The 68,993-nt window shown below is 33.6% G+C and overlaps 2 protein-coding genes across 2 annotated transcripts; one reads left to right on the forward strand and one right to left on the reverse strand.

The window, feature by feature from the left end:
* Positions 1-31,168: 31,168 nt before the first annotated feature.
* Positions 31,169-36,729, reverse strand: LOC18601299 (WD repeat-containing protein PCN-like). The gene is made up of 11 exons (XM_007032202.3): positions 36,433-36,729; positions 36,177-36,320; positions 35,458-35,770; positions 35,306-35,369; positions 35,058-35,171; positions 34,747-34,909; positions 34,415-34,559; positions 33,659-34,272; positions 33,047-33,228; positions 32,600-32,875; positions 31,169-31,651 (listed from the first exon to the last, which is right to left on the reverse strand). Exons 1-11 carry the CDS (start codon positions 36,595-36,597, stop codon positions 31,342-31,344), a joined length of 2,490 nt encoding a protein of 829 aa, XP_007032264.2. The 5' UTR covers positions 36,598-36,729; the 3' UTR covers positions 31,169-31,341.
* A 14,626-nt stretch (positions 36,730-51,355) lies between these two features.
* Positions 51,356-51,757, forward strand: LOC148763111 (uncharacterized). Its single transcript, XM_088805738.1, has one exon. It carries the CDS (start codon positions 51,356-51,358, stop codon positions 51,755-51,757), a length of 402 nt encoding a protein of 133 aa, XP_088661864.1.
* The last annotated feature ends 17,236 nt before the right edge of the window (positions 51,758-68,993 follow it).

Raw genomic sequence — 68,993 nt, forward strand, 5'->3', positions numbered from 1 at the left:
GGGAATCTTAATTGTAGTTATAATTCGAAAGGATATGGAAGAAATCAATGAGGCTCTAGATGACATTTTGAGCGATTAATGTGATAAAGTCAAAGATTTGTAAACTTGAGGGTGAAGGAAGTATAAAATGATGCCATAACATTATAGGAAGATAATCTAATACAAATATGGTCCATTAGAGATAAATGAAGGAACTTGAAAAAGATAAATTTTTTATTAATAAGGATTGTGAGAATAAATGTAGTAAAAGATGAACTATTTTCGTGGTCTTTGTACTAGAAGTTAATAAACTATTGGAGTTATAAGACAAGGAAGATGATGAAAAATGGATAATGAAAATAGTGGTATACCATAAATAATAAGTAATTATGCGTATGATGATGTATATATTATGAATTTGTTACACCATAGGGGAAAGATGTCCAAAGGTGGGACTTGAAATATGTGGATTTTTGGATATGCTCTCGGAAGGAACTTCTGCATCCTAAATTTGAGATATCTTGACCTTATAACTGCAAGGACGAGATGTAATAATTAAGTGAATTATCCACTTTATAAATGTAATTGGTTAAGAAACCTTTATGGCTAGAAAGCACGAGCAAATTGGGAGTGGCATGAAAATAAAACTCACAAGTTGAAGAATGGTCATTGGTTTTGATACTAAGCTTTGTTGTTTGGAGTCTTAAGTGCATTGGGGAGGTATTAAGATAAAGATGATGAGTGAAATTACAAAGTTTCTTTATTGCCTTATATATTGGCATGTAAGAGAAAGAAAAGTTAGAGAGTTTTTGAGATGGCTACATAAAAATAAATTAACATGTGGAGTGTTAAGATGAATAATATGTTGACTGAAGTCAAATCTTAAGAAATAATGAAGACAAGAGATTAAGCCTTGTTAAAGACTAAAGAGAAAGCGAGTGAAAAGTTAGATGAATGTATGAGATATTGATAAGAGATGTCAATACCAAGTGATGAAAGTGTGAATAAAGATTTCAAGAATGATACAGTGAATGAGTTTATATAGAATATTGTTACGAGAATTTACAAATCTTTTCTTGACCTTGTTGAAAGGAAAGGATTAGTGACAACACAAGTAAACTAGGTGACATGCTAGAAACCCTTGGAGATAAATTGAAGCATGAGTAGTAGGGCATGCCTTTATGGAAATTATATGCTCGGAGTATGAAAGAGCAAATAAGTGATTAAGTGTTTCAAGAATGTTTAAACGCCTTTGAGAAAGAATTATAAGTTATACGTGATGAGCATAAGATGCATGACTTTGAGACTTGCTAAGGAGCCAAACGGTTAAGTCACGAGTTAAGTGATCACCTGCTGTGAGACATAAGTTTAAGATAGATATCCCCAAGGAAATACTCAAGAGAAGTTCTGCCATGGATCTCATGAAAGCAAGCACTAAGTTATGTGATCATAAAAAGGAAGCCATAAGCTGAGAGTGATATTTGTATTGACATTAAAAAGTACTTGAGGAGGACATAGTTTCAAGTTTTACAATTTCAAGTGCAATCTGTAAATTGGCTAAGGGAGAATGATGTTATGTTCATATGAAAGAGTGGAACAAAGGATGATTGAAGTTGACCTTGATAATGAAGTCGGATAATGAAACTTTTCTAATATATTATGGAAATTGGAATTCAAAAATGCTTGAGGCATACATGATTTAAATGAGTCTGAGTTTTAAGTGACAAATCAATATCGGAATGCAAGAAGGATACAAGGTAATGTAGAGGCATGAAGGATAATTGAGGAAAAAGGATGACTCTCAGGAATTGTGGTATTGCATCAGATGCAATGATCAAGTTAAGATAAATCTTTGAGGCATCAACAGGATTATAAAGCATACATGCATAATAGATTATAATTCAATGGAGATGACATTGTGATGCAATGATATATAGTATAAGGAAACTTAAGCATATAATTGGAAATGATAAGAATAGAGTATAAGTATGTAAATGATGTGGAACTATGCACAGGCATGATGAGAATTTGTATGAATTATGAAGATTATTCTATTGAATCTTGGTTATGGATGGGAATGAACAAAGAGAAATTAGTGGAAGGTATTTGAAAACAGAGACCCGTATACTTAATGAGGAATATGGACATTTGAATGTGCATGTATACGTGTGTGTGGAGTTAGTGATGTACCCAACTAAAATGAAGAATGGTTTTAGTGGTTCTAGATTTGAACTCAATCTATTTGATGATTTGTATAGATAATGTAACGATCAAGAATCTTATCAGAAGTCGATTTATGACGACTTAAGGAATTTTGGGGAAATAGTTAAGGGAATGTAATCTATAGTGCGATTAAGCCATATGAGATGGATTAATAGGATTAAGAAGATTGAAATTTCCTAAATGCAAGGTAAACATGAAGTATGTGGAAATAATTGAAGCTATTAATCTTCCCTAACGTTGAGGATATGTATAAGAATGAGTATGGCATGTTGATGATACTATAAACTACACAATATTGTATAAGGATGGAATGAATGAATGAAAGTCGAGAAGTTTGATATGGAATGAAGTAATAAGATAGAGATTGGTATACATAAATAAGTATAAAATGCGATCGAAATTGGTATGATTGAGATGGAGTTATGGTTCAAGTTTAATGATAGTAATAGAAGCATGCTTGGTGTCTCGATATAAGAAATCATAATTGTGAAGGTTACTGTTGATCTGATTTTAAAGGATAATAAAAGACATAAGTGAAGTACTCGAGTTGAATTGGAGGTAAATGAGGTGAACAAATCAAAATTCCCTATAAAAGGGAGGACATAAGAAGTCGAGCATTAGATGAGAAAACAATATCCCCACCTTTTCTCTGAGTTCAGTAAATGAAATTTTGAGGTCAAAATTTTATTTTAAGGGGGGTAATGCTATTAAACCCAGCTCTACAATATGTTTATTATGTCATTCCTACATAAGAATACATGTTTGCTTACTTGGGTACCTTGGAAATCGTTAAAGGACAGTAATGTACCAAATAGTACAATTAAGTTGAATTAAGCCTCACCTAGTCCAAATAGAGATTTTAAGATGAAATTGAAAATTTTAAAACCCTAGAAGGACTTAAAGGAGTTCGAGAACCGATTTGGAGTCAAATTGAAATTTTCATGACCTAGGGGCAAAATGGTCATTTTACCACCCAAGGTTAAAATTGGAATGTTGGAAGAAGTTTTTGATCAAGATTGACTATTTAAAACATAATTTGAGTTTGAGAAGTAAAAATTTTTAATTTCGACATTTTTTCGAGCATAAGGGCAAAATAGTCATTTGCCACCTCAAGGGTAAAATTGTAATTTTACACCACCCAACACTTGTCCAGCACATGGATTTTACCCAATATTATCATGGATAATTGAGGAAATTTAAATAGTGGAGAGAGATTGCTTAATGGGTAAGTATGACACATGGACCAATGGAATGGTGACATGTGTCAAATTTTCATCCATTTATTACTTGGCTTAAATATCAACATAAAATCAGCCCATTTCTCTTCATATGGCCGGCCAAAGCAAGAACAAAGGAAGAAAAGAAAGAACAAGAACCCTAGGGTGAAAATTCAAGAGAAATTTGGTGGATTTCAAGTAATCAAGCAATCAAAGGTAAAATTTCTTGATTTTGACTTGTGATCTACCTTTCCCATGCATTCTTTTGCATTTTCCATGGTTGAATCACATGATTTCATGATGGGTATCTTGCTGGCTGAACACTTAGAGAAAGGTTTTGATGCTTGATTTGGTTAGATTGCAATGTATTTTAGTGTTTTTAGTTGATTGGTGATGTGTAGCATGAAAATCAAGTAAGAAAAATTCATGTTCTTCCATCACCCATCATTGGCCGAATTCTCCATATGGAATATTGAGGATGATTTTGATTTTATTTCAAGCGATTTGGTTAGGAATTAGTGATTTATGGTGTGAGAATCAAGTAGGAAAAATTATAGTGTTGATGCACCCACCATGGCTGAATTTTACAAGAGAAAATGTGAGGATGATTTTGCCATATTTCAAGTTATTTAATTTGTGTTTGATGATTTGGAGTATTGGGAGAAAAATGGAATTATTTAGAGTTGAATTGGACATTTTGTCCAATTACTCAGGTGATAGATCGAATTAGGCCAATACCGTTTTATTTAGGGACATAATTGAATTTATATTGAACACTGTATTTAAATAGTTACCCGAGTATTTCACATCCTATTTCATGCATTAGTATAAAGCCTGAATTGGTTTTATGACAATTTAGCACAAATGTAGTAAATGGCTTATTGTGCATTATGTCTAGGTGGTGAGCATTCTGGCAAAACTAAAAAGATAGTACCCGAGGATCAAGAATCAGAGTACTCGGAACTCAATTTCCATTACAGTGAGTAACCTTACTATCATCTTAATTATCTAAAGTGGTTTTTATTCGATTCTGTGATTTTATGAAAAATGAGTTTAAATGGTAAATCTTTATGTTTTATAAGCAAAATGTGATTAAATGAAAATAATTTTATAAAATTGTCTTGAAATTGAAAGATGGTTTTGAAAATGGAGTAATTGGAGACTAATTGTTGTGTTATAAATCATGGTTTGAATTGAATGGCTTATGATAATATTGGCATCAATGGTTGAATTGGTATTTGTGTTGAAAATGTATAAACTGTTGTTTGCCTTGATAGAATGGATAATGATAAAATTGCCATGTCATGCTGTTAAATTTTATTGAATTTGTGGGTTATTGATTAGTCGCTGCAGTGGACGGGTTCCATGGACTAGCCTATTAGAGAAGGCACGGTAACCTTATTATATTCATACCTCAGTATGAGAGGCGTGGATGGATAACTCCTGAGGTTAACACTTTAGAGTTCACTTCACGCTAAACCACCACGTGAGGGTGAACTCAGCCAACGCCAAGGAACGGCTATATTTTCAAAATAAAAACATGATTTATGCGTACATAACTTTTTAACAGCCTTGGCGGACTCGGTTGGAATAGCCTTCGTCCAAGGTATCCTTGATAATTGAGTATGAGAATGATTTTAGCACGAGCCAAAGTTTTAAGAAATTCATAAGCCATGTTGATTACTCGATTTATATGAATTGATTTTATTTGGTTGAAATGAGTTGAAAGGTGATGAATTACAGTATGTTAAACTATTTTATCTGTCTCCATTTACTCAGTTTTAGATATTTTAAATGGTATTTGTTTACTCACTGGGATTATATAATCTCACCACCCTCATTTCCACCCATTTCAGACTTAGGATAGTCGGTAAATAGCTCATTTTGTTGAGGGCTACAGTTGGACTTGCATCCTCAAAAACTATAGGTTTACCGCTTTTGATACTTTTGGTCATTCATGGGCCAACATGTCACTGTAAGTTAAATTTTATACTTTGGTTATCTGTATTACAGTATGTATGAATTTATTTAGCTTTTACGCTACAAAAATTATTTACCAGTAACTCTATAAATATTGTTTTATAAGAAAATAGAATATTTTATTGAATATTTTTATTATATTCAATAGTTATAATTTCACTTTAAATGAATGTTTTAGATATCTAAAGTTATTTTTTATTATGAAATATGTGTTTACCACTCACATACTACATTTTTAGCTGGTTTCGAGATTTTTGGGGAAAAATGACCAAAATGCCCTTGTGAGCGAAAAATTATTTTTCTATTGTTTTGATTTAGAAATAATTGATAATCTCTCAAAACATGATACTTAACAACTGTTGCTCATAAGGGAGGTGCGAAAACTGATATTAAAGCCTTGCGGGGTTTCGGTTGGCATTTTGTGTAGTGAATGTCTATTGGAACATCGCGGCGGTTGTTACGGGCTCAATGAGAGTACCGGGTCATGACAGTCTACCAAGGAATGAGTTAGTTGACTAAGTGCACACTGCCAGAACTGCCAGAAACTAGGATCAAAAGACAGAGATGACTTAGTTAACTAAGATATCGGTTAGTCGACTAAGAGCATTCTGCTTGCAAGTTTGAACTCTGCACTAAAAGACAAATTAACAGTTAGAAGCAACTCCCAACTGTTTCCAACAGCCAGAAAACTATCAAATTGCCATCAGAGTTATTTCTCCAAGTATAAAACAAGGTTCCAATAGCTAGAAATGTATTGAAGGCTTCCAAAAACACACAAAAGAGTTGAAAAACCAGAAAACATCCTCTGCACTTCACTACACTCAACGCCATCCTTGTAATTGTATTTTTCACTTCCACTTGTACCACTTAGATCAACATTGTGATCATAGGTACACTTCTTTTTCATTTCTCTTTATGTTCTTAGAGTGAAAAGGTCACTCTAAGGGGTTCAATCAAGCTTGGATTGCTTGTTTGTGTTAAGGTTCTAACTTAGCCTTGAAAAGTTAGGTGTTGGGTTATAGTTGAGCCCGAGAAAATCTATTGTGAAAGGTTTTGGCTAAGCCTGGTAAAAGCCATTGTAAATCTTGGTGAAAGCTTGTTAATTTCACTAGTTCTTAGTGGATTGGTTGAAAAATCCTTGGTTGGATAATCAAGGTAGTGGACGTAGGTCTTGGACCGAACCACTCTAAATTCTGCTATCTTATTTACTCTGTTTTTGTTTTATTTTCTTTCTTTCTTTTATCTTGCATTTGTCTACACTTAGAGACAATTTTTAAAAGAGCCAAATTGTGCTATTCACCCCCCTCTAGCACATTTAATTGGGACCAACAAATGAATGATAGGAGGACCTAATTGTAAAGGATGAAATGTATGGAAGGTTGAATGGTAAATAAGGAAAATTTGAGGACTTATGTGTAGTTTCAACATTTGAAGTTAAATGGAAATTAATTAACTCAGGAAAATTAGATTGTGTGAGAGGATGGAAGTTTCAACATTTGAAGTTAAATGGAAATTAATTAACTAAGGAAAATTAGATTGTGTGAGAGGACGGAATATGCATGTAACAAATACTATTACATGCAAATATATGCATGCAAGAATGTACTTGTAGTGGGGAACATGTAGGACCCCCACCATGTGACAAACAAAAAAGCATAAGACAAAATGAACAAGATAACACATGCATGTGGATTTTTAAGTTAAAAGAATGCATGGAAGATTTATACATGATGGACACTTGGTGAAAATTAGACTAAAATAAGAGAAAATATAGTTGCAAGTAATGTCATTGGCCAAGAAGGAGGCCAAATGGAAATTAAGGTGGGAAAGTTGCATGAAAGACCATTGGACACAAATAAGGTGGGAATTAAGTGAAAATAAATTAAAGAATGGATATGGATAGTAAAAGAGGATTTCTAACCAATGTGAGAGAAAAGAAATTGGTGCATGAAAACCCATTGGTTGGCAAAATGGCCAAATGAAAATAAAACGTGAATGTGTGCATGTATTGTAATTGGTTAAATGGGTAGTCATATAAATACCAAGATTCAAGGAGTGAAAGAAAAGGGAATTGGTCTTGGTGAGGCTTGAGAGAGCCGGCCATTGAGAGAGGAAAAGAAAGAAGAAAGTGCCTTTGAGAAGCTCCACCCGATAAGAAGAAAAAGAGAGGAAAGTGGGAAAGGCTTGGGTTGTGAGGATTCCTTCCTTTATCTTGTAGAGTTTTGATAATCTACCAGCCAAAGAGTCTTCAACATTCAAGAGAGAAACCGTGGAGTGTTGATGGAGGTGTAAAGCTTGGTTTCAAGATACAAGAGAAACAAGGCAAGGATTGTGGTTTTAGCTTGAATGTTCTTTGAAAATGGGTTGGTAACTATAAGAAATATTTTGTGGCAGAAAAGATTAACTTGATTAGAGAGGATTTAGTGACATGCAACCCATCAAACTCTTGGATGCATGATGGATTCAATGTGAAAGAGAAACGGTAAGCATGGTATTGTGTTTTAAGGCCTACGGTTGGTAAAATCATTAAGAAAATAACTGTGCATAGTGTTGGCAGCTTGGTGATTAGAGCTTTGGAAGAATATTGAGATTGCATGCAAGATCCAAGCCATCATAAAAGGTAAGGCATGCAATGTGAAATGATTGTGTGATGCCTTGAGTGCAGTTAAGAAACAATTATGCTAGTTGAAAGCTTGAAAATGAAATTATGGATATATGTTGTTTTGAAAGATTTAAAAGGTAAAGACTGTTGGTGTAACATGAATGGGAATTGATATTGTGCTTAGTGGCAACATGTTAAATGTGAATAATGGTGCATATAAGCTTAGAAATTGCTTGGTGAAATTGGATTTATAGTTGCTGCCATATATGTGATTAATAGTTTAAAAATAATAGTTTGAACATGATAAATGTCATTAGAAAGATTGATATGGGCATTTGAAGTCATAAACAAATTGTCGGGTTTATGTAATTCAAAGTTTACGCTAAGGATTAAGTGTAAATGGTTATCTCTTAACAATAAGAGACAATAGTATAGAATTAAATGTGAACAGCAAATGTAGCATATATTGGCAGCAAAGCTTATTAAATGTATTGAATTGGAATGATGTCAGGAAGTTGACAAAGCAAGGATTATTGCTGCAAGCATAAAGTAATCATTTGAGGAAATATTAGTAGCGAAGTAATATCCCACCATTGTAAGGTGAGTAGGGCGTGTCTATTTCAAAAGTTCCATAAACAATATATTGATATACGTTTAATAAACATTGTCAGTTTTCTTTAAATGCAATTGTGGTGTCACGACCCAAATTCCGGGCCATGACCAGTGCATGGGCCCAATGGACGTAGTCCACTAAGCCCAAGCAAGCCTATTAGTCTGACGTGTTTATCATTCCACCATAAACTGCTAAGTCATTTTTTTCAAAACTTAGAATCAAAATATTATTAAACATTGCCATCTCATATTAGCATACTAAACAAGTGTATAAATACATTTGTTTACAACATGTATCTTAACAATTACATTAGGTTCGTCTATACACAACAAAATAATACTCGACTTCCAGCGAAAGGACTCGGACAAATGTACAGCTACTGAATGCCGAGACACCTACCAAAAGATGGGTACAAGTCTATAAAGACACCTCGTCCTAGTTACCGGCTGCCTCGTGATCTGAAAACATGAAGTTGAAAATGGTGAGTATAAACCCAGTGAGTGAACAAGGAAGGGAACAAGCATACCATAAGGAATCTTTAATGAAATCATGATGCATTCTTTTTCAAAACAATGCAATTTATTTCTATTCTTATTAAAAACCCCTCATCAAGCCTTTAAATGATTAATCATTTGAAAATCATTAACCCATACATAACGAACCATTTGAAGAATAAAAGCTTCAATATTACACAAGTAAGTCAAATACGACAACGAATCTTCACTGCAGCGGAAAGGCATTCTAGCTGCAGCATAGCTGCAACGAGAATGAATTTTCGTTACAGCGAAGTTAAGATTTAGTTATTAACTGAACGAGGGTTTCTCAACTGGCTGAGGATTTCTCACTAAACCTCCACATTTTAAACTTAACTCATTTAATCCTTAATGTTGGAAGTTCATGCTCCGATATGGTAGCAAAGAAGTAAAAGATAGGGCAGCAATTGAACAAGATAGGAGACCAAAACAGAAAGTTTTTCGCTGCAGCGAGATTGTAACCCAGAAACATAATGTTTCTCGCTGCAGCGAAATTGTAACCCAGAAACAGAAAGCTTCTCGCTACAGCAAGAATGTATTTCGCTGCAGCGAGAAGCTACAGTGTCATTCTCGCTGCAGCAAAAATGCATCCTCGCTGTAGCGAGTTTTTGGCTAGCCTACCCTTTCAAAACCCGAGAGTTTCTCGCTGCAACGAGAATGATTCTCGTTGTAGCGAAATACAGGGCATCAAATGAAAATTTCCCTTTCTCCCAAAGAAAACCACCCTGCTTGAAATGTTCAAAACCAATATGAAACACATAACAATTTCTCAAGGTTTAACATGTCAAGTTTCACATGCATTACAACCATAAACCATTATCCATCAATTTCCTATAACACACATATTTACATATGTATATATATATACGCATATACCCATCATCATCATCACACCATCCCATCATCATCCTCACCAGCTCATGCGCACTCTCTACTCGCACATGGCTGGGTCATCACCGGGTTATGCGCACTCCTTACTCGCACATAATCGGGTCATCCTCAGCTTATGCGCACTCCCTACTCGCACATAGCCGAGTCAATATAATTACACAACATTATATTCAAGCATATATGTATATCAACATAATGCAGCCACATAGAAATCCATAATAACCACATATCATAACATAAATCATTTCTCAAGAGCTTGTTCCCAAGGCATTCATTTTCATGAAAAATCATATAAATTCATTCAAACGTTTGTCAAATACATTATATTCCCAAAATAAGTTTTGAAGGTAGTCCACTCACCAATTGATTGTAGAGCCTTTAAATGACTCCAATTCCCCTAATTGTCCAAACAAGATGATGGGGCTTCCTTAGAGCCTAGGATCACATTAGCATAATCAATAGGTCAATTTACACACTATGAACCCTAAAAGCTATCTCTTAACTAGCTATCTATGTTCACTATCTTAATCACTAAAAAGTAATGAACATAGTCAACAACAAAAGAGCTCATAAATCCCAATTACTAGTTATTTTCTACAGGTAAAAATCAAGCTTAATTCATCACTTACCCTAGGGCTCCTTTTTAGTTAAATTCTCTCCCAATAGCTTCCAAATAAATGGTGTAATTCTCTATTTCTCTCTCTAGGACATCTAGCTAATGAGAGAAAGTATGAAAACCAAATTTTTGAAGGGTTTTAAAGTGAGAGGATGTGTAAAACCCAACCCTATAAATACATGTTATAACATGCATGCACTGAGTAGCATGTTATTATGCTAGGAAAGTACCTAAGAATAGACGAAACCCGGTATTGTACCTAACGGTACACTTGAATTGATTTAACCTCGAACTAGTTCAAATAGGAATCGTAGGATGAAATTTAACATTTTATAGTCAAGGAATGACTAAAAATGATTGTTCGGAGTTCAAAGGTTCATTTAGGGAAAATTAAAAATTTTGATGTTTAGGGGCAAAATCGTAATTTTTCCACCCACGGACAAAATCTGAGATTTTGCGAGAATTTAGATCACATTTGACAAATTGGAGAATGGTATGAGTATAAGGGCTGAAAAATATGTCTATGGGCAATTTTTCAGTTTTTTGGGTAAAAATATAATTTTTTACTTTTACGAGGGCAAAAGTGTAAATTTCAAAAATTACTCCACCAAGACTTTGGATAAGTCTGAGAATTTTATCTAAGCTATGGATATGTGGGACAAGTGTATGGTGAAAATTTGAAACAAATGGATGAAATTTTAAAAACGGACCAATGGGAAAGTGACACATGGCATTTTTTTAATGGTTTAATATTATTTTAATGAAAAGTCAGCCCATTTAAACTCCATTTTAAGTGATGGCCGACCATAAGGGAGAACAAGAGAGGAAATAGAGAGGAAAGGAAGAAAAGAGAGAAAACAAAGGGAAACTAGAAAAATTCAAAGGGAAAATCGTGAATTCCATCCGTTTACGCGTCTAACGGTAAGATTTTTCGACTTTAGCTTGATTTCTTCCTTTGTTATGCCTTTGTTTCCATTTAGCATGCTTGAGGAGAGAGATCAAAAAGTGATATCAAGGGCTGGACGAAATTCATGGGTGAGGAATTTGAAATTTTTAGGTTTTGATTTTTAGTTAAATTAGTAGTTTTAGTTAGTTAAATGTGTATAGAAATTAAATTGGGCAAGAAAGCATGAAATTTCAACAATACCCACTCTTGGCTGAATGTTCAATGATGTACAATGATGATGAATTGATTTTTATTCTATGGGAAATGAAGAGAAAATGAAGAAAAATGGTTAAATGTGATAAAAAACAAAGTAGAAAATTTATCGAGTTAATGTCTCATTTTTTGGCCAAATTTTTCAAGGAGGAAAGTGAGCTGATTTTGGTGATTTTAGAAGGTTATTGGCTGATATTTAATGGTTAGAAATGTTGGAGAGAAATGGGACAATTTAGAGCTAAAATGGAGCGTGTTAGCAATTTATCAAGTAAAGTGTCAAAAATAGGTTAATACCGCGTTTAAGCCGTTTTTGGCTATTGCATTTCATACCATGCATTAGTATAGGATTTAAGTCAAATATATAGTGATTTAGCATTAATGTGATGGAATTGAGTAAATTTTTGTAATGTGTCTAGGAGGAGAGCCTTCTAGTAAAGGCAAGAAAATCGTATTCGACGAGTAGTTATCGAGGCACCTAGAAAGCTTTTAGTTTGTACAAACGGTGAGTAAAGTTATCATTATTGTAAATTATCTAGAGTTTATTTTTAAATGCTCTTTATGTATTTTATGAAATGAAAACGAGATTAGAACGGGATTTTTGATGTTTTACAAATAAATGTGACAAATAAAGATATATTGGGTTGATTATGAAATTGAGTAATTTGAGGCTATTAACTGTCTTGAAAATTATATATTTTCCTATGAATGGCTTATGAGATATGAGTATATGTGGCTATATTTTGTAAGTGTATTGGGAAATTTATGTAAGCTGTTTTTACTATGCAGGCTAGGTAAAAAAAATAAAAGCCACGTTATACTGTCGAAATTTTATTAAAATTGGTGGGTTAGTCACTGCAGTGACGGGTTTTTGTGGACTGCCTATTAGAGGGGCACGGTTAACCCGGTTATATAGTTACTCCGGTTGTAGAGGCGAAGAGGGTAACTCTTGAGGTAATATTATAGCTCACTTCACGTCAAACCCCCACGTGAATGTGTAACTCGACCAACGCCAAGGAACGGCTTGTTTTAAAAATAAAAATGTGTTTCACATGTAAATGTTATAACAACCTTGGCGGACTCGGTTAGATGCCTCTGCCAAGGTATCCCCGAGGATTAGTTTTGGCTTGAGCCTTGTTTTTAATAAAAGACATAAGCCTTAACAACTGTTTTGGTAAATTACAAATATTTTATGGTTTAAGAAATAAATTGAAAACATTATGAAATGGTTCGTAATTTGTTGTTTAAACTTGCCTCCATTTTACTCACCTTTAGATATTTATGATAATGTCTGTTTACTCATTGGGATTGCAAAATCTCACCCACCTCCTTTCCAAACATTTCAGGTCTGTGGTAGCTTGTAGATACCCTATTTTGTCGAGGATTCTAGTTGACATCTCTACCACACAGACAGTAGGTTTCTAGCACCAACACTGGGTGTATTTTGGGCCACTTGTCATTGTAACCATTATTGTACATTATAACTTAGTAAATTTTTGTATGTATGAATTTATTTTACTTACACATTACAAAAGATTTCTTACACGTGTTTCTATAAATATTGTTTTATATAAAAATGCTATATTTTAATTAATATTTTGAATAGTGATATTTATCTATAAATCCTTTTAAAAAAACTTCTTTGGATTTATTTGAGCCGGAAACGACCGGTAATTGTTTTAAATGGAATGTTTAACAACGATTGCTCACAGGAAAGGAAAGAAACTGATATGTAAGCCTTGCGGGGTTCCGGTTGGCATTCGAGTAATGAGTGTCAATCGAGACGTTGCGACGGTTGTCATGGGCCCGAGGGAGGTTCCGAGTCGTGACAGGATGAAAGAGCATAAGGGTTTATGGAAGAGTACACCAAAAGCATGAAAATTGGAGCTAGAGAAAGAAAGTTATGGAAGCTTGAAGAAAACTCCCAGGGAATAATTGAAGAAACATGAGAGAGGAGAAGGGAAGAAGAAGACAGCTGCTGGAAATTTCAAGAAGCTGCTGAAAATTCAAGATATTTATAGGCTAAATTTATCTTTTCCCTTAAAATTACTAATTTGCCCTTCCACCAATTAATTTACTCTCCTCTAATCTTTTATGCAATCTTTTTGCTCTTTTAACATTGGGACAAAGTTCATAATGGTCTAGACATGTTCGAGTTCATAAAACTTAAAATTTTAACCTGAGGTGAAAAATAACCATTTTGCCCCTGTTATGAAAATTATTGAAACTTCTAGTTTTCTTCGTGTTTTCATTAGCACACATCATTTATGTAGTCTCATACCCATTTAAGCCTTAAAATATCATAAAACTTTCTTCTGGAAGCTTATTAGAGAAAATGATGAAACTACCCCTGGCTCGTATTATTACATCTATACTTAGTTACAAGCCTATAGAGGTTGAGGTCTCACATGTGGATAGCATGAGTTGTTAGCCTTTGTAGGTGATTTTTAAATGGTTTTGTAATCAGTTATATTGTTTCTGTGGAAGGCATGAGTACGCTAAAAAATGATAAGTGATTTAAATACATAGTTTACAATGATTTATACACTACTATTGTGGAAAGCATGAGCTGGTAGAAAAAATAGGCAATTGTGGATGCAAATTGATTTGGAAGTTGTTCGTATATATACATATATGTAACGTATTTTAAAAATCGAGAAACAAGCCTTTTTGCAATGTTTTGTATCAAATTCGTGCCTTGTATTTTTGTGTGACGTGCATAGTTAAATGTACTCGTTAAATGGTTTAAATGCGAATTTTTGAGAGCTGATTTTAGTCCAATCTTTATACAAATGTTTACACCATGCATTTTAATGTGAAAAGCAATTTGAAAGGTTATCGAACCTTGTTTTCAAATGATTTAAAGCAAAAGTCTCAAAAACCTTGATTTGGTTTTGAAAATGATTTTGACAAACCGAGAGCATCAAGAGTAAAGTGAATGTCACATCGAGATAGTGTGACTCTTGTGCACAATGAGCTCTAGCTAAAGAACCTTTGAGTCGTCGACGGGCTGTTAGACGTGGCTAAGCCATGGTATGTGATTATATGTGGCAAGGCCACTGGTTGTTATACGTGGCAAGGCCACGAGTTGATATACGTGGTTGCGACCACATGATTTCTCCGATATCGGCCAACATTGTCAAGACTGGCATGGCTGTGGGAATCTAGCAAAATGGGGCCTCTCATATTGTTATTACGTGGAAGAAGGTCCATGGGTTGATTATCTATGATTACCTACTTGAGAGTCTCGAGAGATTTTAGACTCGTACTCTTTTGCATGGTGGAGAGTTAATGTTTTTCCTCAACTCCCCTCTTTGATTGAAAACTTTCAGGGCTTTATATGTTGATCATGAGTTGATCTATGTGGATGTAAACAATTATTTTTACATACCACACATCTTGGGAGAGTGCGTGTTTTTATACGGCTATTGTATTTTTTTTTAACAAAATAAATGATTTCGATGATTGAAATTTATTTTACTACGCTTTCTTTTTGGCATGGGTTGCCAAGGAAAGTATTGCACTATGATTTTACGGCATTATTTTTACAAGGCACAAATACCTTACTTGTTATTTGGTTTTATACGGTTATCATTTTATATTTTGGTTTTATTACTCAAATGATCTGCTCTAAGCTTGTTTCCCATCTACGCTCTGCTCACAGAGCCGATGATCACTGAGTCTGTGAGACTCACCCCCCTCATCTCCCTTTTGCAGATAGTGATCGACCTAGCGTGCGTTCATCAGCACATATTTTCTACCGCGGATCGATAAAGGCATCTCATAGCACTTTATTCCGAGTCACTCCTCTGCTAGAGGTCGAATTGTTCATAGCATAATTGTTTGTAAATAGTGTTAATATAAATATATAATTGGAGATTTTGGACTATAATGTATTATTACAATTATGGTGAATAAAGGTTAAGATGACTTACTATGACTTTCATTCAAATCTTATTACAAAAAGTTATACAATTCAAAGTAATTTCATAGATTGAAAGCATGAATATGAAGTAATAACTAAAGTTTCAATTAAGGCTTGTTCGGGACTTGGCGGGTTCTCTCGCAAGACTCGGACGTCGGTAGCGATCGAGGAACGGTCGTTACAGATCCAAGATGGTGACTAATCTTTTCAACCTCTAGCCTTGAAACCTTAATGATTATCTAATGGTAAATTACAACAAAGGGTCTGACCTAAAAAATTCAATCCTTGTACAGATTTTTAATGGGTTCAAAATTTTTAAATTAGATGACAATTTATTGAAAAAATATTTTAGATTACCTTTCTATCTTTGGTGGAAATTATTTTTTAAAATTCAAAATAGTAGAGCTTTAGTGGGCTAAAGATGAACAGTAAAATTAAGTAAATAGAAAGGTATAAAATTCATGCCACGTTATTGAATAAACAAAAACTCTAGCGGATGGTGGACTAACAACATGACTTATGTGTCCAGGAATACATATAATTTTGGAACGAAGTGTCTATTTCCAATACTAATGGACCAAAAATGAATTATAGTCAAAACTTAAAAAGTTAAAAATATGTTACCCTTGAAATTTTTTTTCTTTTGTTCTTGTAAGAGGTTACAAACATAACCATATGTGCACGAGACTTACACAGCTACAAGCTTTCACTTTGAAAGCTATGTATATGATCCTCATCTCATCCTTCAAAGATGTTTTCCTCATCCTCCAAAAATTATCTCGTAACAGTTAATTTGAGTTAAACAATAAAAACTCTTATTACTCCAATTCTTAGAACAAACTTGTAATATCCCTCCCCAAATGATATACACTGATGTATTAAATAAAATTTTACAAATAGGTTCCTTATTGAATTACTTTATAAATAGTTGGACTTATAATAGAATATCTTTTATTTTAAAGACTTATTTGAACAATTAATCTAACACTAGATGATTGTTTCTTTTCAAGAGAAAACTCTCCCAAGTCATTTTTCTTGAAGAAGAAAATCCTTTGAGAATTGGAGACTGGAAAGTGAGAGAAAAACTCTTCAATGGAAGGATTAAGGTACGATTATGTGTTTATTTTATGAACTCTTATATTTTGCTCGATTTTGCACAAAACCCTTAAATTTTGTTTGTATTTCTCCAATTTTTGTCTAAGATGAATATTGTTCTGAGGACTTTCCGATAGCATGATGGGTACCAATGGAAAGTTCTTGAAAAGTTCTTTCTAATAGTTTTTGTGGCATCTCATTTGGTTGAGTAAACGGGGAGATAAATTTTTTAAGTTTAATGGAAACCCATATTCCGATAATGTTTTGAGTCATTTCTTTGAGGCTTTTTTTAGTATGAAATGTGGTCTTTAAATTGGTGTCAATATCTTAGTTAAAGGTTTTTTACGTGCAGAGAATCGAAGACTCAAAGTTTGTTGATATTGAAAATCTAGAAATTTGGGTATGTCTATGATAATGTTTAAATTTGTCATTTTTGGAGCTTAAGAATCTTGTGATCTTTTTCATTAAAACAAATTCTAATGTTATAGTATGACATGAATACTTCAAATTAGTTTTGAGTTTATCATTAGAAACAATTCGCATTAAGAGTTATAAGAGTTGAAAGTAAGCCAAATGGCCAAAAAAATTTAAATTTCAAAATTTATGAAAATTCATTTTTAATTATTTTGAAAATTATTTTTCACCAATACCTTACCTATTTTGATACAACTTCAAAGTTTTGAGTTACTTGACTTTTAGTGAATTTTTGCATTGATAAATATTTATTTGACAAATTATTTTTTAATTCGCATATTTTGGGAAGGTTATTGAAAACCTTCATAAACTAAATTTTGAAATGTATTTAAAGTATTTTCACCCAACCTCGTATTTGTTACTGATTTGGTATTTTAACCTACAAGTTTCAAAGTTTTGAATATTTTTATGACGTTATAAACTATTAAAGAAAATCAATTTTGATTTTAAAGAATATATCAAAATTTATATCAACAGATTGCTACACTCTAAATGCCTTAGAATGACCAATAAAAAGTTGTGGTTCATTTTGATAAGTTAGGAATGTTGGCTTTTAATTTTAAGTTTGAATTAATAGGCTCCAAGAGGGTTCTGACTCTTTGTCCTTTGCTTTGGGTTTTAGTGAATCAAGTAAGTGACTGATATCCCTTTGGTGTTTTCACACCTTAAAAAATTAGTCTCAATGCGAATTTGAATTTCATATATTATGTATAATGTATTTTGTCCTATGATTTGTTAAAATCGATTTGAGAATGCAAAATTAATTTTCATATGTTTGGCTAGAATGTGAATTTTGCAAAGTGTGATTTCTTACTTTGAAATTTGAATATGATTTTGTCTAATGTACACATTTATGAATAATTTTGTGAATACAAACATGAAATATTTCCTTTGAGACGAACATGAGAAATTGGATGTTTACAGTATGTGTTTTAATGAAAGTGAATATTACTGTTTTATAAATTTGGGTAATCAAAAAATATGTTTTGTTTTGTCTCCTAGTATGACTATGTTATGATCCTACCAATGGGGTTAAATGTTGGCCATATCAACATATATTTTGTGATTAGAGATCGATCTCCCAATCACACTATCGATTATAGAGTAGTGGTATTTGTAATATCTATTCAGACCGTACCACCAGCTATAGAATAGTGATATTTGTTATATTTGTTCAGTGCAACCAATAGTTATTTCTAATATATTTCTGACCCATGGCATTAAGGTTAATTGTGGTTTCATTTCTAATCTATGCCACAAGGGTTAAGTGTGGTCGTACCATATTACAGGAGACCAATTAATCTGTAATTATTATAAAATTATATTTTGTCCTATTATTTGAAAATTTTGGAATTATGATATTTCTATTATTTGAAGAGAAATCATATTTACTTCTGTTATCTGAAAATGAAATTTGGGAATAATATAATTTTAAATGAGATTGCCCAAAGATTTTTTTTTTATACCTATTTGAGTTTTAGCAATTTTGGCCTAAATGTTTTGAGCATACTTAATCTGATTGAAAGGATGTTAGTTACTTGCTGACTGGTTATACTCATTCCTTTAATCTCCATCATTTTTACAAATTTCAAATTTTTGCATCTTTTGGAATTTAGATTTGCTTAGAAAGAGCTTTGGTTAGCAAGATTAATGTGAGACCTTGACCTTTATAGACTCATAAATAGCAGTACATGCGATATCCATGATCAGGGGTAATTTCGTCATTTCTTTAGTAAGCCTATAAAAGTAAGCTTTTAAACAATATTATGGCCGAAGTAGGCCTGAGGCATAAATGAATAATGAAAATATGGGTAAAATGACAAGGAAACAAAAATCTTGATGATTTTCACAAAGGGGCAAAATGGTCATTTTTCACCTCAAGTTAGAATTTTTAAGTTTTCATGAACCCGAGCATTTCTAGACCATTATGGACCTTGTCCCAATGTCAAAAGAGTAAAAGATTTCATAAAATATTGGAGGAGAATAAGCTAATTTGTGGAGGCGTAATTTGGTAATTTAAGTGGAGTGGATAAGCTTGGGTTATAAATATCTCTTTCTTCCAGCAACTTTTACATTATCTAGCAGCTTTTCTTCTTCTTCTTCTTCTCTTTCACGTTACTTCCCAACCTCCATGAAAGCTTGATATAAAGCTCCATAACCTCCCTCAAAATAGCTCCACTTTTCATGCTTTTGGTGCACCCTTTCATAAACCCTTGTGCTCTTCCATTCTCTCACTTTAAAACCCTTGAAAAATCTTATTTCCATACTCTCCCTCACTAGTTAGGTGTTTTAGAGAGAGAAAGAGGAAGCTTTACAATAGTTTGGAGAATTGTTAGAAAGAATTTTAAAGTTACAAAGCTATTAAGGTGAGTAGTAAATTAGAGTTGAAATTTTAGTGTTGAGAATGACTAGAGATTTGATTTGTGAATACTTTGTAGTTGAGATTGTTAATTCACTTTGGAGTCATACGATAGTGAAAATGGGATAGCCATTTAATGGAAAATGGAAGATAGCTAAGAAAAAGCTTTTAGAAATTATAAGTTTTTGGCTTGAATTAATGGTGATGCTAATGTGATAATAAGTTCCAACGAAGCCCCATCACCCCATTTGGACAATTAGAGAAGTTAGAGTCGACTAAAGGATTCAACAAATACCGGTGAGTGAACTTGCATTTCAAAATAGTTTTGGGAATGTAAATGACTTATTCAATCTTTCTTAAAAACTGGTGCCTTGGGAACAAGCCTTTGATAAATTATCTCTATGTGTGACATATGGCTGTTATGGATTGTTGTATTACTACATTATGTTGATATATATATATGAATAATGTTGTGTAATGATATTGACCCGGCTATGTGCGAGTAAGAGTGTGCATAAGTCGATGCTGACCCAACTATGTGCGAGTGGGAGTGCGCATAAGCCGATGCTGACCCGGCTATGTGCGAGTGGGAGTGCACATAAGCCAATGCATATGAGCTGATGATGATGGGAGGGTGTGCATGATGATTTATATATATATATATATATATATATATATATATATATACATATATGGTACATGGTTGTAATGCAAAAAATGTGAGAATTTGACTAGTTGAATTTTGGGAATTTATATGTGTTTCATGTTGTTTTTGTTAACACAGCAGGATGGCTTTTTCTTGAGGGGAATGGAATTTTTTTATTGGTGCCCTATTTCTCGTTGCAGCGAGATTGAATCTTTCTATAGCGAGAAACTCTCAGTTTGGAGGGGTGGTGCTGGCCGGAATCTCGCTGCAGCGAGAAACTTTCTGTTTTGAGACCAAAAATTTCACTGCAACGAGATTCAACGAAAAACTTTCTGTTTTGCTCCTTATTTGGTTCGATTGCTACCCTATTTTCCATTTCTTTGATACCATAGTTGAGCATGGACTTCAACATTAAGGAATAAATGAATTAAGTTTAAAATAAGGAGGTTTGGTGAGAAATCCTCGGCCAGTTAAGAAACCCTCAGTTAGTTGATAATTTAAGTCAAGTGTCACTACAGCGAAAAGATATTCTCACTGCAGCGACCCGTTGTTTATTTGATCTTATTCGCATGAATGCTATTAAAGTTTTCACTCTCCAAATCCTTTATTGAGCATGGACCCTTTTCATAAAGTGATTTACTCATGTGGGGTTTACATGAGGTGTTTTAATAAAAACTAAAACAAATTGCATTGTTTTGAAAAATGAATGCATCATGATTTCGTTAAACATTCCTTAATGTTTGCTTGTTCCCTTTCTTGTTCACTCACTGGGTTTATACTCACCATTTTCAACTTCATGTTTTCAGATCACGAGGCAACTGGTAACTAAGTCGAAATGTCTTCGTATATTCGACCCTTGGTAGGTGTCTCAACATTCAGTAGTTGTACATTCGTCCGAGTTTCTCCATTGGAAGTCGAGTACTCTTTTGTTGTGTATAGACAAACTGATGTAAATTATTAAATTATGTTTAGACAACATATGTACTCTTTGATTGGTATGCCACTATGAGATGGCAATGTTTAGTATTATTTTGATTCAAAGTTATAAAATGTGACTTAGCAACTTTTAATGGAATGGTGAAAATGTTATATTAATAGGCTTGCTTAGGCTTAGTGGACTACGTCCATTAGGCTCATGCACCGGTCATGGCCTTGAATTTGGGTTGTGACAATTAACATCTATCTTTGGATATTTATAAGTTTTGATGCGAGTATTTGATTTTTGTGTGTAAAGAAATATTAGTTAGATGAGAAGTTTACATCTTTTGGAGAATTGTATATATTTTATTTGGAGATTTAAGACTAGTAAAGTGTAAAATTTGTATACTTTGGAGATATTACATTTTATTTTAGTATGATTTTATTGTCTTACATGCTTATAAGATTCATCTCATAAGTATGTGACGTGTACTATGTGCTAAAACCTTTTGTTTAGGACATGACAAAACCAATGCCTTTTGGTTAAATAACCAATATTTGACAAAAAGCGTGGGAGTAATATTTCAAATGCTTTAAGCATGACTATGAGGAGTGTCACTAGAGGTTGAGGCAGAGTTCGAGGTGCCAACTCAGGCGACGTTTAAGGTGACTATCAAAGTGACAATTGCGATGTTTGACAAAAAGCGTGGGAGTAATATTTCAGATGCTTTAAGCATGACTAAGAGGAGTGTCACTAGAGGTTGAGGCAGAGTTGGATGTGCCAATTTGGACGACATTTAAGGCAACGGTGAAAGTGACGATTGTGATGGTTGAGGCATTGGTCAAGGCGACAATCGCGACAGAGGCCAAAGACAATGAATTATTATCTTCCTTTGGAAACATGTTAAAGCAATTGCACATATAATAGGTGTATACAATTGGGTTTTGAGGTTTACGAAGCATTTTCTTAAGAATTTTTTGTAATTATTTTTTTTTCTAGAAAATTCTATAACGTTCATCTCATTTTTACGAGGGACAAATATCCAAGATAATGCGTCGAACAAATCTCCAAAATAAGATGGTTGGCTTGCTTTCTAGCTTTTATATATATAGGCAATGAGCCCTTCACATCAAAGTCATAACATCTTGTACATAAGAAAAGTCTTTGTTATATACGTTTCTAACAAATTAAGTCACTTTTCAAATATGTTTGATTTTGGCGTTCCATGGTTTTTAAGAGAACTTAGATTTCTAGCAAGTGTTGTTAGAAAATAGTGTATTTCATAAGGGTCAAACATCCTACATTGCCAAGGTACAAAAGAGGTGGGTGCTTTATATATGAAAACCCATTATGGTCTTGTTACAAGCAAGGAAAAAGGAGTGGGCTTACGCACACACAAGATTGAGTCACGCCTTGAGAAAAGGCAAATTCCCCCCCTAAGCTCGAGCATACACTAGGCTAGGCCTAAGTGAACTTTTTATACCTTATTTTTTCTTCTTCTCAGCCTATAGTAGTTGAAATAGTCTTAATGAGTAAGTCTTTTAACCTTATCTAACTTAGTCTTATTTCTTGAGTCTATTGCCTGATATTTCTTAAATGTTGGAATATTTCCTAAGACTGTTGCCTAATATTTCTTAAACGCTATCTTACTCAGATATTTGTTAAATGTTATTTGACTTAGCAACTTGATTTCCTCTGATTTTCTGTTGAACGTTTTTTGAACTTTGATTTTCTGTTGAACATTATTTGACTCAGCATCTTGATTTCCTTTGATTTTTTTCTGATTTTATGTTTATTTTATGCTGATATTCTGTAATGTTAACTCTCTACTCTGCCTATAAATAGAGCCTACCTACCTTAGTCATAACCACACCAATCTTTTCGTCTCCTTTGAAGATTTTTCTAAAGCTTCTTTGCATACTCTTTTTCTATTTTCCTTTCTTTCCCTACTGGGTTTTATTTTTCTAGAAAAATCATTTTGATGTTCCTCCTATCTCTTACTAGCTTGTGCAAACTATAAGGAAGGGTTTATTGAATCTTGGAGAATAACCGATATAGTCCTTGTGCACTGAGTCATGTACTTCAAAAAGGCGAAATATATCCTTAAGGACAATGATACCATGCCTCAGACTTTTACTATCTTTACTTGCACTATTTTATTTTCATTTGTTTCCTAGAAATTTTTCTAACAATCTTAAGGATAATGGATTCCCACATTGATAATGTTGTTGCCACTGTTCCTACTGCTGCCTCTATCCCTACTGCCACAACCACTATTAATGGTTCCACCATGGCTTTCGGTCCTCTAACCGTTCCTTCTATGCCTTCAATCTCATATGCCAAACCATTTCCAAATATTTCCAAGCTTGAGGTTTTAATGGCGGAAACTTCAAAATATGGTAAGAAAAGATTTTCTCAATCCTTGAGGTTGATGGGGTGGCTTTTGTGTTGACTGGTCCAAGCTAGGAGATGTCAAAATCCTAGGACCATGGATGCACACAAATAAGGTATGCAAGCATACGATCATTAGCACACTTTCTAATGAGTTGTTTGATATATGCAGTCCATACAAAGAAGAAAAGTAAATATGGGAGCTAATGATTGCCAAGTACACTGCTAAAGATGTTGGGAAACAGAAGTTCATGATTGAAAACTTTTATCATTAGAAAATGAAAAATGACAAGGACATCAAGAGTCGGATCAATGAATACCACAAGCTGGTAGATGATTTAAAGGATGAAAAAATCAACTTACAAGAATAGTTCGTTGCTGGGTTGCTAATTGAGAAGCTGCCAGAATCCTGGAATGGCTACAAGCAACAACTGAAGCACAAGGAAATGCAGTTGTCACTTGCAAACTTGATTGTGCACATCATCATTGAAGACACAACTCGAAGGGAGATTAAGGCCTCCGAAGCTAAAAAAGTTACAACTAAAGCCAATCTGGTACAAGGCAGAACCCAACATCAACAGAAATACCCTCACAAACCTGAATTTAAACCCAAAGCTTCCCATCCCACCTTCAAAAAGAAAGGTAGTTGTTTTGCTTGTGGAAAGCTAGGGCATTATACAACATAATGCAAGAAGAGAGCAAAAGGAAATGACAAACTTGCTAATCCAAAAGTCAACTTAGTCAAAGCAGATGAATCCGATGATATAATTGCTGCAGTCATTTCACAAGCAAATATGGTGGCCAATGTGAAGGAATAAGTGGTAGACTCAAGTGCTACCAAGCATATTTGTGCAAACAAAATGCCTTTACCTCCTATACTCCGGTAAAGGAAAGAGAAAAGATAATATACCTTGGTGATTCTCGAACTGCTCAAGTTCTTGGTAAAGGGAAAGGCCTTCTCAAGCTCACATCTAGCAAGACCTTAGCTCTGAATAATGTTCTACATGTTCCCAATATAAGGGCAAACCTAGTTTCTGTGGCCTTATTGGGTAAGGTTGGGGTGAAAGTGTCATTCGAATCTGACAAGATCGTAATGACAAAAAATAATGTGTTTGTGAGTAAAAGGTATTACAATCAGGGACTTTTTTTATTTAATATTTCAAATGTTTTGAATGAAAGTGCCAATACTTCCACTTACATGATTGACACTATTGATTTATGGCATTGTAGACTAGGACATGTTAGCATTCCCTATATTAAGAAAATGCAATCACTACGTTTAATTTCTAGTATTAAAAATGGATGTTTTAATAAGTACGAAATATGTGCTAAAACAAAATCAACTAAGAAAACTTGTACTTCAGTAAATAGAGAATCTGAATTATTAAGTTTAATTCATACTAACTTAGGAGATCTAAAACAAACTATGACTAGAGGTGGTAAGCAATACTATATTACATTTATTGACGATTATTCTAGATTTACCAAAGTTTATTTACTTAGGCATAAAGATGAGGCTTTTGACATGTTTATTAAATATAAAGTTGAGGTAAAAAATCAACTGAATAAAAAGATAAAAATAGTTAGATCAAATAGAGGGGGTGAATATATACCGATTAATGATATTTGTGAAAAGGAAGGAATAATTCATGAAATTACTCCTCCATATTCCCTTGAATCAAATGGTGTCGCTAAAAGGAAAAATAGAACAATAAAAGAAATGATGAACTCTATGCTTGTTAGTTCTAACGCACATGAGAATTTGTGGGGTGAAGTTTTATTATCTACATGTCATATTCAAAATAGAATTCCTTATAAGAAAACTGGTAAGACACCTTATGAATTATGAAAAGGCTATTCTCTTAATTTAAAATATTTGAAAATGTGGGCTTGCTAAACTAATGCTTCTTGATTTTAAAAAGAAAAAAATTGGTCTAAGACATCTGATTGCATGTTTATTGGTTATGCTGAACATAGTACTGCATATAGATTTCTTGTATTAAAAAGTGATGTTCTTGATAATAATTCAATTGTTGAAACAAAACATGTTGAATTTTTTGAACATATTTTTCCATTGAGAACCGATACAATTTCTCATACACCTTGAAGTAAAAATGATTTTAAAATACAAAATGACGATTTGAGAAAGAGTAAAAAACTAGGGAAATAAATTTCTTTTGGTAATGATTTTTATACTTATCTTGTAAATAATGATCCTTTAATTTATGCTAATCGAATTTCTTCTAAAGAAAGTCCATTTGGAAAGAAGATATACAAAATGAGATTGATTCGATTTTACAAAATCAAACCTAAAAATTAGTTGTTTTACCACTTGGAGCCAAACCAATTGGTTGCAAATGGATTTTTAAAAGGAAATATAATCCTGATGGTTCTATTGAGAAATACAAAGCTAGATTAGTTGCAAAGAGTTTGACTCAAAAACAAAATATTGACTATTTTGATACTTTTGCTCCTGTAACAAGAATTTCAACTATTTGTGTTTTGTTTGCCTTAGCTTCGATTTACAAACTTGTTTTTCATCAACTAGATGTTAAAATCGATTTTCTAAATGGTGATTTAGAAGAAGAAATTTATATGGTATAGCCCAAGGGATGTGTTTTTCCTAGCCAAGAAAACAAAGTTTGTAAATTGATTAAATCTTTATATGACTTGAAACAAGCATCAAAACAATGGCATGAGAAATTTGATCAAGTTCTTGTTAGTAATAGATTTTTTGTTGTTGAAGTTGATAAACGTATGTACACAAAAACTGTTGATAGTGAATGCGTGATTATTAGCTTATATGTTGATGATATGCTTTTTTTTTACGCATGCATTGATGTGGTCAATAAAACAAAATGTTTCTTGACTTTTAAATTTGATATGAAAGATCTGGAAGAAGCCAATGTTATTTTGGGTATTAAAATCATAAGATGTGATAGTGGCTTAATGCTAATACAAGAGCATTATTTTAAGAGGCTACTTAAAATGTTTGGACATTTTAATGTCACACCTGTGAGTATTCCTTATGATAGTAATATCCAAATAAAGAAAAATATAGGTGATAGTGTAGCTCAGTCTGAACATGCACAGATTATTGGGAGTCTGATGCATTAGATGAATTACACTCGACCAGAGATAGCTTATGCTATTTGTAGACTGAGCAAATATACACAAAGTCCCAATCGAGATCTTTGAGTGATGAAATATTTGAAAGGAACCATAAACTATGATATTTTATATAATGGGTTCTCGCTATATTAGAAGAATACAATGATGCTAACTGATCTTCAGTTCAGATGAAACAAAATCCACAATTGGTTATGTATTCACCCTTCGTGGCTGTGCTATAACTTGGAAATCAATCAAACAAACAATAATTGCTAAATCTACAATGGAGTTAGAATTTGTAGCTTTAGAGTTGGTTGACAATGAAGCTGAGTGGTTGAGAAGCCTCTTAGCAGATATTCCGTTAGGAATGAAACCAACACCTTCGGTGTCTATGTATTGTGATAGCCAAGCGGCAATAACCATTGCAAATAATAAAACTTTCAATGGTAACAATAGACACATTTGTTTGAGACATGATGTAGTAAAGCAGCTACTTAGAGATGTAATTGTATCCATTAATTATGTGAAGTCAGAGCTGAATTTGGCCGATCCTCTGACTAAACCCTTGGGAAAAAAATTGATTAATTATACATCGAAGGGAATGGGACTTAAGCCAATTGAGGAAATCAACATATAATGGCAACCCAACCTATGTGATTAAAGATCCCATGAATTAGGTTCATATGGGTAATAACAAGTTATTTGTTGATAAATTAATGCACTATTAGAATTATTGTCCCTCATATAGTGTGTGAATAGTGCAACACTTCAATGCAAGAGAGCTTCAGTTAAACTCTTAATAAATTCTATATCCTTTATGAGTAATGTATTAAACTGCAGTATACACTTGATGGAATCACCTATATAATAGTGGGGTGGGACCACTCCTATGACAATTGTGGCAAATTCTCTAGAGCACTTATGAATAACGAAGCATGCGCATCACTTATTAACGCAAACTCGAGTTGAACAACAGAAATTGTGGGGCTGTAATGTGATTGATGAAAACTATATTTCACATAAAGACTTTTTGGTTCATATAAGTTATAAACTTCATTAAAATTCTATGATTTAGGTTTCATTCTCTCTAAGCTAGTTCATAGCTTAAAAAACACCAATCACAATGCATTACACTTTAAATGAAATTTGACCCAGCAAAAACTTTATATAAAACCTTATGAAATATGTGGGGGATTGTTGGAAAATAGTGTATTTCATAAGGTTCAAACATCCCACATTGCCAATGTAGAAAAAAGGTGAGTGCTTTATATATGAAAACCCATTATGGACTTGTTGCAAGTAAGGAAAAAAGAGTGGGCTCACACACACACACAAGATTGGGCTAGGTCTTGAGAAAATGCAGATTTCGCCCCACCCCTTATGCATGAGTATACACATGGGATAGGTCCAAGTGAACTTTTTATACCTTGACTTAATTACTTTTTTTTCTTCTCAGCCTGTAGTAGTTGAAATACTCTTAATGACTGAGTCTTTTAATTTCCTGAATCTGTTGCCTGATATAGTCTTAATGATTGAGTCTTTTAACCTTATCTGACTCAGTCTTATTTCTTGAGTCTATTGCCTACTCTTTCTTAAACGCTGGAATATTTCCTGAGTCTATTGCTTGATATTTCTTAAACGTTATCTCACTCAGATATTTGTTAAACGTTATTTGACTTAGCATCTTGATTTCTTCTAATTTTCTGCTAAATGTTATTTGACTCAGCATCTTGAGTTCCTTTTTTTTTCTTCTCAGCTTGTAGTAGTTGAAAAAGTCTTAATGACTGAGTCTTTTACTTTTCTAATTTTGTTGCCTGATTTAGTCTTAATGACTGAGTTTTTTAACCTTATCTAACTTAGTCTTATTTCTTGAGTCTATTGCCTGATATTTCTTAAAAGTTGGAATATTTCCTAAGTCTGTTGCTTGATATTTCTTAAACGTTATCTTACTCAGATATTTGTTAAATGTTATTTGACTTAGCATCTTGATTTCCTCTGATTTTCTGCTAAACATTATTTGACTCAACATCTTGATTTTCTCTGATTTTTTGTTGATTTTATGCTGACATTTTGTAACGTTAACTCTCTACTCTACCTATAAATAGAGCCTACCTACCTCAATCACAACCACACCAATCCGCTTATCTCCTTTGAAGATTCCTCTAAAGCTTCTCTGCATATTTTTCTCTGTTTTCCTTTCTTTTCCTGCTAGGTTTCATTTTTCAAGAAAAATCTTTCCACTGTTGTTACCATCTCTTACTAGTTTGTGCAAATTATAAGGAAAGATCTGTTGAATCCTGAAAGATAAAGCTACTGTTCTTTTTCACCGAGTCTAGTACTTCGAAGGGGCGGAAATTATCTTTAAGAATCATGATACCACGTCTCAAACTTTTTACTATCCTTACTTCCTTTATTTTATTTTCATTTGTTTCCTAAAAATTTTTCTAAAAAGTGTTATGCTCTTGAGAAACAAAAAATATGTTAGCTTTACAGAAGATCCAAGTTACGAACTTTGCTTTCCAAATGTTATTTCATGCTTGGATTGGATCCAACTCTTTGATGTATATTTTGAATGGTTTTCCTAATAGTATATGTAAATATGGTTATTTATATTATTAGAAGAACACCCACCCTATGTTACGAGAATTGAAACTCGAGAGTTACATATCGATTAAACTCTAATAAAATTATGCATCAAATGTTTGATAGGTTCATTTTCAATTCTATTTTCATTAAAAAAGAAATATATTATACTTATTTTTTTTATCTAAATCATGAATGGGATGAAAACAGAAATCAAGGTTCAATTCAAAATAGTCATATAATTGAGACTTACAACAGATATCATGGATATAAGACTTTTCTTAATGTTGAGTATTATTCAAAGATATTATCATATATTTCTTTGTATAAATTATAAAATTATAAAAATTACAAAACATATTTGTTAGAAGATGAGAATATTTTGTATAAGTCAAAGAAAACCCTAAATTATATATATATAAGGCTAATGTTAATCTTATTCATAGTCTAATTCTAACTAATTAACTAACTAACAGTATTATAAGATAATTCTAATAAGATATTATAGTCTAACTAGATAATAATATTGTATAATAACTTTAATTAAATAGTTTCTTTTAACATCTAAATTTATCACCAAAAGCACTCCAAGTGCAACAACAACACAAAGAATAAGAGCAACCCAGTCATTAATATAAATAAAACTTGTTATTTGACAATAACAACCAACTGAACAATCGGAAAACTAAAACAGGAATAACAAATATTAAAAAAAATTAGAGAAACTTAATATTTAATGTTAACAAAATAAAAAAGGAACAGAGAGAGAGAGAGCGTAGAAATAAAGAAAAGACATTTAGAGAATGGAATTAAATGGAAACTTTTTTCCACAAATCATAATCAAACTATGTACCTTAAACAAAAGCGAGGTATGAAATATTAACTAAATAATAAAACGAAATATTAAATCTGCACTCAATAAGTAAAAGAGAAAGAAAGGGTAAGAGCAGGGGCGGATCCTGTTTTGGTACAGGGTTGTGGTCTCTTCAAAATTTCTAAAATTTTTTATATATTCTGTTAATGATTTTCTTAAAATAATTTTTTTAATAATTTATATAAATAATAATAATAATCCCACATATCTCACCCAACTCCTAAATTTTTTTTTCTTATTTCAATTTATATTAACAAATAAGAACAAAAGCTCTGAACCAACAAACGTAATGGCATATTAAATGTGCACTCAATAAGTAAAAGACAAATCTATATATGTCTCAAGGTGCTTTTCTATTCATATGTAACAAATAGAGGGAAGGACAGGACCTGCTCTTTCATGCCAAATCCTTTGCATTCGATATAGGAATCCCTTTCTCTAGAAGTCCATCCTTTATATTCAAGGTAAGAATCCCTTCTTCTATAAGAGTCATACTCATCTCCAAACAATCAAATCTCTTCCTTTATAAGTGATACCCCATATTTAATTCCCAAAGGCAACATATATAAAGATTCAAGAAAGGCATCTAACCAAATGCTTGTGCATTAATTTAGGAACTTAAAACCAATTTAGTACCCTCACGTGCAGAATCCCTCCCCATTATACACAAAGAGTGGAGAAACTTATAACCGAGAGGGGAAAGTGGTGGTTCAAATGTTTTGAGTGAAGCAATGGACATGCATGTGCTTCTCTTTTATTGTAGAATGAATGAATTATTATGTAAAATGTGTTGATTATACAGAATATTAGTTACTAATCCTCTCCAAGAACAAATATTTGCCAACAGTATTCTCAACTTTCTGGCTTGTCTAGTAAGTACATCACAAGAACATTTGTGTCAGCTGGAACCAAATAAAAGCCTATTTTGTGAGCATTAGACAAGACAAGACAAATTAAATCAGCTCAAAAAACTATCACAGATGGAAGGAAAATCAATTTAGCTCGTTAACAAAAATTGAGGAATACAATACACAACATGCTTTGCCTTTGATCCCAAAACCCCCCACCATCCCCATTTCAAATAAAACTAAAGTGGGACTCATAGAGGGGAAGCTGCATTTTGAATTCTCCCACAAACCTTCTTCCACAAGCAGTTATGTCCCAAAAATATGTCTCTGAACAGGTGGAGCATCAAAAGTTTTAACCACTTCCATCCAGGGTTTGTCTATGATCAAGATGGAATGTTTTGAAAGGTGTCCAATAAATAAAACAGGGTCCCGGAAAACAATTAAATCAAAATTACTCTTTCTACTAGTATGTTTAGACTCTGTTTGACTATCTCTCAACCAATGTTTCCATTTCATATTTGTGAGAGAACCTTGGAACTTCAACAAGGCTCCATTTACCAACTCACTTTCCTCATCTTGATCCACTGGCTTCCCAAAGTCAATTGAGCACATTGCCCTGCACCATAAAGATATTTATTTAACTATGACAAATGCAATCCAAAAATGCTTCAAGAAAATAAATTCAGGACAGCAATGGAATTTTTCCAGGGTACAAAAATTAATTATTCTATGCCACACAATTGACTATGAAGAATGTTTCTCCATGTCTCCCTGTTCTCAAAATCTTAAAATTTTTAACTCATCCAGGATGCCTATTCCAGCTTTTCCACGAAGCTACAAAAGAAAGCATCTTCAAAAAATACTACCATGTAGTAACAAATATATAATGAAATTTTTTTATTTTCCCACTTTACCTTTCAATAATTCATACAATTATAGGAAGAAATATATTTCTTTCATATTCATCTTTTTTATTTGGTTCCACTTTTTTCTATTGGTTTAATTTATTGTACTATTTATTATTAATACAAAATTATTTTATTTCATTTCTTTCTTTCATTCTAACTCTTATGATTTGATTAATAAATTTAAGTGTTTTACTTTTATTTATTCAAAATAAATTAAAATACTATCAAATAATTTTTTGCATCTTACAGCACTTCTGCATTAAGTTGTGAAACACTATTTTGGCTTTTCTTTACAGCACTTTTTAAAAAACTGTACTCGAACAACACATTTTACAAAAGCTCCAAGCAAAGCCAAACAGACTAGAAGTAATAAAAAACTTAGTGCCCCAAAAGTCAGGTAGGAGGTAAGCTTGTCAGTTTTAAGATAACATATTAGCAAAATGATAGCACATTAATCATGCAAGGTGAAAAGATAATGGGAGAAACCAGCATGCCACCAGTTTCTTTAAGCTGCTAAGTGCAAAAACATCGCTGGGAACTCAGGATAAAACATAAAAAAAACAAAGCACCAATGAATATAGAAGTATACATATGCATGACAAAATTAATGTTAAAACTGTTGCAGCATGGTAAAACGAACAGGATAAGAACAGCACCTGGTACTATAAACAACAAGCGATGATGATTTTGATGGATGGGAGGAGGATGAGGGGGAGAAAGATAAGCCAATAACCTCCCCAGGAAATTCTTGGTATCTTCGGGGAAGAGCAAAAGTATGCTGCATTGACCATTCTCCCAATTGCCTAGCTTCAACATCAAATATATAGAACTGGTTTGAAGATGTTGTGATAATAAGCACATTGTTGTCCTGAGGAGGAAAGCCACCAGCTGTAACAGAGGCACCATCCAATCTTGATATAAACCAGTGTTGCCTGCTCCAAACATCAAAGAAACACAGTAATGATTGACCATTCTCCCAATAACCTCTCCCATCTCGCATACACACTCATGTATTAATTTTAGTTAGAAATTAGAAATTGCACTGTAAACTAGACAGCTTTTAAGTAATATCAGTTAAATATTGTCCCAAATGTACTTCTTACCTCTGTATCTCAAGATTGAATATGTATATATCTCCAAAGCAGTTGATAGCAGCTAACCACTGGCCATCACAACTCGTGAACAATTTTGTTATGGGAGGCTCACTAGGTGGTTCTTCTTTCTCATGCTCCTCACGACAGGGTATGAAGGTATGCAGCAGTTTTAAGCTCTCCAAATCCACAACCTGTAACACCACAAAGAGTAAGTAAGTAACAACATTCACACATAAGTTAATTATATCTAGAAGGTATGCAGCACTTTCCAAGCCAGAATAGGTAACACGATGCTACTTGAGGTTAATTAACAACTGTCGCACATAAGTTAATCATATGTAGAAGGTAAGCAGCACTTTCAAGCTGGAAGAGGGAACACAATGTTCCAGAGGTTAAGACATGAAAGTTTTCCAGTTTGAGGTACAAAATCAAGTGCTTGAGCTAGCCATCATAAAATAGGTGAAAGACCTCATAAACCTACAAGTTATTTCAGAGGATGGAAATACTCACTCCACACACCTAAAGTGAGATATATCATGAAATATGTAATTTAGAGCAAAAATTCACAAATATAGTTACTACAAGAAGGATAATACAAGAAAGCCAAGAGGGAAGACTTACATAGATCCTTCTATCATGGCCTGCTATCAGCAATCGTAACCCATCAGAGGTAAAAATCATAGAATGTGCGGATGGAAGTTTCTGAGGAAGTTGCCTTTTACTGATGGTCCACGTACTTTGGCCATCTTGCCTACTTAGTACAAATAGGCTGGGTCTGATGTGATCAGAATAACCAAAAAGGTCCCCTGAGTTAGACATTGCACTGCAAATGATCTTTCGGCATGCCTTACTCTTAACCCGAGCAACTAAATTAGTGGTAACGAGACCACCATAGGGGCCAGAACCCACATCAGGAACACGAACACAGAGAATATCTAACCAATAAGAAGCCTGGACCAGGAGAAAAGAAGTTTGATTGAAACTTGTATTAACGACCAGTTGTACCGGAACTCTCTGAGGTGCAGGACAAACATCATGTGGCGAGAACTTAGTAAACTCCTTAGCAGAGTAGGCAAAGAGCTTTGCATCATCACCAGCAGAGACAAGCATGGGAACTCCAAAATGAGCCCATTTACTGTAACTAAAATCAAGGGGCTTCTTCTCCCTACGTCGTATTCTTTTTACCTTTTTCCCATTTTCATCTTGCACATCTTTTGCCTCTTCAAATAAAGATGCTAGAAATTAGAAAGAAAAATGTTAAGATCAAGAAGTATAAGTGCACAAATCGGTTAGCTAAAAAGGTAAAAATGCCACTTTAAATTTTAATGAAATGAATAAAATAACAAATAGACATTGAATCAACAAACATGAACAGACCTTCCGAACTAATAGGCACTGCCATTGTCAAGGCTCTGACATCGTGGGTATGAGCTCTTACATAACCAACATATACCCATTTCTTCATTTCAGAAGAAGATTTGTCATTACCAGATGTCTCATTAGAAAGCTTATAAAGAATAACCTACAAAAAGTGGCAACAGAGTAGACATTAGCAACAGAGGACTAGATTATATTTAAACAAAGCACACAATTTCAGCCGCATTATAGTGAAAAAAATACACCTACAATTCTCTTTCCTTTGTTTATTTTAATATTTTGGCCTTTCTTAGATCTAAAGTGTGAACACAGCACCCCTCTGCAATGCATACCTGTCCATCAGACCCAGCAGAGAACACCCTGTTCTGACTTGGAGCTGCTGCCAAGGCATTTACATCACCTTTATGATTACAATGTGCCTGGAGAAGAGTTCCATTATCACCATTCCAAAACTGAACAGAGCCAGTGCTGTCTGCACTAATAACAGTTCCACACCTGAGTTTAACATTAACTCCATCAGCAAAAATAAGCACATTAACCATTGACAATACAACAACCAAACATTTCACCAAATTAGGCATCTAGGTGTGCACGCATGCATGCACAGGCATCTCTCTGTCGACATAGAAGATTCCACATGTACCTTAAAGAAAGTAATGACCATATGCAAAGCTCAGGCCCACTGCCCAAACCTCCAAGAGAAACTGTACTTCTGAAAATTTCATGACCCAAATCAGCATTCCAGCATCTTATCAACCTGCATGATGGTTTAGTGCAGATGTTACTACACTATACAATATTAAATGGGCAAAAAGAAGTGCAAATGCTCTGTAAAGCACGCACTATAGACTAACGTGTATCATATGCTATACACTTCGATGACAAACTTACCCATCACTACTCCCTGAATATATCCTAGTTGAGTCGTGGCTCCATGCCACACTTAGAACGCGTCCTGCAAATAATATTTGCACCAAGAAGCTCTAAGTATAACTAAAAGCAATAACCTGAAAAAAATTGACACTGAGGTGTAGATATCTCACCACTGACCCGAGGCAATGATTTATGGTAGATTAACTGATCCGAATCAGAAATAGTGTATATCCGCACAGCTCCATCATCACAGGCAACTGCTACAGGTCTATACTCCATAACTAGTTTCTTATGAACTTGTTCCAAGTCTGAAACATCTTCACTATCACTGCTTTCATCATCATCACTATCATCATATTCATATTTATCATTTAAATATCCATTTCCAAAATGCTGAGACCTAGACTCTTTAAGAGCTGGCAGTCTATTTACAGGTGCCACAGCCATCTGCCAGATTGAAACCCCAATTGACTCTAGCACAATCTGCTTAACACATTAAAAAATGAATAAAAGATGACTTCTCTTCAAAGCTTCTTCTACGTTAGAAAGAAGTTAAAGCAAAATAAAGAAAAGCATTCAAATGGTTTCTATCAACAGAATCTATGCAACAATACATCACTCTCACTGGATCATAGAATATCTAAAAAATTGACCAACATAAACAATTAGGCCTATACTAAATCCTCTGGATGAAAATGAGCTGAGAGACCCTCAGGTCATTATTCTCATTATTCAATAAAATCATAAGAAATCCATAAAAAATTGAGTATCCGTTGAAGTTGAGGAGGTTGGAATCATTGACTAAAGCCTTGTTGGCTAAAACCACTCGGTTAATAAGGCAGGGAGTGCCATTAATGGAAAAAGGGACGAAAAAAGAATGAAAAATCACCTTCTGCTTCAAATCAAAAAGATCCCATTCTGAGACTGAGCCATCGATGCTTGAGGAGAACAACCTGCCAGAAGACAGACCTTTTGAACCAACGCAACACCACACAAGCGAAGAAACTCGACGAGTGGAATCCCCATGAATAGTCTACACAAGGTCACCAACAAATTAAGCTTAAAAAAAAAAGCAAAAAACAGGCTAGACTGTGTTCAATATATAACAATAACAATGATATAAGAAAGCAGAAAGCTCTGGGTACCAGTTGATGGTGCCATCCAACAGAGCCAGGAGACACAAGCCAAATCTCGAGGGAGCCGTCCTCACGAGCGGCCGCAACCTGGGAGTCGTCGGCGCTGGTTGCAAGGGCAACCACTGGAGAAGGTTTCCAGTCGATTGAGCTGGTTCGGTAAGGTTTGAGGAGCATTGGCGCGGGTACAGAGTAAAGAAACTACGATCTTTGGAGGCCAATTTGACGGTAGAAAGCAGTATATAACTCGGAGATGTGCACCCGACAAAAAGAGGCGCAAAGCAGAGTAAGGCGACGCGATGACCTTATTGATCCTTAGGTTTTTGAGGGTTTAAGCGCACCCGAACATTAATATAGTTGAACCGCTGACCCACAATAATCTCGGTTCGGTTATTCTTTGACTGCGGTTCAAACCGCTGTCACCGCTTTAAACCACAACATTCAAACAATACAAATCCAATGCACTATAATATTCCATTAAGAACCAAAAAAAAAATATATATCTTAAATCTTTAAAATTCTATTTTTACTATGTATAATCTACTTGAAATCGATTATTGATATTCATTAATTATCTAAAATTATTTATTTGGTAGAAATTTAATGAGAATCTCAAATTTTACTCGATCTAACTTAAGGATATAAATGAGTAAGATACCCATTATTTTTTAAATTCTTAAATTGGAAACTATTTAGATATCAAGTATCTAAACCTTATTAAAAATTGACTAAAATTACAAAATACTATCCAAAGCTAAACCCTATTAATATATGAATACTCGTTTAACAACCTGAATCCTTTACATACCCAATTATACAAGTCAAATTGTTTATATATGAATATTTGAAAAATAACCCAAACTCGAAACTCGAATAAAAAATATTTTACATTAACCATATTTATAATAAACTTTACTATATATATTATGAATACGATAAATAATATTTTATATATGCATAAGATAATATTTATAGATATTTATATTAATTACCTATAATCAATATGTATAAGTTATACATTAATTTTATATAGTATATCAAATAGATAAAAACTATATATATTATGTAATAAAATTAACATATTATTTTATATTAATTTAGCATGTATTTTATAACAAATTATATATTATAATGATATATATATATATACAAAGTTTGTATATATAATGGCTAATAAGCAATATATTATATAAACAAAAATAATAACTAATAAAGTTAGTAAGTGTAGTTATATAAATAAAGTTTGTTATAAGTTATAGTTATTATCTTTGTTATGTTTATGTTAATAGTTATTATCACCTAATAGTCAACAACAACACTTTGATATAATCTATTGACATAAGTATAAATGAAAACACTAATAATTTTATAAATTATAATTTTGTAATGTTAATTAAAATAGAAAGTAAATATATTTATATTAAAAATATATAACAAATACATAATTATACAATTATACATAAAACTTTATATTCCAATACATTACTATACAAATATAATAATCATAATTTATTAATATGTAAGATATCTAATAATCATATATTAATATTAACATGTAACTTATATCATTTAAAATATATATCTTGTATTTACATATTTCTTGATATTAATACATAAGCATCTTATGTATGTTATGATGGGTTTGACTATGGATGGCATACTCAAAATACGCAACGGAAAAAAAATTAAAAACTTTATAACTAAACAACAAAATATACCTCCACCCATGGATTACTTTGGTGATATTTAACACATAAAAGTACAAAATAAATTATTGTTTAAAAAGTTACCTTGTCATGTAATTTCATAATCACGATGACACTTTCCAAAGCAATCCCGCGAACACCACAAGAAGCAAAAATCCTAGCCAATCAAGTGCTTGGCCTCCAATGGAAGTACACACGATTGCACTTGAACCTTCAACAAAATGAGTTTTTAACTATACTTTGTGCTAACAAAGAGGACAACAATTGTCCTTTTCTTTTTTTTCACAATCTTAGCCAAACCTTTTTCGAAAATTGCTTCATAAGCAATTTTCTCTTTCACACAAAAAGAGTGGTGGCAAAGAAAGAAAACGTTTCTCTTTTTTTGACAAAAATTACGTTTTCTTCAATTGTGAAAAACTCTCATATTGAAAATAATTAAAAGGTGACTTATATAGTTAGGGTAAAAAAAACTTCAATTTTACAATTAAGCCCTCAATATTATAACACATTATAATACTGGGCTCATTACTTAATTAAACTTTTTTAATTAAGTCCTTGAAAATTAAAATCAAAATTAATTTTCTTTATATTTTGCAATCAAGGCCTCATAATTATAACTATTTATAATTATACCTAAAACTTAATTAAACTCTTTTAATTAAGTTTATAGAAGTTAATTACCTAGCATGTGATTTAAGTCTAACTTAAATCATCACTCTCCCAATTTAATTCAAATGCAATCATTGTGTGTGACCCATTAGGTTCCTAACATGTTGGCAATAGAATTGATTAATGACTTAATTGATTAATATAAATTTCAATCAATTAATTTATAATCGATTCCATAGACCAAGATTGACATCTAGCAATGCATCATGGCCACCCAATCATTAGGATAGTCAAAAGGTTCTTTGACAACCTTTTAGTGTACAGTCTATCATGTAATTCATTCCCTCATCATATATCCCCGAGATGATAAGACTTTGATACAGTGTCTACTCTTTTTTACCTCCATATTTGTTCCTGCAATTATAGCATTAGCTTTATAGAGAGTTATGAAACCTTTTTCATAAACTCCATATTGCTTTGGCCAATGACTTCAATAAGCTAATGTAAACCAAGAACTAATAGGATATATCCTCTAAAACACTTGAGATGATGATTCTTATCTTAACCACTCATTTGCCTTCACATGCTTCATACTATACCCAAAAGCATCCTATTTTGGCATCCTTGGTTAGGTACCCGTAGGAATGAAATCAAAATATAGCACTTCACATATAAGACAATCTGGTATCTCAAGTCTAGGGAGTATTTACACGACTGACACATGAGAAATGTTGCATAGACACTAGAGTGTATTACCAAATGCACTTCTCATGGCAGGTCGTTTTCAGTTAACTTGCTCTCCCAAACAAGCACCTATATTCTGGTTCCAAATATCTCTATACTTCAATCTATGAGATCGATTGCTTACTTCCAAAGTAAGGAACATAGAATATATCATTCTCTAAGCATCATTGATGTCTAGTCTCAATGATACATTAACCAGGAACATTTTGAGATTATGTTTTAATGCATAGGAATCTCATAACTGCAACCCATTACAGTTTCCTTGCAAGGCATTTTAATCTTATGGACTTCATCCAATTAGACTTATAACTCATTATAATTGATGTCTTATTGATGAAGGAAAACCTCTAATCATTCAACATGAATGATACTGTTACATGATTGGAATCAAGCCTTAACCAATCCCAATTGGCTGTAGGGCTCATCCCAACATGTTATATATTTGAAAACAAAAATACCTATTATACTTAATACAAGTATAATTTATTGTTATATTATTTTATTAACCATAAAACCTTGCAAACTTATATATATATAATAATTATATTCCTTGTAATATGTTTTATATTTATATTATTAATTTTTTAGTTTACAAGAAGTGAAGTTGGTAGAGATTACAAAGATTGTGTTGAAGGTAAAGGCGACAAGGGTTTGAAACTCACTATTTATAAAACTTTGTAACATTATATATAATATTTTAATATTAATATAATCGAATTTGAGTTTAAAATATTTTAAAGGTAATACCTGAACTTGAATCGAGTATTAAAAGTTCTATTCTAACTCGCCCCATAACTTATTATAAAGTGCCTAAACTTTATATTATCGGATCAGATACCTAAATAACATCTACTCATTTACATCCTTAAATTAATCTAACGCAAAAATAAAACTTTAAATAACAATTAACATTACAAATTTATTAAAAAAAAATAAACACAATAATTGAGGTGTCTAATAACTAACCTACTCGCCTATGTCTACTTCAGGTCGAGTTTGGACATTGAATTTTAAGTCTAAGCTGAAGTTGACTAGTTGATTGAATTATTATATTACTACATAACATATTTTTATTTTATTTTACTTTGAAATATATTTAAAATAAAATATTAATATAAAAAAATATTTTATTATTTTAATAATAAAATATCAAGTAATTGGACAAACAAGGTTGAGCTTGAGTTTGACTTTTAAAAAGGAAGTCGACTTGACCCATGAATATCTTTACTCATTAATAAAGTTCAATCTTACATAATAAACTTAATATTAATGATAATCTATTGACACAAAAATTAAGAATAAATCATGAAAAAATATTAATAATTAAATTTGTTTTCTTCATAGTGCATTAACCCTCTAGTCTAATTTATCAACCATGATAAGTATGATAAGCTTATAAAGGAAATCTAAAGCATACCTAAAAAGTAGCTCACAATAGCAAATTCTACTATAAGGTTAACCTTATTGTAAGGCTATAAATAATAGCCATTAGATTTAGAGACTTTTATTTGGGCCATTGATCAATAAAAAAAATTGCAACCTGTTTACCTATCAAACAAGTTAAGAAAAGCTTAAATAATCATTAATAAACAAAAATAAAAAAATATTAATTATAGGGAAAGAATTAATAAAGAGAATAATAGAAATTTTATAAAATTAATCATTTAAATTTATATTATCGAGTTTAAAATATTTAACGGTTTATAAATTTTGTTCTTGGAACCAAAATTTAGATTTTGATTCTTTTAGATTTTTATTTAATCTAAATGGAGGGTGTTTGCTTATTTGCATTAAATATTTTAAGAAAATGGAGAGTAAAAAGGAAAGAAGTAAAATGAGGACATTTACTTAAATTGTATTTAATGTAAGTAAGCTGGGTAGTTTTTTAAATAATTTGTTTCAAAAATTGAATTCCATTTTAAATGTATTGATACATGCTCATCATATATTGATATAATTTTTTCAGAACCAAATATAATGATATATGGACCAATGTATCGATACATTTCGTCGATTTTAAAAAAATAAAATGGATAAAAACATATTTTCACACCCTAGCTTATAATTATGCCACATTTTCTGAGGGTTCGCGACCTTCAACCACATTTTCAAGGTAAAACCTTAACTCTTAAGCTTGTTCAATCCATTTTTGCTTAAAATCACAATTTTGAAAGATTTGAGCTTGGTTTTAGGTTTTAAATGAAAAATAAGATTTTTTCAACTTTGAATCTTTGAATCTTGGATTTTTTATTCTAAAAATATGGTTTATTGTTCCGGAATTATTGATATCTATGAACTAGAGGATTTTGGTGGATTTTTTACTTGCTAGCTCACTTAAGGTAAGAACATTGATTTTATGGGTTTGTACAAATGAGTATTTCGATGAGTAATAGATTTAGTCTAAAAAATAAGTTTAGGCGAATCCAAATAGTTCAAACTAGCATAGAACAATTATTATGTGATTCCTAGACCAAGCATTAACTAAAATATTTATTTGGGTATTTAGGAACCGTTGAAAATCCAAAAAGTTTGTTAGAGTACGCTTTCGCGTACTTGGTAGAAATCCACTTTCAAGGTGAGTGGATACACCACTTTTGAAACTATTTTAGTATATAAAGTTGAAAGCATGATTGCAATGATTTAGGGTTTATTGATGAGCATGATTTCCCATAAATCTTTACTCTACAAATGTATTTATGGATGTGAAAATGTTTTGAAAATTGCTTTTCAAAACTACATTTATATGCAAATATGCTATTATTTATTAGTTTTCAGCAAGGGGGGACAAGCCTATTTATGATTATAGTCCACTCTATTACTCTGGCCTTAAGGCTAGTGTGAGTATAAGAATTTTATATACGTGATTGAGAATGATTGTGGATGATTAAAATATTCTTGAATGTAAGCATTATGTTTGTGGATTGAGAAGGTCTCCACTTTTTCTTGATTCATGTGTTTGACATGATTTGTTATTGACGCTTGATCTTGATATGATATCCTATGAAATTTTAATGGTGTTGTGATTGGTTCTAACCCCAATGTGGGGTTAAGAATACCACAGGGTTAAGCTTGACTAATGTGCCACCTTTTTCCCTTTTGTATGTTAGCTTTAATCCCGGTGTGGGGGTAAGAATACCACAGGGTGAAGTTAGGCATCACACCAATTTTTCCCTCTATATGAGTCCTAGTGTAAGGGTAAGAATACTACAGGGTTAAGTTAGACATCGTACCATTTTTCCTCTCTTTATGAATCACGATGTGAGGGCAAGAATACCACAAGGATGACTCGGGCGAAAGTACTCATCCTCCCTTTTAATTTGCTCATGGTATGCATTGATGTGATTTTATTAAATGAATGGTTCATTCTTGATTGAATGTTTGATGTTGGACTTGAAGGTTCATGAGCTACTTATCGTTTCTTTTTGCAAACATTATGTAAGTTAAGCTTTGATATGAGTATCATATTTTATGCATCATGAGTTTTGAGTGCATTTATGGTTATATAATTGTCATAATTATTTTTGCAACTATGGTTTATTGCAAAAACTCCTATCTCTTGGCTTGTCCCCTTCCCCGAATTCACTCACGGAGTCTTTATGACTCACACATTATTTTTCCTTATTTTGTTTTAGATCAATAAATTGTTTGGCTAGGCGACTTGTGGAGTAGTGGTCTAGCTCATTCGTGGTAGGTGTGGTAAAGCATTTTTTTTAGCCTTTCAATGTCGTACGCTCTACAGTGTGTCTAGTCTAGATTTGAACTATCTTGTTGATAATGAACGTTGTTATGTAAATAACATTAACTACTTGTTTACACTTTTGTATATTGTGTTAAGCCCCGGATATGGGTGCATGTTGATGTTGAGACTATGGTGGATGGACCATAGCAATATAGGTACGGGATGCATGCCGAACCACAAATGTTTAACATTATAAATATTTACATGATATATGATAAAAATCGTACTTTACATTGAGAAGATTCGTAAAGAGGTGACCTTGATGAATTATTATATATGTGGGCTGTGTATGAATTTATGATTGTGAATGCGATGGATGACTAGCCCATACACTTATGGATTTAGGCTTACTTAGGCCTAATGGACCATACCCATGTAAGTCTATAAGCTTGTCACGATCCCTCCAATAATGTGATGTGAAAAAGTTGGTATTGGAGTTTTAGGTTGTATAAGTCCTAAGATTTTCTTGATCATGTCAAGGAGTGTTAGGATTGTATGTGAGGATCTTGCTTTTGCTTTGTGTACCCCGAGCACAAACAAAAAATTGGGAGACTCACATATGATTCCTTATTTGTCTGCTCAGTCTAGTTCCAAATTGTTGATGTCACCCATGTATGTGTTTAGTTTTGTCATGAGACACTTGAAATAAAATTTCCCATGTGTTTATACTGTTGTTTCGATAAGTATTTTTCTTGAAACTTAAACGGTTTTCAAAGATGCAATAGAGTTTAAGACGCTTGCAGACATTATAGTTAGACCATGGACACCTACTGTTAGGGGTCATGGAAGACACAGTAGAGCCATATGCTCCCGCTAAGGTTATGGTAAGACCATGTATGCCTATAGAGAGAGACTGTGGCAAATGCAGTAAAGTTAGATGCTTCCATGGATATTACCACTAGGCTATGTATGCCATAGATAGAGGCAGTGGCAAGTAAGGATGAGCAGCAATGCAACGACCCCTCCCTGGTCGTTGCCGGCGTCCAAGACTTACGGAAAAGATCCGTCAAGTCTCGAACAAGCTTGTCTAAAATTTGCTCGTTAATCCACTACATTCAATCACCATATAATAAAGATACTTTCATATACTAAATTGAACCATAAATATAAAAATCAATACAAACTTTTTCCTTTTATTCGTAAGTATATGCATTAAATCTATAATCTCCAAATTAATGCTTATATAAAAATTTAGAATTCGTTTACAACTTAATAAATAAAACTACGACTTGACCTCTAACAGCGGAGCGACTCGGAATAAAATGCTAGGAGATGCCTTTACCTATTCACAGTGGATCGAACGCATCACTGACTACACGCTAAGCTGATCCCTATCTGCAAAAAGGGAAATAAGGGGTGTGAGTCTCATAGACTCAGTGATTATCATCGACTCAGCGAGTAGGGCGTAGATGGGAAACAAGCAAGCAACAGATCAATTGAATATAAAAATGCAAGATTATAAAAGCAACTCGTTTCAAATGAGGGTTTGTGCCTTACATAAAAATCAAGAATTTCTTATAAAGTATAAATAATCGAGGTAATAAAATTTTCGCATCAAAATATATTAATAATCATTTTCGAATCAAATCAATAAAATTTAGCAAGCTCCCGTGAAACCAAATAATGTTTAAAATCATGCCCAAATCATAACTCGCCCCATATGAGAGGAATTACAGATTCATTTCACAGATAAACATATAGAGGAGCTGCGAAAAACCGTTTAATTCCATTTTCACCATGCAAAGAAATATAATTCATAATATTAAAATTTATTTCAACTCATATAAAACCATTACATTTTTGTCAAAAACAAACAACATGGCTTATGACTTTCTTAGAAACCTGGCTTGTGCCAAAATCATTCTCATACTCGGTTGTCGGCGATACCTTGGCCTGGGGCTATCCCAACCGAGTTCGCCAAGACTGTTAAAAAGTCATGTATGCATAAATCATATTTTTATTTTGAAAACATAGTCGTTCCTTAGCGTTGGCTGAGTTCACCCTTACGTGGTGGTTTGGCATGAAGTGAACTCTAAAGTTTTAACCTCAGGAGTTATCCAACTGCGCCTCTCATACTAAGGTATGAATATAATAGGGTTATCGTGCCCCTCTAATAGGCTGGTCCATGAAACCCGTTCACTGCAGTGACCAATTATAACCCACCAATTCAATAAAATTCAACAGCATGACATGACAATTATTTTATTTTACAGCCTCTCATGGCAAATCAATAGTTCATACTTTTTCAGCACATTTACCAAATTCAACCATTCATGCCAATATTATCATAAGCCATTCAATTCAAAATACAATTTATAACACAACAAGTAGCAATCTCCAATTACTCTTGAATTTCTTGGTTAAAATGAAATCACCTTTTAAAAGAATTCATATTTGATCTTCAAGGGGATATTTTAAATCTTTCTCAAAATATCGGTCCCCACATCACGTTAAAACTCTCTTTTCGTAAAATGTTCATTGTAAATATTTGCATGATATTTTGTATCAAAATAGCATGGTGAATATGTAATAAATTTCATGAATGCACACCACAAAAACAATAAGGCACAATTTCCTTTGATGTAAATCTTTTTGAAAAGCTTGTTTCCCGATTTAAAACACTTTACGTCTAATATATATATATATATATATATATATATATATATATATATATATATATATATATTTCAAATGATTTCTAAAAATAACTTACACCCACAATTCCTTAAAATTTTATCAACGCATGCTTTTCATAAATTTTGTACTTCACGTAAAATATACGTACATGTATATATGTACGGAATTTTTAAAATTGACACCCCCCACTCACCTCATAATAGTGGGATATTACTTCACTATTGATTCGTATGCGTATATAATTATTTCTATTTGTCGGTCACATACTTCGTTCGGCACTCCTCCACGACAAACTTTGCTAGCAACAATTTAAACTCAGTATACTTAATCACACATTTGTATGGGTAACAACTTAATTAAAAATTCCTTAAGCAACTTGCATATTTTTATCCAAAATATGCACAATATTAAACTACCTATAAACCTTAAAATATAACATTAACTTACCATTGGGCCCTCTCCATGGGCTTCTCCATTTTTCCTATTTGGGCTAAACCTATTTATTTTTATTTCCTATTGGGCCATGCCCACTTATTTTCTAGTGGGTCATGCCCATTTATTTTCTTTTCTTTTTCTTTCTTTTTCTCTTTTCCACGTTTCTTCTTTTTTTTTTCTTTCCAGCCCGTCACTCACTTCACCACCTAGCTTCCTCTCTTCTTTTCCTCTTAAAATCGATCACCAAAAGCCTCATTTTCTCACCCTTTTTGCTACCATTTTCTGCTCTAAAATCAGCAGATTTTCAACTCAAATTTTCAGCAACAAAACTTCTCAATTTTGGCAGCACAAAACTGTCCAATTTTCCTGCACAAATTACCAGCAAACAGCTCCAATTTTTCTGCACAAATTGGCAGCAAACAGCCCAAATATTCAGTAGCCAAAGTTGTCCCTCAATGGCAGCAAAAACCTCCAAAAATTTCCAGCAACATAACCTCAAAATTCAGCAGCAAAAACCTTGAATTTTCAGCACCAAAATCCCTCTAAAAAGCACCGAATTTTCTCTCTCAAAGTGCAGCAAAAATCAGCTTCTTACCTCACAAATTTTCAGCTTTCTTTTTCCTCCAAAAATTGCAGCAAAAGCTTTCTTTTTCCTTCCTCAAAGTGCAGCAAAATCGTTCTTTTTTCTCTTCCTCTCCCACGGTTCTTTCTCTTCCTTTTTCTCTTCATTTCTTTTTTCCTCTCCCACGATTTTTTTTCCTTTATTTTTCTTCTCCCACTCTCAACCGACTTCTTCTCCTTTTTCTCTTTTATCATTTCTTTCATCTCACATGGTCGGCCCCACCATCATTTCTACATTCTTCTATTTTGTTTTCTTTGTTTTTTCTTTTGTCTTTCTTCCTTTGATTTTTGTATGGCCGACCATTCACCTTAGAATTCTTTGGTTTGACTTTTCAACATATTTTCTTCATTATTTTATCATCCATTTTATTTTCATAATATTTTTATTTCTTCAAAATAATAAAATTTACATATTATGTCTTAACTTCATTTTATTAACACGCCTCCCTCAAATTTTCATATTTTAAAATTAATTCTTCCGACATGTTTAAAAATTCTAATTTTCTTATATCTTCCTTTTCTTACACGTGTATAATCAAAATATCGAGATCGCATTTCAACGCGGTGTCACCATAATATTTAAATATTTACTTACCCACGTTAGCTCGATTTAATAAAATCACACTGACACAATTATCGTCGTTTTCCTTCAAAATTCTTCTTTACTTCTTCTTCCCCACTTAAATTAGTCATATTCCATTTTTCATGACTAATTCCGACAACATATAAAATATTAATATTTTAATATTATTTTATTGAATAAAATATTTTTTTATTTCAAAATTTTTCACTTGCCTTCTTTGGTCCCAAAACACATCATTACATCTCGGTTTACTTCTGAATCATCCTTTAGCTTACTAATTCCTCTCCAATGAAAATATTATTATTTAATTATTTTTGCACGCGCGAAGCATTTTATTCTAGAACGTTCCTTTCATCATTTGTCGCTCTTTAGCACGTAAATTCACATCAAATGATCATTCGTTTGATCAATAAGGTCTTATTTGTGTCCAACGAGGGTGCGAGGTATTACACACAAGACCATCGAGGGTGGAAACCCCCACTGGCGAACGTGTAAAGATTTTCCTCCTATAGTTAAGATTGTGATAAGTTGATGTTCCTCATAATCGAAACCCATGTTTAATGCGTGCTAGTCTAGGCGAAAGTGCTGCCTAGGATTTAAGTCATGATTAGAGAAAATTTTTAGAGCAAGAGACTCCTAATGAAATAATGACAAGATTGTGTGTTTAAGTTTTAATGACCCTAATAGAAGGGGCAAGACTACTAGAAATGCTTGGACATCGACAAGCAGAGGTAAAAGCACGTATGCTATTTACGAGATGTCAATGATGATCGTTGGGTTGAGTACAACCCTAGATGGTGAAATGAAGAGTTATGGATAATTGATTATGGCATTAAAAATGTGGATTAATGCGATTTAGTAATTTATTTTGTATATGAGATATACACAATACTTTGACAATACCTTAGGTATGTGAGGTACTAGAATTATGTTGATAATTTCAAAGATTGGAGTACACACTTCTTCAAAGGGAAAGTAAGTGTTTAAAAAAATTATGGAATGTTGAAAGGCTTTTCTAGTCAATAAAGGACTAAAATGTACCTACATAATGCATGATAAGGTAGATACTTTGTGATCAAGGAATGAGAAGTTTGTATAAAAGAGATGATTTTGAATAACTACCTTGGACTAATGAGTCATGTGCCAATAAGAGAGCCAAATGTGATGTAAAGGCACAATGCATGACTTGGTGTATGTTAAGGTTATTAATATATTGCAGACATGTATAAATGTGAATCTTGGGTACGAGTGCAATATTAGAGAAAATGTGGAAAGGATTTAGTAGTCACCACACGCTTGAAAGAAGTGTTTGTGATAGGAACATGAGTATAAAGCTTACGTAGTCCAAGTTAAGGGAAAAGACAACCAAGCTAATCTAGTGTTACTAAACATGCTAAACTTTGATGTGATACTTAGGATGGATTGATTATGTTCCCACTATATGAGTGTTGAAATTCACTACAATAGGGTAAAATTTAGTACCTTGGGGAGACACCATTCTATATTAAAGGAGATCGTAGCATTGCCTCAAATAGTATGGTATTGGCCGTGAATGCTAGTGGATTCATGAGATATGGATGCCAATGATTTTTAGCAATAGTTTTGAACACCTAGCTAGATGTAGGTAACGTGGCAAATGTGCCAATTATGGGAAAGTATGTTGATGTGTTCCCAGAGGAGTTACCTGGGTTACCTCAAGAGAGAGAAATAAAGTTTTGCATTGACTTGGTGCAAAACACCAATCCGATATCTATCCCACCATATAGGATATCACTAACAGAGTTTAAAGAGCTTAAAGACTAGTTTAAGGATTTGATAAACAAGGGTTTCATACACCTTAGTGTCTCAACATGGGGTGCACCGGTATTGTTTATGAAAAAGAAAGATGGATCAATGAGACTTTGTATCGACTACAAGCAATTGCACAAAGTGACCATCAAGAACAAGTATCCTCTCCCATGTATTGTTGACTTGTTGGATCAATTGCAAGGGGCTAAGTGTTTTTTTAAGATTGATTTGTGATTAGGGTACCACCAATTAAGGATTAGAGGTGGCGACATGCCCGAGACTGCTTTTTGCACGAAGTATGGTCATTATGAGTTTTTGGTTATGTCATTTGGTTTTGACTAATGCCCCTATAGCTTTTATGTATATGATGAACAAAGTGTTTAAGCCATACTTGGATAAGTTTGTGGTTGTGTTTATTGATGATATCTTAGAGTACTTAAGGAGTAAAAAGGAACAGGAACAACACTTGAGGATTATGTTACAAACTTTGAGAGAGCATAAGTTGTATGCTAAGTTCTTCAAATGTGAATTTTGGTTGGATAATGTTGGCTTCTTGGGTTACATAGTATGTAAAGATGGTATGATGGTAGACCTAAAGAAGATTAAGGCCATGGAAAAATGGCCAAAGCCTATTTCAGTCATTAAGATACAGAGTTTTTTGGGGTTGGCTGAATATTATAAGAGATTGCTAAAGATTTCTCCAAGATTGTTGCTCCTATGACTAGGTTGATGTAAAAACGTGTTAAATTCATATAGTCTGATGCATGTGAAAAGAGCTTTGAGAAGGTCAAGTCTTGTCTTACCACAGTATCGGTGTTGAGTTTGCCTTGTAGTATAAAGGGTTATATAGTTTACTACGACGCATCACGAGTAAGACGTGGGTGTGTTCTAATGAAACATGATAATGTGATCACGTGCGTGTCTCAATAGCTTAAGAAGCATTAGCAGAATTACCCCACACATGGTTTGGAGATGGCAACCATAGTATTTACCTTGAAGATATGGAGGCATTACTTGTGTGGTGAGACTTGTGAGATTTAAAAAGATCATAAGAGTCTCCAATACATTTTTGAGTGGAGAGATCTCAATCTTAGGCAACGTAGATGGATGGAGTTGCTTAAGGATTATGACTGCACCATACTTTATCATTCCAACAAAGCTAATGTGGTGGCAGATGTTTTGAGTCAAAAATCTATGGGGAGTTTAGCTTATATTTAAGTTAAGAGGAGATTATTGGTGCAAGGTATGCACAAGTTGGGTGATATGGGTATTCTATTTAAGGTTGATGATACTAAGGCATTGTTAGCCCACTTTAAAGTGACACCGATGTTGATGGCTCACATCAAGGGAGGAAAGGATGATTGTTTACTAAAGGTACTAACAAATTACTTAGATATTGAATTAGAGTGTATGTTTTAGATATTGATGATTAAAGAAAAGAGATTCTAAAAGAGGCCCACCTGGCAACATATGTTGTTCATCCAGGCACCACCAAGATGTACCATGACTTGAGAGAGGTGTATTGGTGGAAAGACTTTAAGAAGGATGTGGTGGAGTTCGTAGCCAAGTGTCTAGTGTACTAACAAGTTAAGGCAAAGCATCAAAGACTTGTTGGATTATTATAGCCTTTACCAATTCTCGAGTGAAAGTGGGAATAGATTTCCATGGACTATGTAATTGCATTACCCTATATGAGTAAGCACTTTATTTGGGTGATTGTGGATAGACTAACTAAGTTCGCTCATTTCTTGCTGGTAAATATCACTTATGGGCAGCACAATATACTAAACCATTGATGAAATAGTGGGATTGCATGGAATCCTAGTCATTATAGTGTCAGATCGAAACATATAGTTTACTAGTGGGTTTTGAGGGAAAGTTTAAGAGGCTTTGGGAGCAAAGTTGAATTTCGACATTGTTTTCCACCCATAGATAGATGGACGGTCTGAGAGGACTATTCAAACACTAGAAGATATGTTGAGAGCTTGTGTCGTAGACTTTGGAGTTGCTTGGGATCGACACTTGCCATTAGTTGAGTTTGCCTATAATAACAGTTTTTAGTCTAGTATTTCAATGGCGCCCTATGAGGCTTTGTACAAGTGGAGATGCAGATCGCCCATATGTTGGTTTGAGGTTAGTGAAAGGAGATTACTTGGATCGAAAATAGTTCAAGAGACCATCGATAAGTTACAATTGATTAATGAGAAGATATTGACAGCACAAAGTCGTCAAAAGTTATATGCAGACCATAGACGTCGAGAGTTAGAGTTTAAGGTTTGTGATCATGTATTCTTGAGGGTTTTGCCAACCAAGAGAGTTATAAGGTTTGGCAAGAAGGGCAAGCTGAGCTTAAGGTATATTGTATCATTTGAGATTCTTAACAAGGTTGGCGCAATGGCTTATTGGTTAGCACTTCCACCAAATCTTACTAGCGTTCATCTCATATTTCATGTTTCGATACTACGAAGGTACTAGTCGGATCCATCTCATGTGATCCACCATGAGTCCCCACAGCTCGAACATGATTTGAGTTATGAAGAAGTACTGGTAGCCATTCTAGATAGGTAAGCGAAGAAATTACGCACAAGGGAAGTAGCATTGGTGAAGGTGCAATGGTGTAATCACTTAAGTGAGGAGATGACATGGGAAGCCAAGGATGAAATGCAAGCAAAGTACCCACACTTATTTAGGGAAGGTTAGTACGCTATTAAAATTCGAAGATGAATTTTCATAAGGGGGAAGAATATGAAATCCCACCTTAAGTAAGATGTTAAGTTAAGAAATCCTTAAGTTAGCATACAAATTACATATTTTGAATATCAAATTTAGTTTGAACCTTCAAAAAAATTAAGTGACACTTTTGGTTGTCTGTCACTTTTGAAGCAGAAAATTTTTTAATTTTAGAAAGGGCAAAAATATGTGATTTTTATATAACAATCTTTGAGAAATAAAAAAGGTAGTAATGATTCCCTTGATTTTTAGATGACTAAAAATGATTTTTTCATAATTTTTGGAGTTTGTTTGTTATGAACAATAAAAGCTGCAAATTTAATTTCAATCAAACTTTTTCTATTTTGCTTTTGGAACCAAAATTTAGATTTTCATTCTTTTAGATTTTGATTTTTTTGATATTTTTATTGAATCCAAATAGGAGGTTTTTGTTTATTTACATTAAAGCTAGGAAGGCTTTATAGGTAATCTGTTTCAGGAACTACATTCTGTTTTAAACATATTGATCACATGGTCATGTATCGATACATGTTCATCATATATGAATACAATTTTTCTAGAACCAAATGTATCAATACATGGGCCTAATGTATCAATATATTTTGTTGATTTCAAAAAAATAAAAAGGGTAAAAACATATTTTCACAATCTAACTTATAAATATAGCACATTTTTTGAAGGTTGGCAACCTTCAGTTGCATTTTCGAGGTAAAACCCTAACTCTTAAGCTCTTCCAACCCATTTTTGCTCAAAATCACCATTTTTGAAAGAATTGAACTTGGTTTTGGGTTTTAAATGAAAAATAAGATTTTCCCACTCTTGAATCTTTAAATCTTAGATTTTTTATTTTTGAAAATATGGTTTATTGTTCCAAAATTATTGATGTCTGCGAACTAGAGGATTTGGGTGGATTTTTTCACTTGCTGTAGCTCACATAAGGTAAGAATGTTGATTTTATGGGTTTGTACAAATGGGTATTTTGATTAGTAATAAATTTATTCTAGAAAATTAGTTTAGGCAAACTGGAATAGTTTGAAGTAGCATAGAACGATTATTATGCGATTCTTAGACTAAGTATTAACTAAAATATTATTTGGGTATTTAGGAACTATTGAAAATCCAAAAATTTTGTTGGAGTAGACTTTCCCGTACTTGGTAAAAATTAACTTTTGAGGTGAGTAGATACGCCACTTTCAAAATTATTTTAGTATGTAAAGTTGAAAGCTTGATTTGAATGATTGAGGGTTTATTGATGGACATGATTTCCCCATAAATATTTATTGTAGGCAATGTATTTATGGATGTGGAAATGTTTTGGAAATTGATTTTTAAAACTATATGTATATGTAAATATGCTACTATGTAATATTTTTCAATAAGGGGGTACAAGCCTTTTTGTGATTGTAGTCCACTCGATTACTTCGGCCTTTGAGCTAATGTGTGTACGAGAATTATATATATGTGATTGATAATGATTGTGGATAATTAAAATGTTCTTGAATGTAAGTGTTTTGTCTATGGATTGAAAAGGTCTTCACTTTTCCTTGATTCATGTGTTTGACATGATTTGTTATTGAAGCTTGATCTTGGTATGATATCCTATGAAATTTTGATTGTGTTGTGATTTGTTCAAGTCCTGGTGTGTGGGTAAAACTACCACTTTTTTCCTTTTTGTATGTTAGCTTTAGTCTTGGTGTGGAGATAAGAATACTACAGGGTTAAGTTGGGCATCATACCAATTTTCCCTTCCTTATGAGTCCAAGTGTGGAGGTAAGAATACCACAGGGTTAAGTTGGGTATCGTACCACTTTTCTCCTCTTTATGAATCCTAGTGTAGAGATAAGAATACCACAAGGATGAATCAAGCGAAAGTACCCATTCTACCCTTTAATTTGCTCATGAATGGTTCATCATCGATTTAATTTTTGATGTTGGACTTGAAGGTTCATGGATTACTTACTATTTTTTTTTTTTTGCAAACATTATGTAAGTTGAACTTTGATATGAGTACCATATTTTATGCATCATGAGTTTCGAGTGCATTTATGGTTACATAATTATTATAATTATTTTTGCAACTATGGTATATTGCAAGAACTCTTATCTCTTGGCTTGTCTCCTTCCTTGTATCCATTCATGGAGTCTTTGCGACTCACACGTTATTTTACCATATTTTGGTTCAAATCAATAGATTGCTTGGCTAGGCAACTTGTGAAGTAATGGTCCAACTTATTTGTGGTAGGTGTGGTAGAGCTTTCTTTCTTGCCCTCCAATGTCGTACACTTCATAATGTGTCCAGTCTAGGTTTGAACTATCTTGTTGATAATGAACTTTGTTATGTAAATAATGTTGACAACTTGTTTACGGTTTTGCATATTGTATTAAGCCCTGAATATTGGTGCATATTGATATTGAGACTATGGTGGATGGACTATACTAATATAGGTACAGGATGCGTGTCGAACTATAGATGTTTAACATTGTGAATATTTACATGATATATGATAAAAACCACACTTTACATTGAGAAGATCCATAAAGAGCTGGCCTCGAGGAATTAATGTATATTTGGTGTTAGTGTAAACCCTGCAAGCCAATCGATTTTGTGCTTGTAAAACACTACATAAATTAGTCATATTTCATGTTAAATACATTATGGATATTTTATATAATGTATGAGGTATTTCTTTATCCATGACTTTATGCATAGAGAGTTATAAAATACTTATGTAAATAAAGTCCTTGGAACATAATGGCCTTGCAAAGAAATTATAAAGGTTATAATTATAAAATTCTTATGCATCAAAGCCTTGTTCCTAAATATATTCCTGGTCAACGTATTGTCAAGAATAGGGACATTGATAATGCTAAAAGGTTGGTGCATGCTATGATGGGTTTTGCTATGGACAGCATGCTCAAAATACGCAACGAAAAGAAAATTAAAACTTTTAACTAAACCACCAAAACATGCCTCCACCCATGGATCACCTTGGTGATATTTAACACATAAAAGCACAAAATAAATTATTATTTAGAAAGTTACCTTGCCAAGTAATTTCGTAATCACAATGGCACTTCTCAAAGCAATCCCACAAACACCATAAAGAGCAAAAACCCTAGCCAATTAAGTGCTTGGCCTCCAATGGTAGTACACATGATTGCACTTGAACCTTCAACAAAGGAGGGAGTTTTTAACTATACTTTATGCTAGCAAAGAGAACAACAATTGTCCTTTTCTAATTTTACACAATCTTAGCCGAACCTCTCTTAAAAATTATTTCATAAGCAATTTTCTCTTTCACACAAAGGGAGTGGTGGCAAAAAAAGAAAACATTTTTCTTTTTCTAACAAAAACTAAGTTTTCTTCAATTGTGAAAAACTCTTATATAGAAAATAGTTAAAAGGTGACTTATATAGTTAGGTTAAAATAACTTCAATTTTGCAATTAAGCTTCAATATTATAACACATTATAATATTGGGCTCATTACTTAATTAAACTCTTTTAATTAAGTCCTTGGAAATTAAAATCAAAATTAATTTTCTTTATATTTTACAATCAAGGCCTTATAATTATGTCTAAAACTTAATTAAACTCTTTTAGTTAAGTTTATAAAAGTTAATTACCTAGTATGTGATTTAAGTTTAACTTAAATCATCACTCTCCCAATTTAATTCAAATGCAATCATTGTGTTCAACCCATTACGTTCCCAACATGTTAGTAATGGAATTGATTAATATATATTTCAATCAATTAATTTATAATCAATTCCATAGACCAAGATTGGCATCTAGCAATACATCATAGCCACCCAATTGTTAGAAGAGTCAAAAGGTTCTTTGACAACCTTTCAACATACAGTCTATCCGTGTAATTCATTCCTTCATCATATATTCTGAATACAATAAGAGCTTGGTACGGTGTCTACTCTTATTTACCTCCATATTTGTTCCTGCAATTATAGCATTAGTTTTATAGAGAGTTATGAAACATTTTTTTCATAATCTCTATGTCGCCTTGGTCAAGGACTTCAATAAGCTAATGTTAACCAAGAACTGATAGGATATGTCCTCTAAAACACTTAAGGTGATGAATCCTATCTTGACTACTCATTTGCCTTCACATGCTTCATACTATACCTAAAAGCATCCTATTTTGGCATCCTTGGTTAAACAGTCGTATGGATGAAATCAAAGCATAGCACTCCACATATAAGACAACTTGGGGTCTCAAGTCTAAGGAGTATTTACATGACTGACACATGAGAAGTGTTGCATAGACATTGGAGTGTATTACCAAATGCATTTCTCATGGAGGGTCATATTTAGTGAACTTGCTTTCCAAGGTAAGCACCTATATTCTAGTTCTAAGTGTCTCTATACTTCAGTCTATGGATCGATTGCTTACTTCCAAAGTAAGGAATATAGAATACACCAGTATCTAAGTATCATTGATGTCTAGTCTCAATGATACATTGACTAGGAGCATTTTGAGATTATGCTTTGATGCATAAGGATCTCATAACTGTAACCCATTACAGTTCCCTTGCAAGGCATATTAATCTCATGGACTTCATCAATTAGACTTATAACTCATTATAATTGATGTCTTATTGATGAAGGAAAACCTCTAATCATTCAACATGAATGATACTGTTGCATGATTGGAATCAAGCCTTAACCAATCCCAATTAGCTACAAAGCTCATCCCTACATGCTAAGCCTCCTTATGTAGGGAGCAAGCAATTGATCTCATAGATCGAAGTATGCGAGATACTTGGGGATAGTATGCGGGTGCTTATTAAGGAACAAGTTCATTGAACATGATCACTATGAGAGTTCCATTTGGTATTTCACTCAAGTGTTTATCGAAATACTCTCATGTGTTAGTAGTGTAAGTAATCCTTGGACTTGTGATACAAAGTTACCTTGTATGTGAATTGTCATGCTTTGATTTCACTTTTAAGGGTCTGAAGGTGACCAGATGTGTAAATAGGGTGCTTTTGAGTATAGCATGAACCATGCAAATATGAATGAGTAGTCTAGAGAGGATTCATCACCCCAAGCAATTTGAAAGGGACATATCTCATTTGCTCTTAGCTTATATTGACTAAAAGTCCTTGGCCAAGGCAATCTTGATAAGTCAATATAAAAGCTACAAGACTAATATGGATAAGTTAGAAAGTAGACACCGAGCCAAGCTTTCTATCTATTCAGGATATATGATGAAAGAATTGAATTATATTGAGATACTGTACATTGAAAGGTTAGTCAAACCATATTGACTCTCCTAACATTTGGGTAGTCTTGATGTATTGGTAGATGCAGCTCATGATCTATAAATATAAATATAAATTCTTAATTGAATTAATTTATATTAATTACTAACATGTTGGGTACCTAATGTGTTACACACATAAGGTGAATTGTCGAAATTAATTTGAGTTCAATTGGATGTGATTTAATTGATTTTATAGAGGCTTAATTTGAGATTTTACTAGTCCTCGAGCAAAAGAAAATCACAAAAAGAAAATGAATCATAAACAAAATCCTTGAACGAGAGATAGAAGTACCAAATCATGATTTCCCAAATTTTCCTCAAAAATTAACTTCAATTCCAACTTAAGGTAACATACAGCTAATCCTTAAATTCATGCATCAATTCAAGTGAAAACTTATTTTTCGAATGGACTTCCCGTGTGTGTGAATACTCTCTTACAAAGAATATCATGCAATTCGGATTAATTTATGCCAAATCTAAGCATAGATTAGTACTAGGATCCTATAAGTTTGCTTTTCATCTCTCTCTCCACTAATATATATTAACACTTATTCAAGGATCAATAGGTCTCTATCAAGCTTGTAATGTAAGGCTAGGGTCAAGGTATGATAAAGGATATATTTAGGTTCAAATTCACCCTGAGCACTTAATCAATCTAGATCATATCAAGAGCTCAAATTTTTTTTTTGTATAGCATCCCCAAACTTGAAGTAAACTTTCCTTTGTAGCACACATTTTATTTCTTTTCTTTTCTTTTCTTTTAACCCCCATACTTATTTTTGACAATTATAAACTAGGGGTCATTTTCCTAACAACTATCATTTTTTTTTCACTTTTCTCCCTCAATTTATCTTTAAGCTCAAACCATTCCTTAGAAAGATTTAAATACTTAGAGGGTGAAAGGTTCAAATTGTTGGATTTAAATAGAAAGGCCAATGCTAACATAATTGTGTAATTACAAAGAAAAGGTAAATTAGGCTCAAAAAGGGTGACTAAGGATAAATATAACAAGATAGGCTCAAAAAGGCTCAAATGATCCAAAGATGGCCTAAATCATTTCCTATCCTAAATGTTATCTAAGATTTTGCCTCGAGAGAAAATTAAACAAATTCTAGAAATCTTGACTTCACTATTCTTTTTCATCAACATAAAATTGTTGGTCCCGATAATGTGTGCTAAGGGAGGGTGAATAGCACAATTTAGCTTTTAACAATGATGGAAACTAATTTTTAAAACTTAAGAAAATAAAAATAGAGTATAAGATGCACAATAATTTAGAGTGGTTCGGTCCAACACCTACATCTACTACCTTGATTATCCAACCAAGGATTTTTCCACAAATTCACTAAACACCGGTGAAATTCACAAGCTTTCACCAAGCTTTACAATGGCTTTTACCAGGCTCAGCCAAAACCTTTTACACTAGTTTTTCACTGGCTCAACTAAAACCCAAAGTGATTTTCCAAGGCTCAACCACAACCTTCAACAATCAAGCTATCCCAAGCTTGAACAACCCTTTAGAGTGACTCCTTCACTCTAAGAATACAAGAGAAGTAGTAAAAGAAGGTACGTATGATCACTGGTTGATCTGAGTGGTACAAGATTGAGTGCTAAATACAAATGCAAGGAGTAGGCGTTTAAGTGTAGACAAGTGCAGTGAAGCTTTTCTGGTTTTTCAACTTTCTATAGCTCAAATCTCTTTCAAGGCTTCTAAAAACTTGTTTCTAATTGTTGGAAGACCCTTTTATACTTGGAGATGCAACTCTGATGGCAGTTTGACAGTTTATGGTCGTTGGAAACAGTTGAGGATGAGTTCTAGCCGTTAATCTGTCTTGTAGTACTTTGGTTCAAATTGCAGACAGAGAGCTCTTAGTTGACTGACTTGGTCAATTAAGTTGGTCTGTTTCTGGTTTGCAGATCTTGGCAGAAAGCACTTAGTCGACTGACTTGATCGACTAAGTTGGTTATGTTTCTCAAACTCTTTAACCCGCCATTCCCCTAATTTTGAGACTCGGTTAATCAACATTCTTTCTTGTTTCACTAATAAGCTTCCTCCTTGTTAGATAGTTACATCTTGTTATTTTTATTCCTCTTTTTCTTTTGATATACTCTTTGAGGAGTTAAATGATTAATTTCATATATTAATTTTCCTACACACTCAAGTAAAGATATTAGACACAAATGAATGGGAATGTTTTATTATCATCAAAAACTAATGGAGCCAACAAAAATTTCTCTAAATCACACAAAAATTCTAAGTAAAAGAGTATAGTGCTTAAATTGTTGGAAGTCACATTCTAAAATAAAGCTAACACAAGAATATCACATAAAATTAAATCACAATTATATGCTTCCCAAAAGCTAAGAATCAAAAGATAATTAAAATATCATCTTAGGATTGGGACAATTATGAATGAGGTACAACTATCTCAAAAAAAATTTCTTCTTTTTTTCGTTTTTTTTCTGAAACACAACAAAACATGCAAAACATAAATAAATATGCAAGATATATCTTAAAATAAAACTAATTACAAATAAACCAACAAAATTCTAAACTACTCCCCTAAACTTGGAATGAACATTGCTTTCAATGTGATAAAAGAAAATAAAAGAAAAGGGACAAGAATATTCCCCTCACTCCGAATCTGTAGTCTACAAGTCCTCCGCATCGTCACCACCAAAATCATCCTCAGAGTCAGAATCTGTAGGTAATGAAGGAAAAGTAGACATATCCATCCTAATGTGTTCAGCATAGGCTCTCTTCATTTGTTCAATCTCCCGATTCTGCCTTTCCTGACGATTTAATCGATGATCAATGCGCTCCATCCATTGAGCAACACCATGTGTGGGAGCTACCTGTGAAGGTGGGGGAACGGCTTGGGAAGAACTACCAACACTCGATGCAAATTCCTCTAATCTCTTAAGAATGCCCATAGTGATAGGAAGTTTTGGTTGTTGCAACTCCTCTTTATCGCTCCATTGCACACCAGCTCTCGCACGTAATGTAGTGATTAGGGAAGGAAAATTGATACCATCTTGTTTAGTGTGGCCTGTATGTAAGATGGCATGAGAGATAACTTTACCAATATCAATGGATTTATTAGTGACAATGGCTTAAATAAGCACTGCACGATCCCTCGTGACATGACTGATGTGGGTGGAAGGGAGTAATCGTGCCGCTACAAAGTGTAACCAAACTTTTAGCTCCTTTTTCATGGCACTTCATTTAAATGAAACTAGCTCCCCATGTGATGTCTTCCATTAGGCTCCCTCAACACACAGCGTCGATATAATCTCATTGCAATCTTGATGATCGCCCAAGTATTGCCCATATTCATCATGTTCAATATTGGGAGTGCCAAAGAATGCGTTGATAGCTTGGCTGTGAAAAAGGACTTGTTTGCCATGAACAAATGCCACTCCATCAACATGCTCAACTGTATTAGCATAAGACTCTCGGACTATAGGCACCACTGTAGCTTCAGGTTGGTCACTACATCGCTGCCAATGTCTATCGTGAAGCATGTCATGAATCTCCTCATAAGGTAGAGGGGGAATATCTATTCCTCGTTCAAGAATTAGCACCTTGTTGATCAACGATGTATGATATCGCTCAGAGGTAGTGGCAAAGATGAACTTCAATCTATCAAAAGCACCACTAGAGCTTGGTTTGGATCGTTTTGGTGCCTTTCCTACAAACGAAATATAATTATCAAAACAAATTCCAGAGGAAAATATGCAAGTAGTATTGCGTGAACAACCATGAAAATATGAAAAATTTACAAGCACAAATTTGATTACTTTCTGTCCAATTCAACAATCCAAATTCAAGATTTCCATTGACCATCGCACTTCTTAACATGCAGCATAAATTATTTATTCCTTACAACATTAAAACAACCTTTTCATAATCATAATTTTCACCATGCCACAGTCCAATGAAAAATAAAAATAAATATATGACAATGTACTCATCCAAAATTATCAGATATGGCATGTGTTGCACCACAATTCCAAAATTTATATCTACTTGCTCACCCAAGCATCAAAAATTAAACAAACCCATCATGCACCCACATCAACAAAGTATTTATCAAGTATATTGGCAACAATAAAAAAATCCATGAATCCATTAGATGGGTAACAAGAATTAAGCACTAATCATAAAATTTTTCTGCACTTCAAGCATTAATCATGAGGAAGTATGAAAAACCCATTAACAATCATGCACAATGGACTCATTCAAGGTGCGACAATTTATAAAATTTAACACCAACCTCATCTTTTCTCTACACAAAATAATTGAAAACCAGGTGATTGGAGGAGTACTTACCTTAGGAATGCAATAAGTGCAGGATTTTAAGTGAAAAAATAAAAAAATCTAAGTAGAAATATATGCAAAAATTTTGAGTGCAAAAGAAAGAAGAAGGCAGGAGAGTTGAAAGGCAATAAGGAATTAGGGAGTATGTTTGGCGGCAGGAGAAAAAGAAAGTGAAAGAAGAAAAAAAAAACAAAGGGTTTTTAAAGGGTTCGGGTTGGGCCATGATGCTCAACTTTTCTAGCCCGAAGCATCACGCTTTGAGTTTGAGACTATGGCACTGAGGGTTGAGCACCGCCGCATTTTTGTTCTCTGTTTAGCACCGCGGCTCCCAAAGTGAGGGTCGTAGCACTGAAATATTCTGTTTCAACTGTCTTTCCTTGCATATTTCAAGGTCGCGACTCTCAATTTGAGGGCTGCAACTTTGACTCTCTTTTTTTGAATTTTTTTTATTTTTTTTAATCTAATGTCCTGCAAAAAAAAACATGAAAAAAATACATTAAAAGAAAGAAATTAAAAACATGAAATAAAATAAAGATGAAAACAAGTAAAGTTAAGGAGCTTGGGTTCCCTCCCAAAAAGTGCTTCATTTATAGTTTTCAACTGGACTGATTTGGGCTCTAGGTAGTGTCAAGCAAGTGAATCGAGAACTTTTGACGATTAATTTTGCCTCCTCAATAATGCTTCAATCTTTGTCGATTGACTTTAAATTTTTGAACATCTATCCCTCTAAATTCGATTGCTCCATGTGGAAATAACTCATTGACAATGAAAGGACCAGACCACCTTGATTTGAGCTTTCTCGAAAATAGTTTCAAGCGAGAATTATAGAGCAACACTGCTTGTCCTGGCTCAAAGCTTCTTTCTAATATCTTTTTATCATGCCATTGTTTTGTTTTCTCTTTATAGAGTTTGGCATTCTCATAAGCTTGAAGGTGAAATTTATCAAGTTCATTTAATTGCAACAACCTTTGCTCACCTGCTGCTTGTAAATCAAAATTTAACTTTTTCACGGCCTAATAAGCATTGTGTTGAAGTTCCATAGATAAGTGACAAGCTTTGCCAAAGACCAACTTATACGGAGACATACCAATTAGGGTTTTGTAAGCAGTCCTATATGCCTACAGTGCATCATCTAATCTCTTTGACCAATCTTTTCTTGTGGGACATACGGTTTTCTCCAAAATCTTCTTGATTTCGCGATTCGATACTTCCACTTGGCCACTAGTTTGAGGATGGTACGCAAGGGCAACCTTGTGTTTAACTCCATATTTTGCCAGAAGTGTATCAAAATATTTGTTGCAAAAGTGACTTCTCTCATCACTAATAATTGCCCTTGGAGTGCCAAATTGAGTGAAAATATTCTTCTTGATGAAATTCATTACCACCTATGAATCATTATGAGGAAAGGCTGCCGCTTCAACCCACTTGGAGACATATTCAACAATGAGCAAAATGTATTTGTTGTTATATGAAGATATGAACGGACCCATTAAGTCAATACCCCATACATCAAAAATTTCTATCTCCATGATGTTGTTGAGAGGCATCTCATGTCGCCTTGAGATATTTCCCACCCTTTGGCACCTGTCACAATGCAAAACAAAATTGTGAGCATCCTTAAATAATGTAGGCCAATACAAACCTGATTGGAGAACTTTAGCAGCAATCCTTGCTCCTCTAAAGTGTCCTCCATAATCTGAAGAATGGCAATGGTGAAGCACACTTTGAATCTTTTCTTCTGAGACACATTTTTTGAACCTCTGGTCTTTATATTGTTTGAACAAGTAAGGCTCATCCCAAAAATAAAATTTAACATCATGCAAAAATTTCTTTTCTAATGAAATTTTAAATTAGGGGGAATAATGTTGCTTACTAGATAATTCACGAAATCAGCATACCAAGGAAGTGATTTCTTATCAACTTGAAGGATTTATTCATCAGGAAAAGTCTCCTTGATTAAGGTTGAATCCTTACCTTGAGCTTCAATCTCCAATCTTGAGAAGTGGTCTGCCACTTGATTTTCTGTTCCTTTTCTATCACGAATCTCGAGATCAAATTCTTGAAGTAAGAGAATCCACCTTATCAATCTTGGCTTAGCGTCCTTCTTGGCAATCCAATATTTGATAGCTGAGTGATCAGTGTACACTATCACCTTTGTCCCCACTAGATAGGAGCGAAATTTGTCAAAAGCAAAAACCACAGCCCAAAGCTCCTTTTCTGTTGTGGTATAATTTTTCTAGGCCTCATTCAAAGTCTTGCTAGCATAATAGATGGAATGGAAGATTTTATCCTTCTAGTCCATCACACATAATCACTCGCATCACACATCAATTCAAAAGGGAGAGTCCAATTGGGACTAATTATAATAGGTGCAGATATTAATCTTTTCTTCAATTCATCAAAAGCAATAAGACATTCATTATCAAACTTAAATGGCACATCTTTTTCAATCAATTGTCAGTTAAAATTTCACTGCGCAAGTATACGTATTGAGTAAATAGTATAATAGCAAGTAGAGTATCGATCCCACAGATAATTGATCTGAAATTTTACTAAGTACTAAAATTATAACAATTTAATCTTATCTAAACAATCAAATCCGAATAACTAAATTAATTAACTAAAACTAATTAACCAAAATTTATATCAAGAAAAAAAATCAAAGCAATAATATAATTGGGTAAAAATCAAATCCAACAAGTCTAGGATTACAATATCCCTCACACTTCATCTAAATCTTACCTCTCTTCCTTAACTTATTTCAATGGGTTGAATTGCTAACCTAAAGTCCTAAATTATTTATAAGGGTCTCCCGATTCATCTTATCAAAAATATCTGTAAAGCCTGACCTTATTAAATACTATTCATGATATACATGTGATGATAACATGATTGCATGCTAGGAGAGTCCCGAAAAATTTACAAAAGTCGGTATTGTACCTAGAGGTACAACAAAGTTTATTTAATCCTCGAACTAGATCAAATAGGAATTTTAAGGTGAGATTAAGAGTTTCACAGTTCATGGATGACTTAAAATGGTAATTTGGAGTTTGAGGATCAATTTGGAGTCAAATCAGAATTTTCACTAACTAGGGACAAAATGATCATTTGCCACTTGGGGACAAAATGAGAATTTTAGAAAAGAATTTTTTGGCACCATTTGACTTATTGGAGTATAATTTGACTTATTGGAGTATGATTTGAGGTTTAAAAGTGAAAAATTTTAATTTCGGTATAATTTGGAGTATAGGGGTAAAATGGTAATTTTGCCACCTCAAGGGCAAAATTGTAATTTTCCACCACCAGGATATTTTTTCCAGCACATGGTCTTCCTTTGTCTTCATCTTTGACCCTTGACTAAACATGTGGTGGAGATAAAATGTTTAAATTTTTAAAATTTTAAAAACGGGCCAATGACATGATACCATGTGTCATGCCTTTATTAATTTATTGTTTTCCTTTTTAAAAGGCACAAAATCAGCCCATCTTCCACCCCATGGCCGGCCAAACCAGCAAGAAGAGAGAGAAAATAAAAACAAAACCCTAGAGAGAGAAAATCAAAGAAAAAGTGTGAATTTTCAAGGAAATTAAGTGAAAAAGGTGAGATTTTTTCTATTAAGCTTGAGTTTTCTTATTCCCAAGCATTTCTCTTTATTTTCCATGATTAAATTACATGTTTTCATGATGAATTCAATTCTGAAAAAATGGGTTAGGAGAGAGAAAGTTGTTGGATTTATTTGATTTTAATTTATGTTAGTGTTTTTAGTTAGTTTAGCATATTTAGAAACAAAACAACAAGAAAAGAATTTATTTTCTCCCCTAACCATTAATGGCTGAATTTACCAGGTAGTGAGTGAGGATGAGTTTGATTTTATTCTAGGAGAATTGGTTAAGGAATAATGAATTATGAGCCTAGAAAAATAATGGGAATTTTCGGAGCAAAAATATGAATTTTTACCCACTAGGGGTATTTTCGTAATTTGCTGTTGGGACTGATAATTTGCACCACACTGAGGGACATTAAGTTAATTTGGGTGCAATTGAGGTATAGAAACTGAAAAGAATTAAATTGGAGTTTAAACGGACCCGTTAGGAATTTAATCGGGTGATAAGACGAATTCGGCCAATACCTGGTTTAGATAGTTACCAGTGCATTTTTGCATTCCATATCATGCATTGGTAGTCTAAATTAGTTTAATTTTGATTTAGTACCAACTTGGTTAAACTCTCGATTTTGTACTGTGACAAGGTGGTGAGTCATCCGATAAAGGCAAGGAAATTGCATCTGAGGACCAGTAGACAGAATGCTTCGAAAGTTTGCATTCTAGACATTATGAGTAAACTTACTGTCATTTTAATTATCTGTGGTGGTTTTTAGATGCTTTCATGAATTTTATGAAAAAAGAAATTTAAAAAGGTAAATTTTCATGTTTTATGAATAAATGTGTTTCAATGAAATTAATTTATAAATTGTTTTGAAATTAATAGTGATTTTGAAAAATAGAGTACACGGAGACTATTAATTGTGGCAATTTGATTGTTTAAATTAACTGGCTTATGATAAATCGAGCATGATTGGCTAGTTGGCAATTGTATTGAAATGCGAATTGTTTGGTTGCCTTGAAAAACTGCGAATTATAAAATTGCCATATCATGTTATTGAGTTTTATTATATGGTAGATTATATATTAATTAATCACTGCAGTAGGGGATTTCTGTGGATCAGCCTTTTAGAGGGGCACGTAAACCCCATTATATTCTTACCTCGAATGGAGAGGCGCGTAGGGTATCTCCTGGGGTAAAGTTTAGGGTTCACTTCACGCTAAACCACCACGTGAGGGGGAACTCAGCCAACGCCAAGGAACGACTATGTTTTCAAAACAAAAACATGATTTATGTGAAATGTGAATTTTAATAGCCTTGGCGGTCTCGGTAGGATGCCTCAGCCAAGGTGTCCCCGAGAATAGATTTATGGCACAAGCCTAGATTTTTATGAGATTCATAAGCCTTTTTACGTATTTTGAACGAGATGTGTTCTAATTGTATAACCCAGTTTATGACGATTTACTTTATTGTCTCCATGTACTCAACTCTAGATGTTTATGATGATGTCTGTTTACTCATTGGGATTTTATAATCTCACCACCCTCATTTTCACCCATTTCAGGTGCAGTATAGACTGTAGATAGCTGATCTCATCGAGGACTACAGTGGGATTTGCATTTTTCAAACCGTAGGTTCACAGTCCTCTTTACTTTTGTTTATTCGGGGGCACTCTTGTTATTGTAAATTAAATTAAATATTTTGGCTTACTGTATTGAAGTATGTATAAATTTGTTTAGCTTTTACGCTATAAAAAATTATTCACGTATAACTCTATAAATATTGTTTCATAAGAAAATAGAATATTTTACTTAATATTTCTTTTATTTTCTTATTATATTCAAATAACCATAATTTCGTTTTAAATGAAGATTTTAGACTTTTAAACTCATTTTGAATATGAATTGTGTGTTTTGTACTTGAATATTACGTTTTAGCCAGTTTCGAAATTTTTGAGAAAAATGACCAAATTACCCCTGTGAGACGAAAAATTAATATTTTATTTGTTTAAAGTTGGAAACAGCTTAAAATCTTTTAGAACACGATATTTGACAATGGTTGCTCACAAGGGAACAGAGAAACTGATAGTAAAACCTTGCGGGGTTTCGGGTTGACATTCCGGGCAATAAGTGTCTACCGAGACACCGCGGCGGTTGTCACGAGCTCTAGGGGAGTACCGGGTCGTGACAATTCGATTGGTATCAGAGCTTTTGATTTTAAAGATCAAAGTTCTTAGTTTTAAAGTTGTTTTAAAAATTTACAATATCATGTGGCCCCGGATTAAGTTAAGTTAGGTTAGGTTGAATAGAATGCATGCATCTGCATATAGAGCCGAAGGTTACCTAAACTTGCTCGTATTTTTTATAGATTACAATGCCTCCTCGACGCGGACGCCCACCTCTCACTGGATCGGTTGGGAGGGGAAGAGGTCGTTCCCAACGTCATCAGCCAAATACAATAGAGGAGGAATCAGCTGCATCTACCATTCGGGCAGCACCTGCTATTGAGCAGGCCGATAGTCCTCCACATCCTCCATCTCCTCAGCCACCTACGGGTATTCCCGCCATGCCTACTGAGGCAGCACAAGCATTGACAGCTTTCTTTGCAACAATGGCTGGTCAAGCTCAGACTGGTCAAGTTCCACCTGTAGTGCCTCCAACTACTCCTTTAGTTCCACCACCAGTACAGGATGTATCCATTTCCAAGAAGCTGAAGGAGGCTAGGCAATTAGGTTGTGTATCTTTCACGGGTGAGTTGGATGCCACTATGGCAAAGGACTGGATTAATTAAGTTTCAGAGACTCTCTCTGATATGGGATTAGATGACGACATGAAGCTGATGATGGCTACGAGATTATTAGAGAAGAGGGCTCGTACTTGGTGGAATTCGGTGAAGTCCCGTTCCGCTACTCCTCAGACATGGTTTGATTTTCTCAAGGAATTCGATGGTCAGTATTTCACTTATTTCCATCAGAAAGAAAAGAAGAGAGAATTTTTGAGTTTGAAACAGGGAAATCTAACTGTAGAGGAGTACGAGACTCGTTTTAACGAGTTGATGTTATATGTGCCGGATCTGGTGAAATCTGAGCAGGATCAGGCTAGCTATTTCGAGGAAGGGCTCCGTAATGAGATTAGAGAGCGAATGACAGTGACTGGTAGGGAGCCACATAAGGAGGTGGTACAGATGGCTTTACGGGCTGAGAAGCTCGCGACTGAGAATAGGAGGATTCAGACTGAGTTTGTAAAAAGGAGGAATCCTGGTATGTCTTCTAGTCAGCCAGTAAAAAGAGGCAAGGACTCAACGACTTCAGGGAGCACTACTTCTGTTTCCGTGACATCTCCTCGACCTCCATTTCCACCATCACAGCAGAGACTTTCGAGGTTTAGCAGATCTGCTATGACTGGTTTTGGGAAGAGTTTCGGAGGTTCTGACAGATGCAAAAATTGTGGGAATTATCATAGTGGGCTATGTAGAGGGCCAACAAGATGTTTCCAATGTGGACAGACGGGTCACATTAGGAGTAATCGCCCACAGTTAGGACGAGTCACTGTAGCTGCATCATCTCCACCAGCTCGCACTGATATACAGAGGAGAGATTCTTCTGGGTTACCACCGAGACAAGGAGTAGCCATACGGTCCGGTGTGGAGAGTAATACCCCGTCGCATCCACCTTCGAGACCACAGACTCGTACCGCGACAAGAATTTTTGCTGTGACAAAAGATGAGGCACGGGTCCGACCTGGAGCAGTGACAGGTGCTATGTCTTTATTTGATAAA

This window comes from Theobroma cacao, chromosome 4 (assembly GCF_053813885.1).
Source record: "Theobroma cacao isolate CCN51 chromosome 4, ASM5381388v1, whole genome shotgun sequence".
Classification (NCBI taxonomy): Eukaryota; Viridiplantae; Streptophyta; class Magnoliopsida; order Malvales; family Malvaceae; genus Theobroma; species Theobroma cacao.

Bases quoted from the DNA above. Each gene is read 5' to 3' on its own strand.
- LOC18601299 (XM_007032202.3), bottom strand. From the start codon at position 36,597: ATGCTCCTCAAACCTTACCGAACCAGCTCAATCGACTGGAAACCTTCT. The intron at 35,172-35,305 runs GTAAGTTTGTCA...ACCATCATGCAG, and splicing joins TATTCAGGGAGTAGTGATGG to GTTGATAAGATGCTGGAATG. The intron at 34,560-34,746 runs GTATGCATTGCA...CACTTTTTGTAG, and splicing joins CTGCTGGGTCTGATGGACAG to GTTATTCTTTATAAGCTTTC.
- LOC148763111 (XM_088805738.1), top strand. From the start codon at position 51,356: ATGGCGCCCTATGAGGCTTTGTACAAGTGGAGATGCAGATCGCCCATA.